Source organism: Monodon monoceros, unplaced genomic scaffold, assembly GCF_005190385.1.
Source record: "Monodon monoceros isolate NGI ecotype Baffin Bay Population unplaced genomic scaffold, NGI_Narwhal_1 Super_Scaffold_18, whole genome shotgun sequence".
Classification (NCBI taxonomy): Eukaryota; Metazoa; Chordata; class Mammalia; order Artiodactyla; family Monodontidae; genus Monodon; species Monodon monoceros.
The window spans coordinates 155,469,072-155,541,160 of record NW_021703774.1 but is presented as its reverse complement, the minus strand read 5'-3'; the positions used below and the strand labels follow the sequence as shown (position 1 = coordinate 155,541,160).

The window sequence follows — 72,089 nt, the reverse complement described above, 5'->3', positions numbered from 1 at the left end:
CTGTATTTTCTGGGGCAATATATGCTATTGGGTGCAAGAGAATTGGGGGTGCTGGGAATTGAGTGGTCCAGACGGAGCCAGCATAGGGAGGGAAGGAAGCAAGGCCAGGAAAGCACTGAAAGACCAAGAACAAAATGGAAGGAAAAATGGACTGCAGGTATTTAAGAGGTTTCCCCGTGGCTCTCAGTACTTAATAATAAAAATAAGTACTTATTTAGTACTTACTGTATGCTAGATATTGTTCTTAGTGCTTTACATATATTATCATTTAATCCTCACAACAATCCTAGCAGGTAGGTATTATTAGTATTCCCACTTTACAGATGAGAAACTGAGGCTTTGAGAGGTTAAATATCTTGCCTAGGTTCAATAAGAACAGGAAATTTAAGTTTTCTCTTTCCAAATGGGGAACTGTCAAAGGCAGAAACAACACCCATTCCCCTTGCTTCCAATGAGAGAACAAAGATGGAAGGCTAATCAACTTTACCTATTTTTCATGAGTTATGGTAAGACCAACGTTAAGGGTAACACACAGGAGGCCCTCACACAACATTTGCTAAATGAACATCAGATTCTCCTTCCAGGAGACTACTCAACAGAAAGCAAGCTCCTTTGGGGTCTCTTCTATTAAACCTCAGCTTGAAATTCTCTGAGTCTTCATCAACAACATAAACAGCTCAGGTCACTCTCAGATTTTGCTGGGCTGTAGTGATGTTACACTACAAATGCTCCCAGAATAGAGGATTGATTTAACTGAAGCCAGAAGCCTCTTGGAGTCTGCCCTGAAGCAGGACTCACCCCAGTTGCTTGAGCCAAACAGTAATTAACTTTTTCCAGAATTCAGTTGGGTTGGTTTTGACGAACTAGCATGGACTGAAACAGCAACACACAATGGCATTGCCCACCGGCAGAGCCAAGCCTCACTCGTGCCACAGGGATTGCTGTTTCCCCACGAGACTGTGAGTTTTGGGAGGTCCAGGATTGCACCTGCTTGGCTAACGTCGGTATCCTCAGGACCACAGAGTCAGACAGTGCTGGCTGTGGCATATACTCTAATATTTGAATGACTAGAGGAGAAGGTTTCTATCGCTAGAATCCTTTTTCTTCAAGGCCGAGATCAAATGTTCTCTCTTCTACGAAGTTGTGAATTTCCCAAGCGGAAATAAACCCCTCCTTCCCACGGATTCCTACCACAGGGTCGGCTGCAGGCTTTAAGACCGTATTTATTTCACTGTAGCTAGAGTCACACTGGTCTGAGTTGGGGTCTGTCTTTCCGTAGGGCCCAAGTCGGCCTCATCCCTGAGGCCCGGCGCCCACACGGGTCCGGCGGGACTGCTCGGACCAGGCTGCAGTGAGGCGGCGCGGGGCCCTGCCGTAGGAAGGGCGCCGGCCCGGCTTACCTTCTCCTTGACTGCCTGGTAGCTCTGCTGCAGCCAGCTCCGCCACCATCCCACGTCCTCCCTGTGGAACACAGACACATCTGGCGGCCCCCCAGCGCGACTCTCGCCCGCGCAAGAATCGGGTCTCAGTTCCCTCCTCAGATGTGGCCCGCGGGCCGAGACTTCGCAGGCCGCTTCCCCACCCCCTCATGCTGAGACTCCACCCCGTCCTTTCAGCTCCGTCCAGGCCCGCGCTAGCCTCCTGTTCCCCGCGGGGACCCTGGCCCAGCACCCCAACCCTGGGAGAATTCAGGGCCCAACGCCCGAGAAGTGGATGACTGGCTCACCCTTCCGCCATCTTGCCCGCATGACATCACCACTATTTACTGACCTTTGACCTCCGACACGACACCGCCCCCTCAAGCACCGCCCCCGAGCGCGCGGCCCAATCCTCGCGCCGACACCGCCCTCAGCCCAATCTCCACCCCGCTCCCTCATTAGGCTCCGCCTCCTTGAGCTAGGTCCAGTCTCGGTCCAGAGTTCGGACTTGAAACTCGGCTCCTGGGAGACGCAAGAGGGAAGAGATATGGGAACATATGTATGTGTATAACTGATTCACTTTGTTATAAAGCAGAAACTAACACACCATTGTAAAGCAATTATACCCCAATAAAGATGTCAAAAAATAAAAAATAAAAAAAACATAAAACTCGGCTCCTGAACGCTCGGTCCAATCCTCACCCGGCACTGTCTTCAGGCCCCACCCCAAGTGTTAGCCCCACCCCCACCAACTTCGAACCTCTCTCGGTATCCCCTGACGTCCGATATGGTGGCCGCTTTGGGTCAAGATCAGCCCTGCGACTGGGGTCTCGGATTGCTGGGAGTAGAGGGGAGGAAGGGAACGAGTCGGCTTGGAGCGCGAATGTCTGCGTCCCTGAGCGCAGGGCTAGGACCGCCTCCCTTTATGAAACCCGCCACGTAGCAGCTGCCTGGGGTCTCTTCGGGCTAATTCAGCAAGCGCAGTCTGCGGAGCTCTGGGCCGGGGTTTGGAGGTGTGTGGAGGAAAATTCAGAGGTGACTTCGATGCAGCCTCTGCGGGGGGCTCTCAGGAAATGGGGGAGACACATTTAGTTACCTCAGCCCTTGGCGACCCAACTCAAAACAACGTGAGCTGGATGTGGTCTGGAGGAATCCTGAGACAGTCTGGAGGAGGGGGATTGAGTGTGTGTGTGTGTGTGTGTGTGAGAGAGAGAGAGAGTGAGAGAGACACGGAGGGAGAGACAGAGAGACACGGAGGGAGAGACAGAGAGAGAGAGGCAGAGATTTTCCGGAGGAGGCCTCCCCTGCTCTTACTGCCTCATCTGCTACCAGCCTGCATCTGCGCCCTCATACTTTGGCCTAGATCCCATTGTCTCTCTCTCTTTTTTAAATTTTTATTACAGTACAGTTGATTTACAATGTTTTGTTAGTTTCTGCTGTACAGCAAAGTGACTCAGTTGTACATACATACATATCCAGTCTTTTTTAGATTCTTTTCCCATATAGGTCATTACAGGGTATTGAGAAGCGTTTCTTGTGCTCCACAGTAGGTCCTTATTAGTTATCTATCATCCCTTGTCTATGGGTGTAGCTTTAGTAATTCTCCCTCCCACCCCCCGTCATTTTGTTTTCCCTCTTTCCAGGATTCTTTCTTTCTTTTTCTTTTTGTTAATAAATTTATTTATTTATTTTTGGCTGCATTGGGTCTTTGTTGCTGTGCACAGGCTTTCTCTAGTTGTGGCGAGCAGGAGCTACTCTTCATTGTGGTGCTCAGCCTTCTCACTGCGGTGGCTTCTCTTGTTGCGGAGCATGGGCTCTAGGTGCGTGGGCTTCAGTAGTTGTGGCTCGCGGGCTCTAGAGCACAGGCTCAGTAGTTGTGGCGCACAGGCTTAGTTGCTCCACGGCATGTGGGATCTTCCCGGACCAGGGCTCGAACCCATGTCCCCTGTATTGGCAGGTGGATCCTTAACCACTGTGTCACCAGGGAAGCCTGGTGATTTCAGGATTATTTCTGTCATCATGCATGCTGTTATTTCTCGCATCTTAATAGCAAGCAAACAAAAACTAACCCTCTCTTAATCTGTCACTATTTCCCTACGCCCCTTTACAGCAAAACTCCTGAAAGAATTCCCTATACTCACTGTCTCCATTCTTTCTTGACCTCACTTCACTGAGGTTTTTGCCTCCCCACGGTCCTTTGAATCACTTTTGGTAGGGTTCCAAGAGCAATGGCCAATTTGCAATTCTTTTTTTTTCTTTCTGGCTGCAGTGCATGGCTTGTGGGGATCTTAGTTCCCCAAGCAGGGATTGAACTCAGGCCCTCGCAGTGAGAACTTGGAGTCTTAACCACTGGACCGCTAGGGAATTCCCTGCAGTTCTTATCTTACGTGAACCATCAGTATCTTATTTAACACAATTGATCACTTTCCTTCTCCTTCACACATTTTCTTCACATGGCTTCCAGGACATCTTGCTCTTCTGACTTTCCTCCTACCGCACCGGCATCTCCTTCTCAGTGTTCTTTGCTGTTTTCTTTTCACACCCACTTCTTGTCGCTGGAATGTTCTAGGGCTCAGCCCTTGACCCTCTCCTTTTCGATGTCTGTAATCATTCCCCAGATGAGGTATCATGATTTTAAATGCCATCTATACACTGGAAACTCTGAAATTTTCTCTCCAACCCACACATCTTCTCTGAACACCAGGATCATTATCTCTATTTGGTTGTATAATAGACATATTAAACTTAACATGTCCCCAAATTCCTGACGTATCCACCTCAACTTCTTGCAAACTTCCCCAAAGCTGTAAATGGCAACCCTATCCCTCCAGTTGCTCAAACCAAAAACCTGGGAGACAATTCGATTCTGCACTTTTTTCATACTCCAAAGCTAATTCCTTGGCAAATCTAGTTGATGCTACCTTTAAAACAAAACCAGAATCCCATCACTTCTCACCACCTCCACTGCTACTATGCAGGTCCAAGCCACCATCATCTCTCACGTGGGTAACTGGTATCTCTGCGTTCCCACTCGTGCCTTCGTTAGTGTAATCTTTTTTTTAAAAATTTATTTATTTATCTATTTTTGGCTGTGTTAGATCTCCATTGCTGTGCGTGGGCTTTCTCTAGTTGTGGCGAGCGGGGGCTACTGTTCGTTGTGGTGCGTGGGCTTCTCATTGCGGCGGCTTCTCTTGTTGTGGAGCATGGCCTCTAGGCATGCAGGCTTCAGTAGTTGCAGCACGCGGGCTCAGTAGTTGTGGCGCACGGGCTTAGTTGCTCCATGGCATGTGGGATCTTCCCGGACCGGGGATCGAACCTGTGTCCCCTGCACTGGCAGGCGGATTCTTAACCACTGCGCCACCAGGGAAGCACCCCATTAGTCTAGTCTTAATTCATCCTGAAAGTAATCTTTTAAAAAGCATAAGACAGTGGGAATGTGAAATGGTGCTGCTGCTGTGGAAAACAGTATGGTGATTCCTCAAAAAATTAAACACAGAACTACCATATGACCAGAAATTCCACTTCCAGGTATATACCCAAAAGAATTGAAAGCAGAAACTCAAACAGGTATTTGTACACCCATGTTCATAGCTGCATTGTTCACAATAGCCAAGAAGTGGAAGCAACCCAAGTGTTTGTTGACAGATGAATGGATAAACAAATGTGGTATATACATATGTTGGAATATTATTTAGCCTTAAAAAGGAAGGAAATTCTGACACATGCTACATGTAAGAACCATGAAGACATTATACCAAGTAAAGTAAGCCAGTCAAAAAGGACAAATATTGTAATATTCTACTTATATGAGATGCCTAAAATAGTCAAATTCATAGAGACAGATAACAGAACGGTGGTTACCAGGGGTTGGGGGGAGATGGGAATGGGGAGTTATTGTTTAATGGATTCAGAGTTTGAGTTTGGGAAGGTGAAAAATTTCTGGAGATGGATGGTGGTGATGGCTGCACAGCAACGTGAATGTACTTAATGCCACTGAACTGTACGCTTAAAAATAAAGTGGTAAATTTTATGTTGTATATATTTCACCACGATAAAAAATATATATGTAAATCAGATCACAATCTTCCTCTGCTCAGAATTCTCCAGTGTCTTCTTATTTCACTCAGAGGAAAAGCCACTAAAGCCTCACAGTTTCCTTTAAGACCCTACATAGTTGATCTGACCTTGACCTACAAGGCCTCTCATTGCCTCTGCTCCAGCCATACTGGCCACTTTGATGTTCCTTGAAAATTCCCAGCACTCTCCTGACTCAGGGCCTTTGAGTTTGCTGTTCCCTCTGCTTAGAATGCTCTTCCCCCAGACATTCATGTGCTTCAAACCTTCACCTCCTTCAAGTCTTGATTCAAATATCATCTTCTTATCCACTCTGACCACATTATTTAAAATTGCAGCTTGTACCTATAGTATTCCCATTCCTCTCCCCTGCTTAATTTTTTTCTCCACACCATTTATCACCATCTGATGTACTACAGTTTTTACTTTTTTAAAAATTGTCTGCCCCACTATAACTAGAAATATGACCTCTGTGAAGGCAGGGATTTTTATTTATCTTGTTTACCTGTCTACCCCTAGCACCTAGAACAGTACCTGGAATAGAATATTTGTTGAGCAAGTGAAGTAATAAATGCAAGGAGAGTAAGGACAAAGACAAGTCTAATTGGGAGCGAGCTGGAGTGGCTAAAATGAAAAGGGAAAAGAGAAGATGGAGGTGAGGCTGTAAAGGTCATTAACATCTAGATTCCTGAGAACCTTGGATGAAGAACTAAAAATTCAAACTTAATCCATGGACAGAGGAGAGTCACCAGAGGTTTTTGAATAAGGAAGTGACTTGTGCTGTGAAGGTGATGTGACCTAGTGACCATGCACCAATGGTGCCATTTATTAGTCAGGTGATCATTTTACACAGTGTACCTTGTGTAATCTTCCCAATAGTCCTATGCGGTAGGAACTATTTCTGATCTCCGTTTGTCATGGAAGAAGCTGAGATTCAGAGAGATTGAGAGATTCAGAGAGATGGAGTGAATGACTTTTTCCAAGGTCACACAGCTGGGAAATGGCAGAACTCTGATTTGAATCCAAGGCTTTCTGATAAAATCAAGTTTCTGCACATAGCGTATGCCTTAACTTTGTCCAGTCTCGTGTCCTGTCTCCCCACCCAGCCACAAGCTGCAGACAGACAAGGACTGCATCCTCTCCTTCTCTCTACTCACTTTGCCTCCTTCCCTCACCTTCAGGCCTAGCACAGTGCTTGCCCATGAGGTCCTCAGTGTGTGTGGACTGAGTAGGACTCTCGTTGGGTCTCTTTGGTCTTCCCCATCTGTTCATCCCTGCACCTTGACCCTTGGCTCCCTTCAATGGCATCAAGCAGATCTGGATTCAAATCCCAGCTCAGCCACTTCCCAGCAATGTGGCCTTGGGCAAGTTAACTTCCCCTGGCTTTAGTGTCTTCATCATTAAAATGGGGATACCACTCCTGGTTGTTGTGAGAATTAAGTAAAATAAGTAAAACACAGGGAATTCCCTGGCAGTCCAGTGGTTAGGACTCCATGCTCTCATTGCTGTAGGGCCCGGGTTCAATCCCTGGTCCAGGAACTAAGTTCCCACAAGTCACGTAGTTCTGCCAAAAAGAAAAAAAAAGTAAAACACCCAACATATTTTATGGCATAAAGTCCTTAATGTGGTAATTATTATTGTCTTAGCCTTACCCCTGTCCTAGGCACTGGTATAGGATTTATAAGCATCTGTTGAATTAAATGTTATGTTGAAAAATCACTGCATTGGGAGTCAGCAGAGGTGGATTTTAATCCTGGGTTAAGGGCATTGGTCATTTTTTCTCTCTTGCACTGTTTTTTCACCATCCTTAGGACCTCCAAGTTCTCTTCTATCTCTAAGGTGAAGTATGAATGCATCATTTTATACCGTCCCTGACCCTCAAACCCTCCTTTGACCCACATCTCCTCTCCTGCATTGTTGGATCCCTCCTGGCCAACAATTCTTTTCCCTGGATCCTTCTAGCTTTGGCTCCCAGGGAACACTAACACCCAGCTGCCACCAGATGGTGCTATGGACTCATTCAAGTGAAGCTGGCGTCTAGTCTCCAGCCGGGCTGATGGGAGCGGTCCTAGAATGACCTTCTGGTTCCCCTAGAGAGGCTGGGCTTCCTCAGTGGAAGGCAGCCAGGTCCGGGATGATCCTAGGAGGTGAAGTTTCCAAAGCCCGCCCTGGTTCTGCAGTGGAAATTCCAGCATAGAGTTGGCAGCAGGACAAACTACATAAATTGTGGGACGCAGTGCAAAATGAAAATGCCTAAGTTGCTGGTGGAAGCAGCACAGGAAATATCTAAAAGCCAGCAGAATGGTTCTAGTTCAGCCTTCTAGAGCTGACTGTTAGAACTTTGGGAATTTTATGAGCTGGTTGTTGAACACAGCCATTACAAAAACGTAAATTATAAAAACTTACAATTAAATGAAATAAAAACAAAAGGTAATAAATACCCGAAACTCGTATTTTTATACATTTCGCTATCATCTATGCTTTTGAAATAACTTACATTTTTTGTATCTATATGTAAGAAATACTATATAATGGTGTGTTACTTACTGTAATCTCTTCCCAACTCTGCATTAGATAATGTCACATTGGTAGTTCAAAATCAATGAAGGTGGGAGTGTTTACATCATCAAATCTACAAACGCGACAAATCACGTCCCCCGCCCCCAAGCCAGTTGTTAAACTTTTCTCAGTACCCCCCTGGTCCTCGTTGTACTCCTAACACCCTGTGTTGTATTATCTTGGGCAGAGCCCTGTTCCTTCCAGCCTCTGATAAGTCTATGCATCACTTTATAATTTACAAAAGGGGGGCATCCTTTCTGTGAGGGGTACTGTTGTCTCATGTAACTCTTACAGCAATTCAGGAGGTAGATTATTGTGGTCCAAAGAGCAAAGGATATTTCTGCAGAAGAGCTGATGACTTTGGCTCCCAGGGTGGCTGTCACCAAGGCTCCCAGAAGGTGGCGCTGTGGACTGACTTCAGGGAAGTTTTTTTTTTTTTTTTTTTTTTTTTTTTCGGTACGCGGGCCTCTCACTGTTGTGGCCTCTCCCGTTGCGGAGCACAGGCTCCGGACGCGCAGGCTCAGCGGCCACGGCTCACGGGCCCAGCCGCTCCGCGGCATGTGGGATCTTCTCGGACCGGGGCACGAACCCGTGTCCCTTGCATCCGCAGGCGGACTCTCAACCACTGCGCCACCAGGGAAGCCCCCACACTACCTTTGTGTGCCTCTTTTTTTGCGTTGGAAAATGAGAACAACACAACAACAATAATAATAATATATTTCCAGCTGCTTCCAAGCATTGTGCTTGGAACCTGTGCGTCATAAGCTTGCTCCATGGCTGTATCTGAGAGCGGGTAGAGGAAGGAGCTAGCCCGCTCTGCTTCTGTAGGACCTAGCAGTGGAAGGTGAGAACTAGCATTTCCTTCCTACTGTGACAACAGACAGTGAGGGTTTTTCCCAAAAGGGAGACTGCGGTTGGATGCTGAAGGAGTACAGGAAATGTCAGCCCAAAATATGTTGCCTTGGTATATTGATTATTTTGCACTGAAGGCACTTGAAAAACAGCAAATTCAGGGAGAGGCTTTCTCTGAACCTCCCTCATCTGCTTGGAGACAAATCCTCCAAAAGGAACTCAGTTATCATAGATCCCCTCCCCTGGAGTTTCATTAACCAGGGAAGATAAACTTTTATCATAAGGAGACTAGAAGTTGACCCCACACTCAGACAAACTGTCATAAACTGTCATATCTACCATATATTCTTCTAAGGGCCCATTCATCTTTCCCCCAAAAAATCATTTACTCTCTCCCCTAAGTTCCTTACTTCTTCCCTCCCTTTTTCCTATTAAGGCAGTGTATAATCTTTCAAATCTCACCACTTTTTTTGGTATTTACTTTTTTTTCCTGTGATGTCCTATGCACATAATATTAAAAAGGAATAAATTTGTATACGTTTTCTCCTGTTAATCTGCCTGTTACCAGTTTATTTCATAGGCCCAGCTATGGAACCTGGGAAGTAGAGGGAAAGTCTTTCCTTCCCTGCAATGTGGGTGGCCCAAACATTAACTATGTACCCCATTTGTTGCCAAACATATATACCCTGTGTCCCAAACTTAGACTTGCTTCCCAATGAGTAGAAAGTGGCTATCACTCCTGTAATTAAAAATACCCTTAACCCCCCAGGAAAGGCACCCCAATGCCTTGATGTTCCCCCTGTAGCTTTCTCTGAATCCCTTCTCAAAAAGCTGTAATCTATGACTGAATGGTGAAGATAGTCTCCATATACAACCACAAAGAGACAATAGTAGGGAAAGGAGAGAAGAAAGAGAAGAAAATGTATTTAAAATATGTTAAATATATACACGGAAGGAAGTTCAAGTAGAGGCTGTAATCTTCACCTCCTTGAATTATTCTAAAGCTGATCTTATATTTATGACTTTCCTTCCTCACTATCCCAGATTCCTTCTGCCTTCGGTCAGCAATGATGGTCAAGTTCTTTTTCCATGGAAGAGCCAGATCCTCTTGTACAGAATTGCTGTAGTCTTGCAGTAACTTTGATCACAGGATTTGTAGTAGGACTATGATCCTTAGTGAATACAGGTGAGTCTATCCCTAGGCCTCCCACGCCCATTGTGTGGTGACAACTTATTTCTCCTTGATAGCCGAAGTTTTGAACCCCAGAAAATACCTTGATTTCTTTTTTTGCTTATCTTTCAGCAGCATGAGGTACTCAAAATGGTTGAGTGGCAGTTTCAACTTCCAGTATGGTGGAAAAATTGCATCACTTGGTGGAGGCATTCCCCCCTTGGACACTAGAAGCTTTTAACATACCTCCCCTCCCTGCAGTCATGGGGTCAAGAAGCAGGTTATTTATTTATTTATTTGTTTGTTTATTTATTTGGTTGCGCCAGGTCCCCTTTGTTTTTCTTTTTCTTTTTGGCTGCGTTGGGTCTTCATCGCTGTGTGTGGGCTTTCTCTAGTTGCGGCGAGTGGGGGCTACTCTTCATTGCGGTGTGTGGACTTCTCATTGCAGTGACTTCTCTTGTTGTAGAGAACGGGCTCTAGGTGCGTGGCCTTCAGTAGTTGTGGTGCATGGGCTCAGTAGTTGTGGTGCGTGGGCTCAGTAGTTGTGGTGCATGGGCTTAGTTGCTCTGTGGCATGTGGGATCTTCCCAGACCAGGACTTGAACCCATGTCCCCTGTGCGCCAGCCTATACTTCATATTGTCTCTTGGTACTTAGTCTCTCATCCGTATCTTTGTCATCTCCTCTGTGCATCCAGGGCTAGAAGCCTGCAACTCCATTTCCCAGGCTCCATTGCTAGCTGGGTCCCAGTTAGGTTCTGCCAATGGGAGGCCCTTGGTTATGTTTGAAGGTGGGAGGAAGGGAGAAACTCTTTCTGTTTCAGGAGGTGCCTTGTCTTTGGCAGCAGTGGGTCCTCTGGCATTGTCAGTAGTGAGTGTGGGGTTGCAGGCAACAGCCCAAGGGTGGCAGCAGCTTCCTGGGCTCTGGGGAATGCCACCCTTTACCCCCAGCTCCCAGCATTTCCACTATCTTTGTGACCAATCCCTGAATTAAATTCCTCTCTTCTTGAAATACGTAGGGTGGTCTCTGTTTTCCTAACTGGGTACTGATTCACACATTTCCATAAGCCCACACTCTTTTGCAGCACAGAGACATTGTGGGTGCCTAGGAATAAGTGTGGCCAGTGTCTGAGCATAAGTTCTTTGGACAAGGGGAAAGACTCACAGTATGGTCTTAGGGTATTTTTGTTGTATCTTTCCTTAAGGATCCTTAACTTTCTTTTTTCTCAGTGGTCAGTGCACTTGTAAACTAATTTGGGTATGGGGATTGGATGAAAGATCAAGTTTGTCTATTATGTCAATAGAAGCCTTTGTTCACTAGACACAGAAGTTTTTTGGGTTTTTTTTTTCTGTTAGTGTTATAAAAACTAAATGGGAACTTAGTAGGCTGTTTATAATTAGTTGTTGCCAAAGACTTCTGGGGATCAAACCACTCTGATTTCATGCCCACTCTGCTCCTTATTGGTAACCCTTCCCACTTTGTATTTGGTGGGTAACTGTTACCACCTGGGCTCTACCACCCTAGAATCCTCCTATCGTCCTTGAGATGAGAGTCTGTTTCAATTGTAGACCCATCTACCACCATTCCTGGCTTACAGAGGGTGGTTAGGAGAGTGCTTTTTAATGATTTTGGCATTTCCCTCATCAGTTGTCCTTTAGCTTTGGTAAAGGAGGTGAATTTTGGGCCTTTTCACGGAATATAATATTGGCTTGGTCAGCAAGATGCATATATAAATTCAATACATCACCCTGCCTCTTGAGGTCTTTGAATTTCTTCCTCTGGTTTATGCCAAGAGTTTTCTGCTGTCATACAAATTAGTGATGGGTCAGCACTGTGTCCACGTTTGCATAAACCACCACTTCAAACTGCTAGGATAACAGGCGCAAGCTGGACGCACATTGAATGCAGACTCTCCAGTAAGTACACTCAGATCAATACACTCATTTTGATCTGAAATTATATTCAGGCTTTCCTTAAGTACCCTCCAAATCCACCTCCATAAATAGTCTCCTGCTTTTTCATGATATAAAATAGCAAATGGCTGCAATTTTTTCTTTTGGTGGACCTCCTCTTCCCTATTTTTTTTTTTCCTCCCGCCCCCTCCCTTCTTTCCTCCCTCCTTTCCCCCGTTTCTGTCCCCGCCCCCACGCCCTCCCGGCCTCACCGCCCCGGAGCCGTCAGCTCTCCCCACTCCCGCCCAGCGCCCACGACCTCGGCCCGGCCGCCCCATGCTTCCTACCGACTCTTCCTCTTCCCTAATTTTTTTGTCTGTTTTTCATCCTATAAGACGTGTTAGGTTTGGACTTTGGTTCTGGCCAGAGGGCAAGAAGAGACTTAAGTTTTTTCCAGCAATGAGTGTTCAGTCTTATCAATTAAGGGAGGATAAAAGCCTTCAGGCAAGGGAAGAGAGAACGCTTCCTTGTGGCTCAGTAGATAACCCTCTACACTCCTGCTAAGAAATTTAGTCCAGTCTCACAACTTGGATTAAATGTATTAGAAGAACCTCTCTTTTTTTTTTTTTAAGATTTTTTGATGCAGACCATTTTTCAAGTTTCTGGTGAATTTGTTACAATATTGCTTCTGTTTTATGTTTTGGTTTTTGGCCCCGAGGCACATGGGATCTTAGCTCCCCTACCAGGGATCGAACCCACACCCCCTGCATTGGAAGGCGAAGTCTTAACCGCTGGACTGCCTGGGAAGTCCCTAGAAGAACCTCTCTTTTTTTTTTTTTAAACAATGTTTTGTTTGTTTTTATAATTTAATTAATTTATTTATTTTTGGCTGCGTTGGGTCTTCGTTGCGGTGCGTGGGCTCCTCATTGCGGTGGCTTCTCGTTGTGGAGCACAGGCTCTAGGCGCGCGGGCTTCAGTAGTTGCAGCTCGTGGGCTCAGTAATTGTGGCTCACGGGCTCTAGAGTTCAGGCTCAGTAGTTGTGGCGCACGGGTTTAGTTGCTCCGCGGCATGTGGGATCTTCCCAGACCAGGGCTCGAACCCGTGTCCCTTGCATTAGCAGGCAGATTCTTAACCACTGTGCCACCAGGGAAGCCTGAAGAAGCTTGAAGCCTCTCTTAATTGACCTACACTTAACTGACTTGCTTGCTTAACTTATACTCTCTGTGACCAGTTGTTTTCTCCATGCTTTTAAACAAAATTGAAGTAAAATTCACATAACGGGGCTTCCCTGGTGGCGCAGTGGTTGAGAGTCCGCCTGCCGATTCAGGGGACACGGGTTCGTGCCCCGGCCCAGGAGGATCCCACATGCCGTGGAGCGGCTGGGCCCGTGAGCCATGGCCGCTGAGCCTGCGCGTCCGGAGCCTGTGCTCCGCAGCGGGAGAGGCCACAACAGTAAGAGGCCCGTGTACCGCAAAAAAAAAAAAAAAAAAAAATCCACATAACATACAATTCACCATTTAAAAATATACTATTCAGGGAGTTCCCTGGAGGTCCAGTGGATGGGACTCGGCGCTTTCATTGCCGTGGCCTGGGTTAAATCCCTGGTTGGGGAACTAAGATCCTGCAAGCCCTGCGGCACAGGCAAAAAATAAAAAATTCAGCGGCGTTTATTGTTTTCACAATGTTGTACAACTACCACCTCTCTCTAGTTTCAAATTTTTCATTCCCCCAGAAAAACACCTCATATCCTTATTTTCCCCTCCCCTCATTATCTGGTAATTACTAATCTTCTTTCTGTCTCTATGTGTTTGCCTATTTTGGATATATCATATAAAAGGGACTCAAACAAAATATGACCTTTTGTGTCTGGCTTCTTTCACTTGGCATGTTTCTGAGGTTCATGCAACTTGTGACATATATTAGTACTTTGTTCCTTCTTCTGCCTGAATAATATTCCATTGTGTGTATGTACCACATTTTGCTTATCCATGTATCTGCTGATGGACGTTTGTGTTGTTTCTACCTTTCAGCTATTATGAATAATGCTGCTAAAAATATTTGTGTACAAGTTTCTCTGTAGACAAATGTTTTCATTTCTCTGGGTATATTCCTAAGAGTGGAATTTCTGGGTCATATAGTAATCCTATCTATAACTTTTTGAGGAACTCATCAAACTCTTTTCAAATGGTACAATAGCTATACCATTCCCACCAGCAATGTACAAGTGTTCTATTTCTCCATATACCTGTTATCCTTGTTATTACATTATCTGTCTTTTTCATTAAAGACATATTAGTGGATGCGAAGTGGTATCTCATTGTGGTTTTCTTTTTAATAATAGATCTTTATTGGAGTATAATTGCTTCACAATACTGTGTTAGTTTCTGTTGTACAACAAAGTGCATACATATATCCCTATATCCCCTCCCTCTTGAGCCTGCCTCCCACCCTCCCTATCCCATGTCTCTAGGTCATAGGTCATCGCAAAGCACCAAGCTGATCTCCCTGTGCTATGCTGCTGCTTCCCATCTCATTGTGGTTTTGATTTTGCATTTCCTTAATGACCAATGATGTTGAGCATCTTTTCATGTGTGTGCTGGACAGACATGTATATCTTCTTTGAAGAAATATGTATTTAAGTCCTTTGCCCATTTTAAAATTGGGTTGTTTGTCTTTTTGTTGTTGAGTTGTTAAGAATTCTTTATATATTCTGAAAGCTTATCAGATATGTGATTTGCAAATATTTTCTCCCATTCTGTAGGTTGCTTTCACATTCTTTTTTTTTTTTTTTTTGGCCATGCCGTGCATCTTGCAGGATCTTAATTCCCTGACCAGGGATTGAACCCAGGCCAAGACAGTGAAGTGCCGAGTCCTAACCATTGGACCACCAGGGAACTCCCCACTTTCACATTCTTAATAAAACAAAAATTTTTAACTTTTTGAAGTGCAAACTATTTTTTCTTTTGTTGTTTCGGCATTTGGTGTCAAATCTAAGAATCCATTGTCAAATTTGAGATCACGAAGATTTTTCCCTATGTTCTTTTCTAAGGGTTTTATAATTTTAGATCTTATATTTAGGTCATTGATCCACTTTAGTTAGTGTTTGTATACAGAGTGAGGTAGGGATCCAACATCATTCTTCTGCACATGGTTGTCGAGTTGTTCCAATTACCAACTATTTGTTGAAAAGACTATTCTTTTCCTATTGGTCTTGGTCCCCTTGCTGAAAGTCAATTGGTCATAGATGTTTGGGTTTATCTCTGGACTCTCAATTCTATTCCATTTGTCTATATGTCTATCCTTATGCCAGTACCACACTGTTTTGATTATTGTAGCTTTGTAGTAAGTTTTGAAATCACAAAGTCTGTGTTCTCCAACTTTGTTTTTCTTTGTCGATATTGTTTTGACTATTCAGAGCCCCTTGCAGTTCTGCATGAATTTGAGAATCAGCTTTTCTATTTCTGTAAAAAAAGCCATTGGAATTTTAGTAGGGATTGTGTTGAATCTGTAGACTGCTGTGGGGAGTATTGTTATCATAATAATATAAAATCTTCTAATCTGTAAACATGGAATGTCTTTTGATTTATTTAGGTCTTCTTTTTAAAAAACATACAGCCACAATATGATTTTAAAAAATTTTTTATTAGAGTAGAGTTGATTTACAATGTTGTGTTACTTTCTGCTATACTAGGTCTTCTTTAATTTCAGCAATATTTTATAGTTTTCAGGGTACAAGTTTTTCATCTTCTTGATTACATTTATTCTTAGGTATTTTATTCTTTTGAACGCTATTGTAAATGGAATTGTTTTCTTGATTTCCTTTCAGATTGTTCATTGCTGGTATATAGAATCAAAACTGATTTTTGTGGGGTGTCCATGCTTTCTTTAAACGTACTTACTGATGCCCACAGCATGTGGGATGCTTGTAGCTTGTGGGCTACGCTCTAGTATCCCCTGTCAATGCTGATCCCACCAGCTGAGATGTACTTACCAATATTCATTTCCCACTTTCTTTCTTACTAACACCATCCTGAGATAGCAATGTTCCCAGCTAAGAAATTATATTCTCCAGCCTCTCCTGGAGACAGGAGTGGGCATGTGACTATATTCTGGCTAACAAAATCTAAGTAGGAATTATTGGGTAGGGCTTCCAGGAAAACTCCTTTACAAGATGGGCTAGCTCAGTTAGTATATATCTTTTGCCCTTTTACATTCCCCTTCTTCCTTCCTGGAGGTTGGCTTTAATGACTGGAGCTCCAGCAGTTATCCTATGGCCTCTGAGGGAATCTTAAATATGAAAGCTGTGTGCTAGATGACAGACAGAAGAACAGAAGGAACCTGAGTCCCTGATGATTTTATGGAACTACACAGCCCTGGCTGCCTACCTCTGGACTTTTTTCATTAGAAAAATTAAATCCAGAATTTAAGTTATAGATTTTTCAGATCTCTATTACATAACAATTCCTACTTTAATCAGAATTTCATATCTGTTGTTTCAGGAAACAGAACCTAGAGAAGGTGGAATCAGGGAGGAGGTAGGGTCTGGGGCAGTGAAGAAACAGATTCTTGCAGGCTGGAAAATGTGATTTTTTTTTTTTTTTTTTGGCAGCATCGTGAGTTTGTGGGATCTTAGTTTCCCCATCAGGAATTGAACCCCGGGCCGTCAGCAGTGAAAGCGTGAAGTCCTAACCACTGGACTGTCAGGGAATTCCCAAGGTGAACTTTTTAATACAGAAGTGAAATATATATATGTATAACTGAGTCATTTTGCTGTACAGAAGAAATTAACACAACATTGTAAATCAACTATACTTCAATAAAATTTTTTAAAAAATAAAGTGACAGAAGTGAAATATTTATTCCCAATGTTGCCTGTCTTATCTTGGAAAGCAGATCATAAACCAACTGAGGCAGTAGCTTTAGGGGCAGTGGTAGGAAAATTCAGATTGTTGGTGTGTTTCTTTGATGGAAAGAGGAACTCACAGTAGAGCCAGACAGTTTGCAAGAAGAGATGATTGGAGCATAGCTTAACTAAGGAAGGAACTTTGCCTAAAAAGCCTGAAATCTAAATTGACTAGAACCCCATAATTTGGTCCCTTGCACAGCTGAAAAAGCCATCTGCTTCTGTATCCCAAACTGGACAGGCCATTGGTGGTGCCAGCAAAGTGCTTACCTTGGAAGGAGATAAGACTGTGGCTTTAAGGCCTTTTTAAAGCATCTTTCACCTGCCAGCCCTCGCGAATGAGCTCATCTATTGTTTCTATGACAGTGGCCATTAAGTTAAGAGAGGGGTTGATGGGCAGAGCTCAGAGGTCAGCAATAACAAGCCAACGACTCTAGAGGAGAGTTTTGGCTGTAGTTGTTTGTTTACATGTGGAAGCAAATTTACCGGAAGCAAAGAGACTAGAAGCTATTAAGTTTTTGAGGGATTGTATTTGAGGCCATTCCTGGGTCCTGGAATCTACATCACCAGGAAGTGGGCTGCGCTGGTCTATCAGTTAGGATCCAATCTGGAGACAGAAAACATATCAGTTATTTTAAAAGAGAGCATTTTATATAAATAATTTTTAAGCAGATGTTAGAGAACCAAAAAGGCAAAAAGAAACTAAAGTATCATAAAAAGAGTAACTTCAAGAAGCAGTTACCGGGACTTCCCTGCTGGCGCAGTGGTTAAGAATCAGCCTGCCAATGCAGGGGACAAGGGTTCGAGCCCTGGTCCAGGAAGATCCCACATGCAGCGGAGCAACTAAGCCCGTGCGCCACAACTACTGAGCGTGCGCTCTAGAGGCTGCGAGCCACAACTACTGAGCCTGTGCGCCACAACTACTGAAGCCCGCCCACCTAGAGCCTGTGCTCTGCAACAAGAGAAGCCACTGCAATGAGAAACCTGCGCACCGCAACGAAGAGTAGCCCCCGCTCGCCGCAACTAGAGAGAGCCCAGCCCGCGCGCAGCAACGAAGACCCAACATAGCCAAAAACAAATAAAATAGATAAACAAATTAAAAAAAAAAAAAAAAAGGAGTTACCACCCATACCGCTGTGGCATTACAGGGAAGAGTGTGGAATCATTTCAATTTAGAAGCTGGAATTAAGGTGGCCAGATTTTGCAAAGAAAAACACCGAACACCAGTTAAATCTGAATTTCAAATAAACAGTGAGTTATTTTATATGTAAATATGTCCCAAATATCACAGGGGACATACATATACTAAAAATTATTTGTAGTTTATCAGAAATTCAAATTTCTCTGGTGGTCAGTGTTTTCTTTGTGAAGTCTGGCAACCATGGCTGGAACCTAGACCTCTGAGAAGAGGAGCTGCTTGCAATCCCTGGTATCTCTGAGAGGGGCACAATGAAATAGATTCTTGAATGTTAGAAAAGTACAAACCCAAATCAACCGCCGCTACTGGAACAAACTGCAGTTTTCAGAGTGAAAAATCATTGCTGAGGTGATGCTGGAGGGAATAAGAAGTAGACAGGAAGAAGGATACACCCTCACCCTGTTCCAGAACTGCAGTCTCCCTCTGGGATCTTCTATTGGCAGCTGGCAAAAAAGAACTGTGTTTTCCAGGAGTCTCAGCTCTGGCCTCACGAAGCAGAGCTTTGAGGGTGGGTTTGAAGCCGAGAGACTTCAAAAATAAAAGCTGGGCAGCTGCCAAGAAGGACATTTTCTCCAGTGCCCACCTCAGATGTGGACACAGAAAACAATGGACTAAGAAGATCCTTCCAGAGAAGAGATCCATGCGCTGGCTGGCTGATGAGCTCATCAAGAATTTACAATATTGACTGTGCAGGGAATCCTCACTATTCCTGCCCCAGAGCTTTCAATAAATACCTTGGACAATTGCCATGACTTCTGGGGGTTCACAATCTCTTCTTTTTGAATGATAGTTATTGTTTTTTTTAATTGCAGGTTTCCTGTTTCTTCTCTGTCATTGTATATTGGGAGTGTTGAATGACAGGCAGATCATGTTTTCTGCATCTGGACTTGATAGAGAAGACTGCACATCACACAGAGACTTGCAGTGAGATGCAATAACTGGATGGGACTTTAGGTGGTCTGTCAGGGAGGAGATGAGCATATTTGATGTTTGGGAAGAAGAATGAGTGTAGATGTTGGTATCTAAAGAGGTGGACTGTGCAGAGATGGAGTCATTACCATCCTACATAAGTTCTTCCAGAGAAGAGAAAAAGTGGGAACATTCTCCAAGGCATTTTATGAAGTTGACATTACCATGAAACCAAAACTGAGGATAGGACAAGAATAAAAATTAAAGATCCATCTCAATCATAAATATGAATGCAAAAAATCCTAAACAAGATATTAGCAAGTCAAGGGACTTTCCTTGTGGTCCAGTGGCTAAGACTCCATGCTCCCAATGCAGGGGTCCCAGGTTTCATCCCTGGTCCGGGAACTAGGTCCCACATGCCACAACTGAGAGTTTGCATGCCGCAACTAAAGATTCCGCATGCCGCAGTGAAGATCCCACACGCGGCAGCGAAGATCTTGCATGCCGCAACTAAGACCCGGAGCAGCCAAGTAAGTAAGTAAGTAAGTAAATAAGTAAATAAAGAAATAAATATTTTTTAAGAAAAGATTTAAAAAAAGGATACTAGCAAGTCAAGTCCAGCAATTTATGAAAAAGGAAATAAATCATGACCAAGTTAATTTTATCCCAGGAATGCAAGATGCATTTGACAATTTAAAAAATCAATTAATATAATTCATTTAATTTGCAAATTAAATGAGAAAAATCATACATTCACCTCAATAAAGGTAGAAGAAGTGTAAAGTTCAACATCTATTCATGATTTAAAAAAACAAACTGGGGGCTTCCCTGGTAGCGCAGTGGTTGAGACTCCGCCTGCCAATGCAGGGGACACGGGTTCGTGCCCCGGTCCGGGAAGATCCCACATGCCGCGGAGCGGCTGGGCCCGTGAGCCATGGCTGCTGAGCCTGCGCGTCCGGAGCCTGTGTTCCGCAACAGGAGAGGCCACAACAGTGAGAGGCCCGCGTACCGCAAAAAACAAAACAAAACAAAAAACAAACCTTTTCATAGATAAGGATTCTCTGTTATTTTTCTGCTAGTAAGTACTATTAATGTGTTTACCAAGAGCATGAGTTATTAGCATGTTTACAAGATTTGACCAGAGACATTTCTTTCCCCCTAGATCCCAGGAGAAAGAGGGAATGGGTTGCAGGCCCTATTTCCTTCCCATTAGGGAACTTCCTTAATCCCATACAGGATATTTACAATAAATGTACTTTGTATATTAAAATTCTCCAGGAAATTCCCTGGTGGTCCAGTGGTTAGGATTCCATGCTTTAACTGCTCAGGGCCCAGGTTCAATCTCTGGTCAGAGAACTAAGATCCCACAAGCCCACGGTGCGGCCAAAAAAACCCCCCAAACAAAAAAATCTCTGTAATAAAAAGTAACTAGCCTTTTTCCATCTTCCCAAAACAGAAATCAAATATAGTTAATGTATACAGTCTGGTAGTTGGGTATGTCCATATGGACTCCATGGTCTTAAACATGCAGCCATGATTGTCATTCTTTATTCAGTCTCTGAAGAATATATATTGTCCTATTGTGACTCTGTTCAGTGATTTCATTGTACCCAAGCTCTGGGCATCAGTCTATTGGTCCCTATACATCTCTATCCACAATACATATGGCACCAATTTGGGAAACTGAACACCTTGAAGTTGAACATCCATAGAGAAGGCAAGCAACTTAAAGGGACCTGGGGAAGAAGCCTGCTGGGTATCATCATAGAATGCCACCTTTTTAGAAACCTTTTTCACAGCCTATGGATTGGGCCACCTAGGGTAGGAAAAGTGTTGTTTTTAGCCAGCTGATAATTCCTAACCAGCATCACCTGAGGAATACTCACAGGTCAGAAAAGGAGGCATCACACATTTCTATCCTACTCTGTTTTCATGCAAAGCATTGACATGCATTAAAAGGGAGTCTGCTTCTCACCCTACTTGGCATCCATTTGAGTAAAGCACAAGGTCCCTGGCGCTGTGCATGTATTAGTGGGAGGACTGTTGTGGTTTGGTGAGGACCGAACCTGGGTCAATGTCTACAATGTCTGATCTTGGGACATTGGGTCAAGTACTTGCCCCACTGTGTACTTGCAACTGGCTGGCATCGTGACACTGGCCCTCCATCCAGATGGAGCAAGTGCTTCCACAGGGCACCATCAGGCCAGAATATGTCCTGATGTCAGGGGTAGGGGATTTGTTTTTTTCCTTTTTTACAGAGCAAAAGTTACCTTGTGGGTCTTCACAGTTTGTCCATAACCACTAGAGGTTTTCATGAAGCTATCCTTTGCAGCACTCCAGAAAGAGCGCTTCTTGACAGAAGCAGACTTGTAACATCAGACAGTACTCAATAACTTGTTAGCTACCAGAAGGTGGGGGGTACACCCTGATACTTAAATCAATTGCTCTGGTGTGGCAGAAGCTAATAATCAGCAGCTCAAAATACCCTATTATATTTTTAATCAAAATGATTAAAATGGCAAGGGAAACAAATGGTGCCTGTGGCATCAGTTTTTCATGTTTCTTTGGGAAGATAGAGTTGATTTTCTGTAGGAAGTAGTTTCTTGGGGGTTTTTCTCTATTTTGCTTTGTAGCTCCCAGGTTTTATCATCAGTGTCACAGTGCTGTGCCATCCATGGTGTTTGGTGTGCTGGATATTGTTGATCGGCACTCAGCATCCTTTCTTACCTCCCTCCAGTGTCCCTGTGCTGCAGAAACTGGAAAGCTAAAATGCCATGCCAAGATTTGGAAGGCGGAAGTGAGGTGGGGGCCATCTTCCTGCTGCTTGTTGCTGATGGCAAACATGGCAGTGGAGGTGTGAGGAGTTTCTGCAACCGGGTTCCAGGGTACCAGTCACTAGCCTTGTGGGTTGAGAGGCTGTTTTGGAGGCAGTGGTGGTACCTGGATTGCAGTGATCCCTGAATCCAGTGATCCCTAGATTGCAGTCACAGAGGTGTGTTGTTAAACTCAACAGGTACAGTGGTGGCCTCCTGACTTCTCTCATTCCTGATTTCAGCAAAGGTAGCAGCTACCCTAGTGGGATAGTTTGGAGTCATTCCTGCAGAGTCCACTTTTCTAGCCTTCTCAAGAATTGGTATCACCTAATTTCTTATATGAATCTTTTTGTGTTTAAACTAGCCAGGACGGTTTCTTCTTCCTACAACTGAACCCTGAATGATATACTGAGGTTCAGGGTATTTAATTCTGAAGGTTTTATTGGTCTGGAGATAATGAGCTCCACAACAGACTATATCAAATCCAGGGATCATAAGAATATCTCCTATACCTCATTGCCAGAAATATCCCCTTTTCAGGCCACCCTAAAAAGCCCCTTTAAAAAAAACTTTTTCTGAAGCATAGTTGATTTACAATGTTTCAGGTATACAGCAATGTGATTCATATATATATATATTCCTTTTCAGATTCTTTTCTTTTATAGGCTATTACAAGATATTGAATATAGTTCCCTGTGCTATACAATAGGTCCTTGTTGTTTATCCATTGTATATATAATAGTTTGCATCTGCTAATCCCAAACTCCCATCCCTTCCCTCCCCCACCTCCCCTCCTCTTGGCAACCAGAAGTCTGTTCTTTATGTCTGTGAGTCTGGTTTTTTTTTCGTAGATAAGTTCATTTGTGTCATATTTTAGATTTCACATATAAATGATATCATATGGTATTTGTCTTTTTCCTTCTGACTTACTTCATTTAGTATGATAATCTCTAGGATCATCCATGTTGCTGCAAATGGCATTACTTCATTCTCTTTTATATATGTACCACAACTTCTTTATCCATTCATCTGTCAGTGGACATTTAGTTTGTTTCCATGTCTTGGCTATTGTGAATAGTGCTGCTGTGAACATAGGGGTGCATGTATCTTTTTGAATTATAGTTTTGTCTGGATATATGCCCAGGAGTCGGATCATTGGATCATATGGCAATTCTATTTTTAGTTTTTTTGAGGAAGCTCCATATGGTTTTCCATAGTAGCTGCACCAATTTACATTCCCTCCAAGAATGTAGGAGGGTTCCCTTTTCTCCACACCCTCTCCAGCATTTATTTGTAGATTTTTTAATGATGGCCATTCTGACTGGTGTGAGGTGATACCTCATTGCAGTTCTGATTTGCATTTCTCTAATAATTAGAGGTGTTGAGTATCTTTTCATGTGCCTGTTGGCCATCTGTATGTCTTCTTTGGACAAATATCTATTTAGATCATCTACCCTTTTTTTTTTTTTGCGGTACACGGGCCTCTCACTGTTGTGGCCTCTCCTGTTGTGGAGCACAGGCTCCGGACGTGTAGGCTCAGCGGCCATGGCTCACGGGCCTAGATGCTCCGCGGCATGTGGGATCTTCCCGGACCGGGGCACGAACCCGTGTGTCCTGCATCAGCAGGCGGACTCTCAACCACTGCACCACCAGGGAAGCCCCCATCTGCCCATTTTTTGATTGGGTTGTTTGTTTTTTTTTTTGTTGAGTTGTATGAGCTGTTTGTATATTTTGGATTAAGCCCTTGTCGGTCACGTAATTTTCAAATATTTTCTCTTAGTTCGTAGGTTGCCTTTTCATTTCGTTTATCATTTCCTTTGCTGTACAAAAGCTTGTAACTTTGATTAGGTCCCATTTAAAAATTTTTACTTTTATTTCTATTAGTAGTATGTATCTGTTAATTCCAAATTCCTAATTTACCCCTCCCCCCCTTTCCCCTTTGGTAACTGTAAGTTTGTTTTCTATGTCTGTAAGTCTCTTCCTGTTTTGTAAATAAGTTCATCTGTGTCATTTTTTTAGATTCCACATATAAGTGATGTCATATGATATTTGTCTTTCTCTGTCTGACTTACTTCACTTACTGTGTTAATCTCTAGGTCCATCCATGTTGCTGCAAATGTCATTATTTCGTTCTTTATTATGGCTGAGTAATATTTCATTGTATATATACCACATCTTCTTTATACATTCAACTGCCAATGAACACTTAGGTTGCTTCCATGTCTTAAAAGCCCCTTTATTTTAGTAGCCTGGACTATTATTAAGTTATCTAGCACAGGGCATATGTGTCACAGCCATAAAATTTGATACCTTAAATTTGGATACTGGATGCAGGAAATATAGAATTACTAACACAGGGTGAGTTTCATATATGGTTGCAATTAAGGTTAAGGCACCAATTACATGACTTCCCAGGTTAGAAGATATGAGAGGCTGAGCTTGGAGATGCCTCCATTCTGATGACTTCTCCACTGCCATGAGGACCAAGCATCCTTGGGTCCTGAGCTGGTCATTGGGAACTGGGTGACAAGGAGAGGCACCCTGAGAGTAAAGATGTAACTACTGCTGTCCTTCTCTGGGTGTCTGCTTTTGCAAGGGATAAATAAACTGCTCTTCTCTGATAGATTGTACAATGATGTTTGGCTGACATTTTACCTCCTAAATTATCTTTATCTAAATTATCTAAGTTATTTTTAGAGTGAGCTGCAGTTTAGTCGTTGACAAGCTCTAAAGTATATTCTAAACCGGCCCTCTCCATCTCTACCACCTCTACCCTAACCCCACCAATTAGCATCTTTTACTGTGACCACTACTATTAGATCATATCTCTCCCTTGCTTAAGTTCCTTCAAAGGTATCTCATCCCATGTAAAACAGACAAAAAAATCCAAACCCCTTAACTTGGCCTACAAATCCCTAGGTGATCTGGCCTCTGCTTCTCTATCCATTCACATTTCCTGTCACCTGTACTGGCTACATAATTCGTGGGGCCCCGTACAAAGTGAAAATATAGTGATCCTTTTTCAAAAATTATTAAGAATTGCAAAAGGGCAATTAAGGCAGCAGAACATTAAACCAAGCATGGGGCCTTTCTGAGAGTGGGGCTCCGTAGGATCGCACAGGTTGCATGCCCATTAAGCTGGTCTGCCTGTCACTCCAGGGGTCACTCCAGGGGTCATCTTCTTGTTTCTGTTTTAGAGCCTTTCCTAACTCTTCCTCTGCCTGGAATGCACTTCTGTTTCACCTTAGCCTGGCTCACTTCTTCTAGTTAGGGTCTCAGCTGGAATGTTACCAACCGAGAGAGGCCATCCATGACCTTCAACCTAACCTAGCCACTGAATCATTCTTTGTTGCTTTACCACCTTGTCTTAACTCTTTGGCATGTACTTTACCTATTTCCTTTTTTAAGTTGTCTATTTATTTATTGGTCATCTGTCCCTGATATGGGTTGAATTGTTTCCTCTTTCACTGCCCTAATTCCTATGTTGAAATCCTAACGACCCAGTACTGCAGCATGTGACCTTATTTGGAAATACGGCTGTTACAGATGTCATTAGTTAAGATGAGGTGGTTCTGGGGTACAGTGAACTCCTAATCCAATGTGGCTGGTGTCCTTATAAAAAGGGCAAGTCTGAACACAGAAGTGTATGAGCATGAAGATGGGCATCTACAAGCCAAGGAAAGAGGCCTGAAACAGATCCTTCCTTCAAAAGGAACCAACCCTGCCTACATCTGGATTTTGGATTTCTAGCCTCCAGATTAGTGAGCCAATAAATTTCTGTTCTTTAAGCCAGTTTGTGGTACTCTGTTATAGCAGCCCTAGCAAACGAATACACCCTTCATTAGAACTAAACTCTCTGAGAGCAGTAACCTGGTTTATCTATTTCACAACCGTCCCAGAACGTGCCTGTACTGTTACTTGGAACATGTCAGTACTGCTGTTTATCAGTTTCACTTGTATATATAAACCTGAAATCCTTTCAAGGGAAGAGAGTATTGCGGGTGTTGAAGAAAAACCTGTTGAGTACATTAAACCATTTCACTCATTTCCAGAATTTTTGCGGAGAGCGCTGGCGGTTGTAAAATGTGTGCGGACTGACAGGTCATAACTCTTACGCTCCAGGCTGTATTAATATGCACGACGTGCTTTTAGCTCTTCGGACAAAGAGACCGTTACTTCGCAGGTCCCTCAAGTGGGACTCAGAAGACCGAACCGAGCTCCAGCCTTTTACAAGCGCTGGTCCTTGCCCCTTTTGGCATCTTGGTACTTGTAGTTTTGTCCACTGTATCTTTGCCCGAAAAATGAACGCTGAGACCACAACTCCCATCACCCCGCGAGAACTGGAGCCTTCAGAGCGCATCCTCTGGAGGGGGCACCAGAGCCATTGACCAACCTTCTGGCCCAAGGGCCCGCCTTCCTCAGCCCAGGAGCACCCATGATTAGTCGGCTGCCCAGCCTCTCACCGGAGGGGGCGACAGGTGAATGAAAGGGGGGCGTGCCGGTGCGCGTAGCTCGGCGGCGGCGGGGCTGCAACCCGCTGGAAGGTGAGAGCTGAGAAGAGGGTTTACGCTGCCGCTTTCATCGGCTTGGGGAGGATTCGGGGCGCCGGGGAGGGGCCCGAGGTGGGCAGCGGGCAGGGATGTTCCGCCTCGGTCGGCCTCTCTCGGACCGTCCTGCCCTGGCGAATCCCCGGACCCAGCCGGGCGAACCCTCACTCGATGACCGACCCCCTCCCTCCCCTCCTTCCCTGACATTGGGTTGCCCCCTACCCCGGGCGTCGTCCAGCGGGTGGTATGGGCACGCGCTCATTCTGATGGCGCCAGGTCGCTGGGGCAGTGACCGTCGCAGCGATGGTCACTTTGTCCGGGAGAGGCCATGGGAGGGGCAAGGCCTCGGTTCGCACCCTCGGGGGCCAAAGACCATGTACAGTAACGGGTTCTGGTGATTTCTGCGGGGTCGTCTGGCTCCGGATGGGGAAGGATCCCCTTGTCTTGCGATCAGTTTAGCTGGTGAATCAACGATACAGTTGACCCAGAATTACTTTCTGTGAAAGTGGAAACTCTTCTTCCGAGTAGTTCCCCAGCACTCCGTGCGTTGGGGAAAGGAGTGAGTGAGTTCTCCAGCCCTTCTCGCGGTTTCCTGGAGGGTTTGGGAAATCAATTTGGCATAGTGGTTAAGGATGTCAACTCTGGGATTCAAACGAATCTCTGTCCCAATCCTAGCTTCAGCGTGTTATCTGTAAATCTGAACCTCAATTTCCTTCTCTGAAAAAGAGAATCTAATGATTTTATCTACTGCACTGGGTTATTGTGAGATTAAAATTAATTAATGCTTGTGAAGTATTTCTTACAGTGCTTCATGAGGAGTAGCACTCAGTACGTGCTAACAATTGAGGAGCAGGTTTCCATGATTCTCCTGTTGGTGATACTGGAGGAGTGTTGTCAGAAAGAGTGGGTGGAGTTCAAAGCAGCTTCTGGCACTGGAGTGAAGACAGTCTTGCGATCCCCTCGGGGGTATGTCGGAGTTGGTTGCAGGTACTAGTGTTGGCATCTGCCCTCTCCTGGAGGACATGAGCTGTACTTGGTTCATTTTTCTATTTCTAGCATCTTCCTTGTGTCAGGCATTGCTTGTAGCCAGTAACTGTTGAATTGGAACCGTGGGAAGGTTGGGAGTGTCACTGCCAGAATGTGGATAAATGTGCTTCTGGGAGCAGTGTGCCCTAAGAGCTTCCTTTCCAGGAGAAGTGGTGATCCTCAGCATGTGCCAGGGATGCAGAGCACTGAAGGCAAGTGGGATTGATGTGAATAAATACTTCCACATTGTATGCCAAATGCAGGATTGGAGAAAGGTTTGAAGAAAGTATGTGGATAGAGTTTTGCAAAGTCAGGGGGTATTTATATGACCAGGTAGCATCTAGAATGTTTGCAGAGAGGAAGCCAGAGGAAATGGGTTTTGGGTATTATTGCTGGAAAGGAGCATCTTACAGTGAAAAAACGCAAGTACCTGGGAGGAGGCCCTGTAGATAAGACCATTCTACAAGTTAAGAAGTATTGGGCCTACTTAGGTATTTATCTCCTTATCCCTCTGCGCCTTCTCCTTTTTCTTCTTTGCTAAAAAGGAAAGGAAAAAAAAAGCAATATATGCACACAGTAAAAGATCCTAACAGTATAGAAGGTTTATAAATGAAAAATGAAGGTCCTTCCACACACCTCTTACCCCTAGTCCCTCTCCTCAAGGATATCTGCTGTTAACTCTTGCTCATAAAACCTTCCAGAAAAAAATTCTTACACATACCAGCAAAAACATGTACATAGATCAGATCATACTGTACATTTTGTTTTGCATCTTGCCTTTTTCCTTAATATATCTTGGTGACTTTTTTTATATGAATACAGACAGCTCTAGCTCATTAAATGCATGGTTGCATAGGATTCCACTGTGTGAATGTACCTTGTTGATTTAACTTGTCCCCTATTGGTGGACATTCAGATTTTTTCTACTTTTGCACTTGAACAAAAACCTCGTGCAATGGACATCTCTGTACTTTTGACTTGATGTACTTTTGGGAATACATTCAAAAGGGTAAGTTTTTAGCCATGAAATTTTGGGGACAAAAGGTGTGTACATTTTAAGTTTTGATAAATATTGCCAAATTCCCCTCTAAAATGGTGTTCCAAATGACAGTTCCATCAACAGTGGATATTATTACATTGAAAAATGTGATTTTACCAGTCTGATAGGTTTTCTTTCAGTTCTGAGGAAGAACAGAATGTGGTATTTAAATGTAGCATTCTCTTGTGTCTTGTTTTCCCCTTAATATTTTGATTGCCAAAGCCAGGAAGGTTTGGAGTGGCTGGAAGAGGTGAGAATGACAGTGAAATCTTAGTCCTGTGAAAACTTTCAGAGCTGATTTATTTGGGAAGAGTAGAATTTTTCAGATATCTGACAGTTCTCTTCCTTTCTGAATGAAAATGTTAATTATAACTACTTTGGATGAAAAAAACAATTCCCAAAATTATAACTTCCTTGAGTCTAAAATGAATATAAAAAGAATCATCTTGATGACTTAGTCCCACCTATTATAGCCCTGGGCTATAATTTAGTGATGTCCTCAGGCCATTTTGAATAGTAGGAGCATTAAATACCCTTAGTCAAGTGGCCTCAGGCTGATATTTTGAAAAAATTTCTAGGTCTGTTTTTTATAACTTTTTTACCTTTTCCTAGCTGTCAGTTCTCACTTTTAAGTTTGTCAGTTTACTTGCTTAGAGAGGCTCCTCTACTTCTTTCCCTAACTGGTTCTCTAGCTTCTAAACTTAATGCATCACTTGTTATAAATATGTGTAAAGTAGGTGTAAATTGGCATTTAACGAGGTTGTTGTTGGTCTTTTATGAGTAAAGTCTGTTCGGTTAGCACATAGGCCTTGAGGGATCTATTTGGCCAGTGGAAAGAGTCTTTCTGGGGGGTGGAGGTGCCTCATTTCTGTTGGGTGAGGTAATTGTTGTGTTCCATTTGTAGAAAGAAAGAGTGCTGAAGAGTTGTTAGCTGTGGTTGGCAGCTCTAACTAGGCCTTTTGGGATTCCGATAGAGGGAGAAGATGTAGGAACTTCTCAGAGTTCAGTGGGTCAGTAAATAAAAGGGGTAAGTTGATGGATGGCTGCGTGCTTTGTGTGATGGGAAAAGATGGAGAGGAGAGCTCAGGGTAGGTCAGCTTCTGTCTTCCTCATTAGTAGACGGATTTTAAACTTGATTTATACTTGTTCTACTTAGCAGGTAAGAAAGGAGTATTCCGTTGTATTTAGCAAACCTACTTTGTCCAAAGCACTCTGCCAGGGGCTGTGGGGGAAATCTATGAAGTAAGACACGGCTCATGCCTTCAAAGGGCTTATAGTCCACTGACAGAGAAGGTCCAGGACATAAGAATACAGAGGAGAGAACCAAGGGCTGTGGAGTCAATCAATTAGGAGTGTCTCTGTTGTAAGAGATAGAAAATCCAACTCAGACCAGCTAAAGCAAAAAGGGACTCAATTGGCTTCTGGCACAGCATGAGCTGGGGCTCAGATGGTGTCCCTGGGCTCCATCTGTTGCTCCTGCTTGAGCTGGGCTGTCATCTGTGTTAGTCTGGTTCCCCTTGTGGTGTGGCAGTAGCATCCCTCACATCCCACATGCCCACAGAGTAGAGAGTGCTCTTTTTTGGAGACCCCAGCAAACATTTCATTGCTTTTCATTGGCTCTGACCAAGTCACATGGCCATCTCTGAGCCAGTCACTGTGGTCAGAGGGTAAGATGTGTTGATGGTTTTAGCCTATGTTACCTCTTACACGTCTGGAGCCTGGGGATGGTGCCAGCGTTATGCAAAGCACGTTGGCTGTGGTTGGGGCCAAGGATGATTCCACCAAAGCCAAAAAGGGCACTAAAACCATAAGAATGGAGAATGCATGCTGGCTAGCCCAAGCATCCACTAAATGTTTCCACAAACTTATGGTAATGGGTGTGAGCTGAGACTGTACTTGCCAGTCTCTAAGTTCTGTATTAGGACACTGGAGACTTCCCTGGAGACTGTAATTCTTAGATTCAGGTATTATCTGTATTTTGAGCCTTGAAGAAAGTAGAACGTAATTTATAAGAGCATGAACTCTGGAGGTTTTGAGTCCTGGCTCTGTTGCAGCTGGATCATCTCCTATCCTCTCTGAGTCTCAAAAGTACAGTATTAATAAGTACAATGTTGTAACGTATAATATTAGTACTTACTCGTAGGGTTTTTATAAAAATTCATTGAAAGAATCCATGTAAAATACTAAGTACTGCACCCATGTTCAGTTAGGAATAGTTACTTTTCTTGTTTTCATCAGTTAACCCAGTTAGACAACCTTTGATTTTTGTTAGATCCCAAACAGCCCATATTATAAAGACATTACTCAACCAGGGTTTATGGAAGAATTAAAAGAAAAACAAAACAAAACAAAACAAACAAAAAACGAACATCTTATTTATAAGGTTGGGATTTGTGAATTAACTGAAAAAAAAAAAATCTTGGCAGAGATCCAGGTTGCTCCAAGCGGCAGCAGCTGGTGGAGAAATGGAGATGCAATCCTATTACACCAAGCTCTTGGGGGAGTTGAATGAACAGCGGCAGAGGGACTTTTTCTGTGACTGCAGCATCATTGTGGAAGGGCGGATCTTCAAGGCCCACAGGAACATCTTGTTTGCCAACAGCGGCTATTTCCGAGCCCTGCTCATTCACTACATCCAGGATAGCGGGCGGCACAGCACCGCCTCCTTGGACATCGTCACCTCCGACGCCTTCTCCACCATCTTAGACTTCCTCTATTCTGGGAAGTTGGATTTGTGTGGAGAGAACGTGATTGAAGTTATGTCGGCTGCCAGCTACCTGCAGATGAACGACGTGGTGAACTTCTGCAAGACATACATCAGATCATCCCTAGACATCTGCGGAAAGATGGAGAAGGAGGCCGCTGTGGCTGCAGCGGTGGCAGCAGCGGCAGCGGCAGCGGCAGCGGCAGCAGCGCCTCATCGGGTGGACAGTGGAAGCCCCAGTTCAGGCAGTGAAGGGACCTCCTGTGAGACCAAGAGCTTGGTCTCTCCAGCCGAGGGGGAAGAGAGTGTGGATCAGCCCAGAGAGTCCCCCTGTGGTGACTGCAGAGGCTGCCACCCTCTGGCACTGGTGGGGAAAGACAGCCAGGGCAGTGGCTCAGTGGACAGTGACCGCTCCATTCGACCCAAACAGATGGAGCCCAAGGTGGAGTTCAATGCCGAGGAAGTGGAGGTGGAGGTGGGTGGACAGCTGCAGCAGCGTACTGCCCCGCTGAGCCTGGCCCACGGGCAGGAGGGTTTGCCCAGAGGCCAGGCGGTCGACTTGGCTTACAGTAACTACCACGTGAAGCAATTCCTGGAGGCGCTCCTGCGCCACAGTGCTGTCCAGAGCAAAGAGGACGCGGACCAACACTTTTCTCGGAGTTTGGAGGGAAGACCAGGTGGTGCAGAAGTAGCAGCCATGAGTTCCATGATGGATGTGCAGACTGACTGGTATGGAGAGGACTCAGGTGAGCTCCATGAGCCTCCATCGTCTGCCACTCATTTAGCACGCACTTGTGTGCCCTCTGGTCTCCCACTGTCATCCTCATCACTGGCACTGTCACTCTTGTCATCCTCATCACCACCATCACCACTGCCAGTGTTATCACCATGTTATCACTGCCACCACCGCCAGTAGGTATTAATTGAGCACCTGCTGTGTGCAGGGCATTGCCTCTTCACGTATGTTTGTCTTTTACCTCTGCAACTAGAGTATAAGCATGTTGAGTGCAGTATGGAGACATGGAAAGAACCCATTCTCTTCCACTAACCAGCAGAGAGACTTTGGTTAAATCATGAAATTTCTTTGAACCCTTTTTGTTCAGGAGATAATCACCCCCACCTTGCCTTTCTCACAGGGTTGAGGACCAAATGAAAAGGTTTTCAGAATTTTTTCTCACATATGAGAACATGTTCTATACAGGTAGGAAATGTATCCTTCTTTGTGTCAATCATGGTGCCTGGCCCACGTAGACACTCAGTTAACGTGTTGTAGTTGATGGTGTGATTTACTGGAGAATATTTTAGAGTTGAATTTGGTTTCATGTGAGTAAATTTCTTGTATCCTTTGGGAGACTGTTTAAACAGGAGAAAATCAAACAGAAATTTAATAACATGAACACATAGGACAGACCCAGGAAAACTGAGTCTGTCTGGAGACTTTTAATTTCTTTCTTTTTTTTTTCATGTTTACAGTTTTTAATGAAAGATTACTTCATTCCTGCATCTAAATTTCATTTTTAAAAAAATCAAGAATGCTCTGTATGTCTGATTAAAACTTGACTTGAAAAACTTGAAAGTACGGTTTCTGGTCCTCAGAGACAGTGGCTTAACCAGCATGTAAAAGGTAGTGGTTGTTTTCAGTGACTACACTGTGGGAACTTGTTGAAATCTAATTTCCGTGTATATAGTAGCACTTCACAGACTGTGTCCCCCTTTCCCATCCAGCAGCCCCTTATAATGCCACATGAGTTAGGTAGAAGAAGTGTGGAGAAACTGAGACCCAAGAGGGTTTAGTGAGTTTCTTAAGAATGCAGAGCTGGTAAATGTCACAGCTAATACTAGCAACCCTGGCTGGCTTCGTTTCACTCATAAAACAAACTGTGAAGGCAGTACAAGCGGATAGAGGATTTCAGTGCACTGGTTTAGTCTGTCAACCCCTCTGCCTGTAAGCACAAGTATCAAGAAATAGTAATTCAACTGTACGTCACCCTCATTCAAGTCCATCTGTCCATCTGTAGAGGCAGCTTTCCAGCTACAGGGATCTGTGGCAAGGCAGCCATCCCAGCCACTTGCCATGCCTGTTGTCCGCCAGGTGTTGATTCGGTTCACCTGGCTCTGGGCTACATTTATTCCTAGCGCCAAGGCACAGAGTAGGACTGATTTGTTTGGTTATTCCTTTATTTGCTCAAATATCTGAGCACCTTCCTTGTGAAGATACAAAGATAAGTCAGATATGGCTCCAGCTCTTAAAGAACTGATGGTGTCTTAGAGGAGTTAAGAGGTGTGTAAATGGCACCGTGTGGTCCAGAAGCAGAACTGGCTTCCTACTGGTAGGTCAGAGAGGCTTTATGAGAGTGGCATCTGAGTACTCACTACTATATATAAAAGAGATAAACAGCAAGGACTTACCGTATAGCACAGGGAACTATATTCAGTATCTTGTTATACCTATAATGGAAAAGAATCTGAAAAAAATACATGTATATGTATAACAATCACTTTGCTTTACACCTGAAACTAACATAATATGGCAAATCAAACTATATTTCAATTTAAAAAAAAGTGGCATCTGAAGGTAAGAAGAGAAGACATGGGGAGAAATTGTAGTCAGATCATGGAAAAACTTAAATGCTAAAATGTGGGTTTCTATCTGCAGGCACAGGAGAATTTTTAGTAGTTCCTGAGCTTGGGAGTGGACAGGAGAGATTAATTTGGCCTCAGCACATGATGGTGCAGAGATGGGAGATGAGGGCAGGGAGACGGTCAGGAGGCTGTTACAGTAGTTCTGTGTTCACATTGCTCATCTCTGACACTAGCAGACACTGTCAAAGCACATGGTCCTCCTATAATCTTCTCCCCTGGACCTCCCATCCCCAGCTGCCATTGCTTCTTGAAAAGTTCATCTATATCGGCCACCTCCACTGTTTTACTTCCCAATCTTTTCTCAGCCCACTGTGCTCTGACACTACAACCAACTGCCCCTTCCCTGAAACCACTGTCATGAGGTCAGCTATGTATTTCCAGGGCCGATCCAGGGAGTGATTTTCAGGTGTTATCTTTCTTGACTAGTCTTGGTAGTTAACTCTGATCTTTCCTTCTTGAAATTCTTTCCTCCCCTGGCTTCTGACACTACATGTACCCATTGCTCTTACCTCTGCCCATTCCTTTTTTTTTTTTTTGCGGTACGCAGGCCTCTCACTGTTGTGGCCTCTCCCGTTGCGGAGCACAGGCTCGAGACGCACAGGCTCAGCGGCCATGGCTCACGGGCCCAGCCGCTCCGCGGCATGTGGGATCTTCCCCGACTGGGGCATGAACCCGTGTCCCCTGCATCGGCAGGTGGACTCTCAACCACTGCGCCACCAGGGAAGCCCCTGCCCATTCCTTTTCAGCCTCATCATGGGGTCATTTAATGTCCGTGTGTCAGCATTCCACCATTGCCTTGCTTCTTCAACATCTTATTCCTGTTCATTCATTCATTTAACAGAGATTTACTGAGCACTTCCTATATTCCAGGCACTATTCATCGCAGTGAACAGAAGACAGTCTTTGTCCTCATGGAGCTGATATTCTAGCGTAGGGAGCTGGACAATAAACCAATAAGGACATATATAGTATGAAGAAGAACTAAAGCAGGGACAAAGTTGATAGAAAGTGAAGGGGATGCTGTTTTATTTAGTGTTGACCAGGAAGGCCTTTCTAACAGGTTGCCTTTAAGTGAGCAAACTGTAGAGATATCAGGGAGAACATTCCAGGCAGAGGGAAGAGAAAGGTGCAAAGGCCCAGGTGTAGGATCGCACTCAGCAAGTGAATGAAAGGGACAGCAAGGATGCTGGTGTGGCTGGAGTGGAGTGGGCAAGGCAGAGAGTTGTGGGGGATAAGGTCAGAGAGGTTGAGTGAGGGCGGACTGGGTAGGGTTTTGAAGGCCATGAGAAGGCCTTTGAATATTGCTCTTAGAAGGAAATCTACTAGAGGCTCTTGGCAGAGAGTGACTTGAGATGACATATATTAAAAGGATCCCTCTGGGTACTGTGTGCTGTCACCTCCTAAGTGGCCCTCTTCCTTCCGCTCTTGCTCTCCTGTTGACTAGAGGGGAGCATAGGTGGAAGCAGCAGGACCGTTTAGGAGGTGACTGCAATAACCCAGGTGAGAGCTGTGCTCCTTGAATCAGTGTGGTAGCAGTAGAGAGGTGAGATGTGGTTGGATTAGGACTATACTGTCTCTGAAAGGTAGAGCTGACCAGATTTGCTAATGGCTTATATAAGTGGTATGAGAAAAAAGGGGATTAAAGGTGACCTTAAGGTTTTTAGCTTGAGTGATTGATTTAAATTTTATGTTTGTGGTACCTTTTGGATATCCCATTGAAGACGTGCAGTAAGTAATTACATCTATATGTTCGGAGTTCTGGGGAGAAATCAGAGCTGAGATATAAATTTGGGAGTCATTAATGGGTCCATGGAATTTAAAACCTGTATGTTCCATGAACCTATAGATCTAGAAGGAGAAGACAAGAGATCTAAGGACTGAGTCCTGACCCAACATTTAGAGGTCAGGAAAATAGGGGAACCAGCTAAGGAAACTGAGAAGGGGCAGCCAGTGAGGTAGGAGGGAATCAAAAAGAGTGATAGATGCCAAGAGGAGAAAATGTTTCAAGAAAAAGGAGAAATCAACTATGTCCAGTACTGTGTATAGGCAGATCGAGAACTGATCGTTGGGTTTAGTAATGGAGAGGTCATTGATGTGCAGTATCAATGAAGTGGTGGACAAAAGACCAAACAGAGTAGCCTTAAAAGAGAACTCAGGGGTTCTGAGTTCTGGCTGAAAGGGCATATGAGGTTAAGGTTTTTATTAAGGTGGAGGATCTAAAAGCATTTCTTTACTGATGAGAATGATCCAGGAGAGAGGAAGATAAATGATAATGGAAGAGTGAGAGACAATGGATAGATCGAGGAGAGATGGGGGTCCCATGTATAAGTGGAGGGATGGTCTCGCCTTGGATGGGAGGGAGAACAATTCATTCATAGTAACAGGAGTGAAAGAGGATGAGATGTGTTCATATTGGAGGTTGGGGGGTGGCTGGGACCATGTAGACATTCTCTTCTGCTTGCCCCTCCTTCTCAATGAAATAAGAAGCAAGGACAGCAGCTGACAGTAAGGAAGGGGTAGGAGGGGTGGGAGATTTGAGCAGAGGGAAGGTATGAAATAGTCACTGAGAAGAGTGGGAGAGTGAATGAACCAGGGAAATACTTAGGGTTCTTGGGCAGAACCAAGGGCTCTTTTTTTTTTTTTTTTTTTGCGGTACGCGGGCCTCTCACTGTTGTGGCCTCTCCCGTTGCGGAGCACAGGCTCCGGACGCGCAGGCTCAGCGGCCATGGCTCACGGGTGCAGCCGCTCCGCGGCATGTGGGGTCTTCCCCGACCGGGGCATGAACCCGTGTCCCCTACATCGGCAGGCGGACTCTCAATCACTGCACCACCAGGGAAGACCCCCAAGGGCTCTTTTGATATTATAGTAGTCAAATGGTGATGGTTGGATTGATTTAAAGTGAGACCGGAACAGAGTTGTGCATTTTTTTCCAGTGACGTGAACTTGCCTTGTTTCACCTGCAGAATAGGCAGAGAGTTATATTGAACTAGATGAATACGGATGGAGGGAGACAGTGGACCAAGGCAGCTGAGGGTATATGCAAAGGAGTGATTTCATTGATGGGCTATAGGCACTCAGCTGGGGAAGGAGGGGAGTGAGGACTCGAGGAGGAGAAGGGCAGTAAAATGGAAGTATAGTCCATGGCTTGGACGTCCCGGTAGAGAAGGAACACCTACGGGGTGAGCTGGAAAGACATAAAGCGGTGACTGGAAAGTGGAGCGCCTGAAATGTGGGTTACGGAGTGAGTACAGTTATTGGCAATATCTAGGCCTGGGGCCATGATTCTCATCCCTGTCCGTACATTAGACTGGGAAGGATGCTTTCAAAATATGACGCTTGGGTCCCACCCCACCCATTAGCTTGGGATGGGGATTGGATATCAGTATTTATTTTCATTTTAAGCTTCCCAGATGATTCTAATATGCAGGCAGAGTTGGGAGCTCTTTGTCTAGGATTGGGTGGCTGAGGTGGAGTGGAGGATAAGGACTTTGGAAGAAAGGAGGTCCGGGAACAGAGAGGCCAGGGTATGGCGAGGGTCATTCTCGGTATTCACACCAAGAATTATGCCAGGAGTTGAGCCTGAAGGCAATGTGATCAAATCTCCAAGGAGTGAGGGGATGATCTAGGGGCTCCTGGATGACTGTAACAAGGATGAGTAGCAGTATCATCTGATGGGAGGAACTCCAAAAGATCTTAGGGTTTTTAAGGAAGGAGGGAGGGACAGTGGTCTGGAGATGACAGTGAAGCACAAGGAAGACCACCCTCCCATGATCCAGGGTGTCAAGGCAGTGGGTTAAGGGAAGCAGGGTGCTTAGGGGAGAGCCAGACCTCAGTTAAAGCAACCACTGTAATCCGCTGAGGACTCTCAAAACTGTATGTTTCTCTTCTTTCCCTGAGCTCCAGATTTATGTCTAACCCAGGTATTCCCCCATGGATGCTCTGAGCCTGCCTCAAACATCGTAAAACCCAAACTGACCTCCTCGTCCATCCTGCACCTGCTTTTCCTCCTGTGTTCCCTGCCTTGGTTTATTCCACCGTCACCCACCAAGTCAGCTAACCCAGAATCAGTGTCATTTAGAATCTTCTCTTTCCCTGCTCTCTCCTCCCCAACGTGGTCATCGAGTGCTATTAATTTTACTTCTCAAACCTTTCTCCTTCTCTCCACCTCCACAGCCCTGGCTTTAATTCATGTCATCGCTCATCCCCTCCCACCTGGACTTCCTGCCTTTAATCTTGCCTCTCTTAAATCCTTCCCCTGCATTATCCCCAGAGGGATCCTTTAAAGGTCAAGTCTCACCTTGCACCTTCCCAGCTTAAAACCCCACCTGCTTAGAGAATAAAGTCCAAGTTCCTTAACATATCAGCTTTGCAGAGGCAGGGATTTTTGTCTTTTCTGATCACTGCTGTATCCCCAGGGCTTAGAACACAGCCTGGCACATCATAGGTGCTCAGTATAAATTTGTTGAATAAATGCATGAATTTGACCTTTCCTTGGCTTCATTCCTCATCCCTCTCCACCCCACTTAATATTTTATATTCTCATTTACCTCTGTGCCTAAGCATGTGTTGTTCCCCTCCCTGAGATACCTTTCTCTTTCTCAAACTCCTAGTGAACTCCTATTCATCCTTTAAAACCTTGCTCAAAGGTCATCTCTCCTGTGAAATCTTCTCTGAACTCCAGGAGAGAATTCATTACTTTCTTTTCTACATTTCTTCATCACTTTGAACTTTGCCTGTGTTATATTATATTGTATGAATTTGTTTCCATGTCTTTCTCTCCTGCTAGACTTAACTTCTTGAGGGAAGAAACAGGTGTCTTGGTAAAGATGCACCTTGACACAGTGCCTCGCATGTAATAGGCATTCAGGTGAACTGTTTTTTTTTTTTGGAGCAATCAGATCATAAGAGAGGAAGGAAAGTGTTGTGATAATTCATACTTTTCTGATGGAAAAATAGTTAACAGTTGTTTTTTTCCAAGGATTAACACTGGACCCATTTTACTGAATGTTTTCATAGTCGGGAAGAAGGTGATAGTACAATGCCAGGCTGATGGGGATAAATGATGGGAAGAGTCCACAGTACCAGAGGAGTGAGCAGGAAACTGGCATCTCAGCACCAGTGTGATCAGTGACAAATAAATAATCCAACATATATATGCAGTGTTGAGCCATGAGCTGCTGCTTTTATTCTGGGAAACAGATTTTGGAGTCACTATAGATTACGCAAAATGTTAAGCATTATCAGGATGGGAACTAGAAACTAAAGAGAATAATCTTCATCTGTACATAGAATGATGTTGGGTTCTCACTTGACATTCAGTTTGCCATACTTTTGGCAGCACCTCAGGAAAGGTAAATCCCTATTAGGTGTCCTGAGAAGGTCCCAAAGAAAAGGAGTTACTCCCGTGTTGAGAGAGACCACAAGAGCCTGGCCAGCTTAATCAGAAAAGAAACACCAAGGTGATGATGATGTGACAAAAATGGTTAACATTTATGAGAGCTTACTATATGCCAGCTGCTGTGCTTTAGGCATTACCTCATTTCATTCTTACCACAATCTTATGAGGTGGGAACTATTATCATCCCTATGTTACAGGTGAGTAAAGCACAGAGAAGTTAAGTGAGATGTGCAAGGTCACACAGCTGGTAAGTGGTAGAGCCAGGACTTGAACTCAGGTTTCTGTGCCTGGAAAGCTTGAGTTACTAGTGCCTCCACATATAATATGATGTGATCAAAGTCTGTAAAATTCTGAAGGGCATGGATAGAGGAGACAAATCTTGGAATACTACAATAAGGGTAACTCAGGAAACTTGAAAGGAGCAGTTTTTATACATGTGGGTGATAATCATGTTGTCACCTTAACGGGTGTATGAGCAAGGTGGAAAAAAAAGAGTTCTAAAAAATTTAAGTGAATTTTTAAGATATTTGATGATTTCAGATATATAGAGTTAATATGAACTCCAAACAATGTAGGGTCTGCGTCATAGCAAACCACTTCTACACATGTCTGGAAGCTATTATTAGGAGCTGCTGTCAAAGAAAGCATGAATACTGACCCAGTGGTCTGTTCCATCATAATAGTTTTTTCAAACTTTTGAGGATCATTAAATCAACTCAGGAGGTTTGTATTAGCCAGCTCAGGCAACCATAACAGAATACCACAGACTGAGCAGTTTAAACAACAGAAATTTATTGTCTCACAGTTTTGGAGGTGCAGAATCCAAGATCAAGGTGCCAGCAGGGTTGGTGTCTGGTGAGAGCTCTCTTTCTGGCTTGCAGACGACTGCCTTCTTGCTGGTCCTCACATGACCTTTCCTCTGTACAAGAGTAGGGAGAGAAAGCCATCTCTGGCATAGTTTCCTCTTCTTATAAGGACACCAGTCCTACCAGATTCGAGCTCTACCCTTACGACCTCATTTAACCTTAATTACCTCCTTAAAGGCCCTGTCTTCACATATAGTCACATTGGAGGTTATGGCTTCAATGTATGAATTTGAGGGGGATGAAATTCAGTCTAGAACAGGGTCTCAATCATTATTGTTCTAAAATGAAATCAAAGAGAAGAGACATTATCAGAGTGAGTATTATTTTGGGAAGCTTTTCAAGTTGTCCACATGAAGATATATGTGTTCTAAGGTTGTAATATAAGCTGTGTTTTCTAACTGTGAGCCACAGAGAAGTTTCAAAGCTGAGGCCTTACAGCATTCCTTGCAATCTTATATCAGAAGCCCACCTTCTCCTCTGGCTGACTGGGAGCCAGAGTGGCAATTTGCAGACACTGTTTCGCTGTTAGCTGCTGGTGGAGTTGGGGTCCTTCTTCTCGACCCGGACTGGTCGAACTCCCCTGCTCTGGATCCCATCCATCGGAGGGCGGCCAGTGTTCTTGCTGCTTACAGTACCATTTGGTTCCCCAGGTGGTGTGCTGGTGGTGCCCATCAAGCTACACAAGTGTCCTTTCTGCCCCTACACTGCCAAACAGAAGGGCATCCTTAAGCGGCACATCCGCTCACACACGGGGGAGCGGCCCTACCCCTGTGAGACCTGCGGCAAGAGGTTCACCCGCCAGGAGCATCTGCGGGGCCACGCGCTCAGCGTAAGTGGAGGAGCTGGCGGTTCTCTCGGGACGGTGGGGTGGGAGTGGCGGTGGTTCATGACGTTCGTCTAATGTGAGGGCAAGGCCAGTCTGTATTTCTCTTCTCTGTCCACTGGGGTATTTCCAGAGAATTTTAAACATGTATTTCTGCTACTAAATTACACCTGGGTTGGTGGCACTTAGAGAAAGTTAAAACTTATATGGTAACAGACTAGTTTGCTTAGGAGGAAAGTTAAGAAAGTTTAGACCCTAGTCAGGGACACTGAGGCTTAGACAGGGGATCGTGGGTCTGTTCCCTGTGGTGTGATGCCAGAGGTAAGCTGCATTCTCGGTTTCCCACCCAACCTCAGCACCCCGGGGTGGGGAAGAGATATACTGCCATTTATAGGGCTACCTGTGAGCAGCAAAGATGACCCAGCCCAAGCGGACCTCCCCTCCCACTGGCTGCCACCTAGGATTCTGTCTCCCATGTGAGTGGGTGATTCCTACCTGCTAAAAAGCATTCAGGCCATTTAGAAAGGCATTGCATTTAAGATCGTCTTTGAGCAAGGCAATCAGTCTTTGGAAAATCCAACATAAAAATGGTTTGGATTTCAAAAGACACTATCAAGAATGTGAAAAGACAACCCACAGAATGGGAGAAGAATCTTTGTGAATCATTTATCTGCTAAGGATCTAATAACCAGAATATATAAAGAACTCTTGGGCTTCCCTGGTGGCACAGTGGTTGAGAGTCCGCCTGCCGATGCAGGGCACACGGGTTCGTGCCCCGGTCCGGGAAGATCCCACATGCGGCGGAGCGGCTGGGCCCGTGAGCCTGCGCGTCCGGAGCCTGTGCTCCGCAACGGGAGGGGCCGCAGCAGTGACAGGCCCGCGTACCGTAAAAAAAAAAAAAAAAAAGAATTCTTATAATTCAACAATAAAAAGACAACCCAATTAAACAATGGATGTGAATAGACGTTTCTCCAAAGAAGATAAACAAATGGCCAATAAGCACATGAAAAGATGCTCAACGTGATTAGTCACTAGGAAAATATAAATCACAGCCACGATGAGATGCCACTTCACACAAACTAGGATTGCTATAATAATAATAAAAAAACCAAAAACAGATAGTAACAAAGTGTTGGCAAGGATGTGGAGACACTAGAACCCTCATATACTGCTAGTGGGCATATAAAATGGTGCAGCCACTGTGGAAGAGAGTTTGGCGGTTCCTCAAAAAGTTAAGCATAAAGTTACCATTAGGACCCAGCAATTCTACACAAGAGAACTAAAACAGACATTCACACAAAAACTTGCATACAGATGTTCGTAGCAGCATTATTCATAATAGCTAAAAAGTAGAAACAACCCAAATGTCCATCAACTGATGAATGAATAAACAAAATGTGGCATATCTATACGATGGATACATTTTATTCAGCCGTAAAATGAAATGAGTTCCTGATACATGCTACAACATGGAACAACCTTGAAAGCATTACGCTATGTGAAAGAAGCCAGTCACAAAAGGCCACCTATTATGTGATCTCATTTATATGAAATATAAAAAGTGGGCAGACCCATGGAGATAGAGAGTAGATTAGTGGTTGGGGCATGGGGGATGGAAGAGGCATGATGGTTAATGCGCACAGGCTTTCTTTATGGAGTGATGAAAATTTCTGGAATTAGATGGTGGTGATGGTTGTACAACCTTATGAGTATACTTAAAACCACTGAATTGTACACTTTAAAAGGGTGAATTTTATGGTATGTGAATTATGGTTTTGAAAGAATCCAGATTTAAGATAAGTACAAGGTTACTGACTGCCTCTGCTCTCAGTGCTTGCCCTAGCATACTTGTCTGAGAGGGGCCTTACCCCAAGGCCTTAAGTTTTTGTTTGTCTTTTTTTTTTTCTTCAGATTATATCTCCAGTCCATCTTGACAACAATAGGTCCCTGGGTACCTTTAAGATGTTTCATTGGTTCGAATCCTCATTCCCTCTATTTTTCCACCTCGTATGAGGCCCAGTCTACTGCAGCCCAAAGACGTAGTCTTCAAAGGCTCCATCAGGTTGCAAGAGTCACATACACACTCGGGTTGGCTCAGGCATTGGGGGTTTAGCATAGGAAGCCCAGGAAACCTCAGGGGAAGCAGGGACATAGGTCAGGATGTAACGGCAACTCCAGCAGCCTGGGTATTGTTGTTGACCCTTCTTCTGCATCAGCCTCTCTCTGTCACTGCCTCTTGTGTGTATCCTGCATCCAGAGCTCTCTGAAAGAGAGGCTCTGACTGATTCACAGATCCCCTATTGGCTGGAGTTCCTGAAAAGTGCATGCATTAGAAAGGTAGCTCCTTATACAGAGGGGACCCCTGGGACTGCTGCCCTCATAAGGAGCTGCACGGAGTAGGAGATCAGGTTCTCTTTTCTAGTATGCAAAGCTCTTTTCATAAGTAAGGAATGCATTTACCAGTGAAAAAATCAAGGGTGAAGCATCTGCTGACACTTTTAGAGAATACACTGTCTGGCAAATCTGCCTTCCTAATGGCTAAACAATCCAGGGTACGTAAGAGGCCATGCCTAAAATCCTAGTCGGTTCACTGAGTGCCCTTTATGTGCCAGGCGCTAGGGATATAGTAACAAATGTGACAGAGGACAGAGAACACGAATGAGGATAGTCCGTGACCTCTTGGAGCTTAGAAGCTAGTGAATTTTACCAATGATTTGTTAGAAATAAAACAAAGGGAGAAGTATAGGTGAGACTATATAGCTGGGGGACCTAATCTGGCCTGGAGTATCAGAGAAGACTTCCTTGAAAGTCTTTAGTGGGACTTCCCTGGCGGTCCAGTGATTAGGACTCTGAGCTTTCACTGCCGAGGATGCGGGTTCCATCCCTGGTTGGGGAACTAAGATCCCCGTAAGCTGCGCGGCACAGCTGGGGGGGATAAAAAAGGCATTAGTAAGGAGGGAGGGGTGACCGTGGGGAGGAGGGCACACTCCACGCATGTCCGATGGCCCTGGGGTGGAAAGGACCTTGGTGAGGCTGAGACTGGCAGAGAGAGCAAGAGGGAGAGTGGTGAGAAGTGAGACTGGAGGGTCAGCCAGGGGCCATGTCTCATGGGGCCCTGAAGGCCATGACTCAACCCCTTTTCTGTGACATTTACTGTGCTGGTGATTTTAGGTCCATAGGTCCAACCGGCCAATTATCTGCAAGGGCTGCAGAAGAACCTTCACAAGTCACCTGTCGCAGGGGCTGCGGTGCTTCGGGCTGTGTGACAGCTGCACCTGCGTTACAGACACACATGATGATGATGACGAATTGATGCCCATCAACCTTAGCCTGGTGGAGGCTTCGTCCGAGAGCCAAGAAAAGAGTGACACGGACAATGACTGGCCAATCTACGTGGAGTCTGGTGAGGAAAACGACCCCGGCGGAGAGGATTCGGATGATAGACCCCAAATTCAGCCCAGCTTATCAGATGGAGAGATGCTTACGTAGCAATAAATTAGTGGAGAAGAAGGTTTAGAATTTGTTCTTGCCAGTTCTGTGGTTGAAAGCCACCCTTTTTCCAATTTTGTGCAACCCTGAGAAGAACATTTTTTCACTGTTATTTGCATTTCTATTAGACTACATGGTGGAGGTTGGATTCTGTGACTCAAAGGACTTTTTAGTGCCACCCTTGATTTCTGAAAGCTTTCTGAGTGAATCAAGGTTGGCTCTGAGGCGTCCCGTTTTTCCTGCCGTGCATCCAAACTCTGGTTTGAAGGAAGATAACAAAATCTCCATACTTTTTTCATAGTGTCTCAATCTTTCTGCATTCCTGTGTCGTCATCCTCTTGCTCTGAAAAGGTGGGCAAGAATATATTAAGTTTTGAGATCAGTCTTACTTCTGCCAAGCCTCTTCTAATGAATTCCATACTTTAATTTTCTGGTGATGTATTAAGGAGAAAGTTTCCTTGATATATGGCAGACACGGTCGTCTGGCTATATGACTGTAAAAATTACTTTCTAAATCTAAGATTGCAGTTTTAAAGGCTGGGGGTGTTTATGTGCAGACAAGCATGGAAATGAGCTGAAAGTTTCCTTATGGCACTGTGACTTGCCCCGTTGAATTAAATTTTAAGTTAGCCCCGGGAAGGGAGCCTGAGAGCCCAGGTCTGGGTGGTTTCCCTGTCTGGCTTGGGATTTAACAATTCTGTGCACACAAATAACCTGTTTTATGATCATAAAACAAGGCATTTGGGCAAAACTCAAAATGCTCCTATGCGTTTTCCAGCCATTTCCAAGAAGCCACTGCTGTGTAACCTGGAAATGCAGCCACCACTGTTCGTTTATGAATAGAACTTTAATTGGAGAGAAAGGGTAAGCCAATATAAGCAAGTTATATGTCTAAATTGTTTACCTTTTAAAAGATCCTTTGGAGGGAAAGGGAAGGTTACTAGAAGAACAGGTTTTTAAAACGAGTCTGCTTTTCACCCACTTTGCAGCCATGCAATTATTCTAACAAAAGAGACTGTATTTCTTTAAAAGTCTAAAGAGCAGGGAATATTAGGGATTAAAGATATTTAAGGCACTTTCATAATTTTGTCTTATGTTAAAGTATCTAAAATGAATATTCTTCCTTTAATTTTACTATAGTTGTATTTCAAAAGACGGTAAAAAAAAAAAAAGAAAATAACCACTTTCCTTTCTGCCTCTTGAACAAAAAGAGATAATCAAAAAATTGTAAACTGGCTTGTAAATAAATGTTAGCATTGAAGGGTTCAGAAGGTGTTTAAACTGTACTTCTCAATAGAAGTTAGAACCCTAGGATGGTGCTAGCCCCAGAGAGCAGCTGAATTCTTGGACCCCAGTCCACACAGTAGGACCACACATTGGCCTGAAGTAGACTGGAAGTTTAAAAACCGGTCTATTAACAGAGATAGTCGGAAAATTATTGTTTTAGATCAAGAATTACACATTGAAAAATTTCAAGGACCAGAAACACTTCTTACCAGAAATGAAAATATTAGTGTTGTTTTAAAAGCAGGACCTTAGCAAAAGGGAAACCTAAAAGGAGGTGTAGAAGATATACTTTGCAGGGAGTTATGTTTGATATTTTCGTTCTCTCCGTTCAAAGCATTTCTGATGTTTTCATATGACTTTTCTACCTCACAGTTCAACGCTCTGCCTGCTTTCTCTGGCAGAGCAGTGATCCTCTCTGGTGACCCCATAACCTATTCACATCACTGGGTGCAAAATAAAAAATTTTACATTAGAGATTACACTCTAAGACAGTGATTTTCAACTGGGGGTGATTTTGCCCCCCAGAGTACATATATCTGGCAATGTCTGGAGACATTGGCTGTTTGGAGTTTGCGTGTTGGCATTGGGAATAACTGAATTCGGTCACTGAATTCTATCGCTTTTAAAGGAGATACTTCCTCTGTGTGGACTATCAGATAATAAACTGTCCTCAGTTTTAAATTTATGTTCCCATTTGGTGGTCAGTATTTATAATCTGCACAGTGTTTTTGAGGTTTAATTTGTGGAGTTGGTGATATTTTTATAAGTAAATTCACAGTTGGGCCCAACGCAGACCATTAGTGATTTAGTTTATATTTGGCATCTTTCTGGCATATTCAGTCCAAGTTTGCAAAGGGATTTTTTTTTTCTAATATTACATATACTGCATGGATGGGAACAGGATTTTTACTTGTAATGGGATTGAAAAGTGGCACCCTTGCGAAGTTGTTTCTTTTGGGAGAAGGGAACAGGCTTTCACAGGGGTTGGAAAGGAATATAAATAAGGCCTGGATCTGTAATACCTTTAGAAATGACATAGAGCATCACGGCTTCTGGTCATTTGGCAGAAAGATGCCAGTCTGATGTAAATATTTTGGTGGTCACTATACTTTGAACATTCCTTAAGAAAGCTATTGACCCAGTGGTCTGCAGAATGTTGTGAAATAGAGTATCCTGGAGGTTCAGAATATTATGAAGGGTTTTTTAATTTTGTTGTTGTTGTTAATTGATGTTGTAATAAACCCCACGTAGAGAAAGGCAACAGGCAGGGCTGCATGCACTGATTCTGAGGGCGGTGGGGAGACTGGAGTGGCCTTTGGTCACTTGAATTCTTACTGTTTCATTTGGACATCTAGGTTTTTCTTGTGTGTCCTTTGTGCATTGACAATAGAATTATCTCTGTGAAGTGTAATATAATAGGGTAGAGAGGGGCAAGGGGATGGGGTGGGTGAGAAGTTCCTGTTACGCTCTGTTTTGAGCATTACCACTGTACTTCCTGTCATTGTTGGTCCTTTGTAACTTGCTTTGTGCTTTCATGTGTTCGCGCTGTCTTTTAACCCCAAAAGGGGGGTGCTTTATTCAGTTGCTTATGATAGGCAATGTTTTCATTGATTTTTGCTCAATATTTCCACCAAATATTGCTGTGTTCCTCAAACGTTTCATTAAAGCTATGAAAATTTGAATTCTTTTCTTCAAATAATGCTTCTATAGAGTTAAATGAAAAGTTGTTTGTTTGGCAAGGGTAGTTTGGTTGGTTTCTAATACGTCCTAGAAAGGTGACACTAACTCACACCATTGTGATCAGATGGTATGGAAGCTTCATAACTTGAGGAGGACATTTAGCATCTGTTCTGACTCTCCAGATGGATAATTTTACTACTGCCAATGCTTCATTGACAGCTGTGGTTTGGGGAAACAATTTTTATATCCATCATTTGATATTTTGGCCCTCTGTCAGTAGCATATTAAAAATTATTGGGGGTTAGGATTGGGATTATGTGTTCAGATGAAGAAGGTTTAGCAGTAACAAGCTTGGGGATTTTAAGGGAAGGCATCAGTTTGAGATATATGTCTTGATCGTGTGTAATGGATATGGATTATCTGTCATGCAGACTGTGAAGGGTATGATTGGGATTTTTTTGGAAGCAGAAGAATATGCCAGACAGTTTCACTTCTTTCTATTATCCATAGTCTCTGAGGAGCTTCTCCTGCCACCAGAAAAAGCAAGCAAATAGTAATATAGTGCCCTCCAGGGGTCTACTTAGGCACAACAGAATGTTTAGAAACATTCAAACTCATAAACTACCACAGCAGATTCGCTTAGAAGGACACAGGATGGGAAGCACGGGTCACCAGCAGGGCGGAGCCAGTTGTTGCTCCTCCGTCGGAGTCCCTGCATCTGTCCCTGTGGTTCAGGTGCAAGGAGACAGACCCACATCGGGCAAGTATGGAAGCTATTCTGGCTTAAAAGCCTCTTGTCCCATGGGGGCAAGTATCTTTTATAACAACTCCATAGAAATAACTTCCAGGGTCCCTACAAGAGACATGTCTCTTCCAAGAGTCACTGTGGTTCGGAAGCCCAGAGGTGTGGCTTCCTATCACGCATTTGTAGTTCTCCCAGTCTGGATACAGTTCACCAGTTCGGGGTCATTTCTACCATATGTCATGTTGCCTAGCAACATGGTTGATATACTACTGTTTATTAGGTTGCCAGGGGAACAGAGCTAGAAAGTTAACCCAAGGTTAAATTCTCACACAGAAGGGGAAAAGGTTTTGTTAATCCTTTACCAAACGGTATGCTGAGCGATTACACAAGAGTTACTGCACCTAGTTCCTGTGAAATATAGCCAGAGGAATTTCCTGTTAACATGTAGCCCACACCAACTCACTTTTCCTCGAAGAGTGTTCATTCTCTGTGCTTAGCTACTGCAAATTTTGCTGAGGTATGTGTAAGAGTTGGATAAATGGTCCCGTCAAAATTATCCCATCAAAATGTCTTGTATCCTTTGGTGCTACTCAGAGTAGGCAGGTATAGTATAACATACTATAGGGACATCATTGAATGGAAATTTCTGGGGATCCTATCAATCACACTTTGATAGGAACCTGTGTCCACCTGGCAACCACCAAACACTAGGCTCTTGATAATGGTGCCTCTTATTACTGTATCATGTGATGCTACCCTTGCCTGCTTCTGTTGCTCCTGGAAGAGCAATAAGTGAGGACAGCCAGTTATTTATTCAACAGTTATTCAATAATTATTTATGGAGTCCTTATTATGTGTCAGGCACTGTACCCCTGATGTACTGTCAAGGGTACATCAATGAACAATTCCTGTCCTTGCAGAACTTGCACTGTGTAATCAGGGAGGCCAACAAACAACACAGTTTGGGGTGTGACAATAGGGGCAAGGACAGGGTGCCCTGAAAGTGCTTGGGTAGAGCAACCAGCCCAGTCTTAGAGCCTCAGAGAAGCCTTTCTTGTCTAAGCTACTGTTGTTGTGGTCCTTCCCATCCAGTAAACTTGCTTTGGGATACAATTTATAAGCAACTTAAATAGTTTCTGACATTTCCTGCCTTTTCCAAACATGGTGACTTTGGACATTAACAGTGTTTAAATTACACGCTTCATTCAGGTATATAAAAATATTACAAAAATTCAGAATATCCTAGTCGTTAGAAAATATGCATCAGATGCTGTGGGTTTTTGTGTGTGTGTGTGTGTGTGTGTGTGTGTGTGTGTGTGTGTGGTACGCGGACATCTCACTGTTGTGGCCTCTCCCGTTGCAGAGCACAGGCTCCGGACGCGCAGGCCCAGCGGCCATGACTCACGGACCCAGCCGCTCCGCGGCATGTGGGATCCTCCCAGACCGGGGCACGAACCCGTGTCCCCTGCATCGGCAGGCGGACCCTCAACCACTGCACCACCAGGGAAGTCCAGATGCTGTGGTTTTCTTATTCAAGAAACAACAACAGGGACTTCCCTGGTGATCCAGTGGTTGAGATTTCGCCTTCCAATGCAGGGGGTTCGGGTTCGATATGTGGTCGGGGAGCTAAGATCGCACATGCCTCACATCCAAAAAAACCAAAACATAAAAAAACCCCATAAAACCCCCAAAAAACAGAAGCAATATTGTAACAAATTCAAAAAAGACTTTAAAAACGGTCCACATCAAAAAAAAAAAAAAACCCTTAAAAAAAAGAAAAGAAACAGCAACAAATAATCTACCAACAAATAACTTCTCCACCCCCTGTAATAAGTTAGAAGAAAGGTATTGTTACTGTGACAGATGTGGAGGAGCCCTATTGCATATGAATCGGGTCTTGGTTGACCATGTAAACTAGTTAATTCCCAGACCAGATAGATATGGAACAGAACCATTAAATCAAAGGATTTGAGAAATAGAAAGGACTTTGAGGATAGTCTCCTCCAGAGAGATTTTACAGAGAGATGAAATGACTAGTTTTTAGTTCCCACACAGCTAGTTAGCATCAGAAACCAGATCCTGTCAGGCCAACGCTGATAACAAACAAACATGTTTGGGCAGGCAGCAAAGACCATCTGTAGACAGCATTTGTTTCCTCGGGTACCCAACAAACTAAAACTACAGAAGAGGAAATGGCTATTTTAGCCTCATGTGGCTTTGTGTGATCCTGGCCTGAATTCTTGTAATGCTTAGACAGGGAGGGGGGATATCACATGTTGAACATGAGGGAGTTAATTTAATTTCTTTTCCTATAATACCCACACACATATATATATATTTTTGATTAATTAATTTATTTATTTTTGGCTGTGTAGGGTCTTCGTTTCTGTGCGAGGGCTTTCTCTAGTTGCGACAAGCGGGGGCCACTCTTCATCGCGGTGCGCGGGCCTCTCACTGTTGCGGCCTCTCTTGTTGTGGAGCACAGGCTCCAGACGCGCAGGCTCAGTAGTTGTGACTCACGGGCCTAGTTGCTCTGCGGCATGTGGGATCTTCCCAGACTAGGGCTCGAACCCGTGTTCCCTGCATTGGCAGGCGGATTCTCAACTACTGCGCCACCAGGGAAGCCCCCACACACATATTTGAAACAGCATAACCACCATCAACACACACACACACACACACACACACACACACACAGCAAATCGAAATTTTATTGTCCACTTATCTAATATGTATCAGGTATTTGATATTAATGTACTCACTTTGTAAAAACTTTCAAATTAAAAAATTTACATTATCTTGAAATTACTTTTGCCAACTTCTCTAGCAGATTTTTTGAAATATAAATTGGGTATGATTCCGGGAAGGTGACAAGGACAATCATATTTGAAACAAAAACCCACATATTTTTAAGACAGCAACCCATATAATATTATGGTATTGAGTGAAAATGTATTTTAAGTATTTCTTGACTCAGTGGATTTTTACAAATCTACTGCAAAAGCTATTTTTACTTAAAGTTCTGTGATAATATACAAAAGTTAAAAGTAAAAAGATTAGTGACTTGACAATCTAAAAATATGTAGAAGCAGTGATCCTGGTTGTTAATGATCTCAAGATTGGGATTAAAATTAATGTAAATCATCTTTAATTTGGTTAAATAAACCTGGGGGTAAACAGGGAATAATCTCAAACTAAATTTTTGTTTTGATTTATAAAAAGTCAGATTAAGACACCTAGTGACAAATTTAGAATAGGAACAGCCTCCTCTGGGTTCAAGGAAAAGTCTTTCGTTCCTTTATTGCTCATTTTGTCTTCAGAAACAAATGTAATTTAACTATTTTCTGTACCTCCCAGATTTAAAATTGACCCAAATTAGATAACTGCAAGTTTTACAATGGCTAAGGTCAAAATGGTCAAAACAGTTTCTTTAGAATGAATGAAATATATTGAGGGTTGAGCTTCTCACATGAATGAGTTAATAATCCATCATTTAAACTTAGTTAGCTGGTTTTCTCAGGGCAATTATTTTACATGAAATTTTATGAATATAATATTAGTTAAGAAAAACCTCCCACAAAACAATGAGAGCTATTAAATAGAGCTCTAAACAGAAGCTTCCATCAGCATCCTTTCCCACCTCTGTCCCCTGGTATTGGGACCAATTACTTACTTATATTAAACAGTTTCCGGGCAGCGTATTCCAAGCCAGGACGTTTTAGATTCTGTGAAAGAAGACTGACCACCCCTTGATGAGTGGGTGATGTGGGATGCAATATAAGCAAAAGCAATGTTAGATAACACAAAAATCAGAAAAGGTGCAGCCTTTGTAAGTGCTTAGGTCTACAGGCATACACTTTCCAACAACTCTTAGAAGAAAAATAGAAACTGACTTTATCTCTGGCTGCCAAGTTACCAAGTGGATTAGTTCCTCTAACAAAGGCATTTGTCAAAACTATCAGGAAAAAAAAAAAAAGACAAATTTGGAGGTGATCCTGACCATTAAAACAATAGCAACTGATACCTTTTTTAAGGAGTGGGAAATTTTCTGCTTTTTAGAACCGAATTGGTCTTGATGTTATAGTGGTTATGTACCAGATCTGTTTATATGATTCAATGTTGTCCCCAAGTGTGTTGCTTTGCCATTTTTACTCTTTATATATAAAGAACTACAAATAAGACAGAATGAAGTAATAAATTGGTGGATAGAATCTATATAATTTAGATGTGACTTCTCATTTCTGTTGTTTTGGCATTCCATTTTTAACAAATCTTTAAGTCATGTTTTAAATATTATTTCTGCTTAAACAGTTTCAAATATTTATCTTCTGAAGACAGGAAGTTGGTTCAGTTCTGGCAATGTACTGATATAATTTTGCATTTTAAAAAATGTTGAGGCAGGTTTATTTAAGATTGGCTGGGCTCACTGCCAGCTCTTGAGAAAAGCATTTACAGCCTATAGATTTTAAAAAGATTCCCTCATAACAATGTAGAACTGCTAACACTATATACACTTTCCGTCTGTTTGAAGACTCATTTTCATTTAGTAATAAGCAAAAAAAGTTACTGTCTAGAGCAGAGGTTGGGTCAGATCTGCTTGCTGCCTGTTTTTGGCAAATAAAGTTTTCTTAGAACACAAGCTCACCCATTCCTTTCCGTATTGTATATGCCAGCTTTTGCGCTACAGGGGCAAAGTTGAGTGGTTGCAACAGACACCTTTCATCTACAAAGCTCAAAATATTTACTATCAGAACTTTATAGCTTGCCCACTTGTGATCTAGAATGTTGGATGGGACGTGAGATCTGTTATTCCTTATGTGGAGATGATGGAGATGAGGTAGGTTCCACCAATATGGTGAGCATCACAAGCATTTAAACCAATCTGGGTATGTATGAACCAATCTGTGAACATCACTAGGATTTAAACATGTCTCGTATGTATGAGAGTCAGTGAAAGGGCACAGCTGATGTGTATGAAGTTTTGGGGGGAAGTCGCTGGAAGGATCTGACCAGGAGAAAAGAGAGTCATTTTGTCTCAGCTCCAATGAAGTACGCCTGAGCCTTCAGTGTGAGAGCTACAGGCAGAAACTCAGTGAGTATGGTCCAAGATCTTGGTGAGATGCTGGGAGCTCAAACTTCACTGCTTTGAACATCTGATGCCAAAGCTTGAGATGGAGTGGGAGGGCAAGAGCACTGACTGCTCTGCACTTCTGTAACTCTGCACTTCCTTGATGTATTCTTAGCACAGCTGTGGCTCACAGGCAGTAGCAAGAGAGGTTAAATCCAGATGGACAGGGAATTCCCTGGCAGTCCAGTGGTCAGGACTCCGCGCTTCCACTGCAGGGGGCACGGGCACTAAGATCCTGCAAGCTGCGTGGTGTGGCCAAATAAATAAATTAATAAATAAATAAATCCAGCTGGACAGCCTCTAATGGTGAGCACTGGAGGCAGCTGGGATGTCAGCTTTCCCAGGCACCCCTGAATTCAGCAGCAGCAGACATCCAAGTGCCCCTCTTTGTCAGGGCACTTTTGGTTTCAAGGAACAGGCACTCAAGCAAGCTTAAGACAATGGTCCTCAAAGTATGGTTCTAGGACCAGCATCATCCCTAGAAGCATTCTGCTTCAAGCTAAAGTTTGAGAACAGTTTTAAGAGGATTTATTTCAAGAGTAAAATGAGCGACATTATGAGTGTTCTAGGAGAGGAAGTCAGCAGATCACCCAGAATTAGAAAGTCAGGACTGAGGCTGTTATGGTCCTTGTCCGCCTTGCTGTGCCTGTGTGAGGCTCCCCAGCCATTCTCAGACTAGCTTTTTTTCTGCCCATTTATCAATTCTAAATGACTGCCCCAGCCCCTACCTGTCCTTCAGTTAAAATCCTCCAAAGGAAAACACCTCAGTTTCTGCCCAGCAAAGGATGGGTTCCCTTGGGTCACATGGTAACTTGGGCAGAGGAGGGCTCTGGCTGGAGATGAGGGTTGGGGGTCAAGGGGTCAGGGGATATTATTTGGATGTTACTTGGGTGGGTGATGACAGTATGAGAGGCAGAGCCCCTGAGAAGGGGCCTTAGAGAGGGCAGCTATATTGACATATATGTCTCCTATACCAAGAAAGTTAAGGCAGACAGGAAATTTTTTGGGAGCGTGCCTCATACAGCTCCAAGAATTCCGAGAATCAATGGGAGGAAAGCTGCAGATGGCTGTTGTGTTTTCCATTAGAAGGGGAGCAAAAGTCTATTTAGTTATATAACCAAAAGAATTGAATTTGAAAACAGGTGTTCGAACAAAAACTTGTACGCAAACATTCTTAGCAGTTCTATTCATGATAGCCAAAAGTTGGGAACACCTAAATATCCATCAACTGATGAAAGGATAAAAACAAAATGTGTTGTATGCATACAGCAGAATATTATTCATCCATTAAAAGGAATGAAGTTCTGATACATGCTACAACATGGACAAACCTTGAAAACATTATGCTAAGTGAGAGAAGCCAGTCACAAAGGACATCGTACTGTATTATTCCATTTATAGAAAATACTCAGAATAGGCAAACCCACAGAGACAAAAAGCAGAGTAGTGGTTGCCAGCAGCTGGTTGGGGAGGGATATAACCACTCAGATGTAATGGATGGTTTCCCTTTGAGATGATGAAAAAGTTCCGGGACTAGATAGTGATGATGATTGTACAACACTGTGGATATATTTGATGCCACTGAATTGTACTTTAAAATGATAAATTTTATATGCATTTTACAAAAAAAAAAGTCTATTTAGTAGGACTCCCGTTAGGTATTCCCGGGAGGGCGTCGGGGCAGCCCCGGGACTGGCCCGCGAGCCTCTCTGCTGGCCCAGGCGCGGGCGGAGGCGCCGCGGGCTCTGGCCCCGGGCGGCTGCGGCGGCGGTGGCGGCGGGATTGCGGCCCAGGTGCGGCGCCCCTCAGAAGTCCCCGGGGCCCGAGAGCGGCGGGAGGCGCGCAAAGGCGAGCGGGCACCCTTTGCAGCTTCGGGCGCAGGGGCTGGAGACGGTCAACAAAGGAGACGCGGCCGTCCGGCTCCGAGGACCCGGCCTCGGGGCGGCGGCAGGGCGGGTGGTGGCTGGGCGCACCGGTTCCCGGACTGCGCGGCCGCCACGCCCTCCTGGGCCCGGCCGCGCTTCAGAGGGTGTGCGGGACAATGGCCGCGCCCTCCGGGCCGCCCCCGCCGAGCGCCACGCCCCGCTGGCCGCTCGGCCCAGCTCGGCCGCGGCCTTGGGAAAGGCGGGAAGGTGCGCGGAGCCACCTGGCGGCGGCGGCGGGAAGGCGGCGCGGAGCCTGTGACGAGGACTGTAGCCGTCGGGCGCCGAGGACTCCCGGAGGGTCGGCGTCTGGCCGGGCTCAGGCTGCGTTGCGAGTGACGAGCGGCCCGTCGGATGGAGCAGCGGAGGTGGTGGCGGGTGGGAGGACAGGCCAGCTAATCTGTAGCATCTACCTCTCTTGGTTTTGTGTGTCTCATCTCGACTAGATTCAGGCTATGCGTTTAGGCAGGACTCTCACAGGACTCTCAATGCGTTCTTCTCAAAGCATCACATCAGTGGACCACTGTGTCAATTTGTTTCATTACTGATGACGTTCATTTTGATCCTTAATTAAAATTATGTCTGCTGAGCTTCACTGTAAAGGTGCACTTTTCCCATTTGTAGCGAGATACTTTGAAACTATATACATCACGCATTTCTCATCAAACCGCTAAAATTTTATTCATTAATTTTTCCTTCCAGTTTTTTTTTTTTGTTTTTGCGGTACGCGGGTCTCTCACTGTTGTGGCCTCTCCCGTTGCGGAGCACAGGCTCCGGACGCGCAGGCTCAGCGGCAATGGCTCACGGGCCTAGCCGCTCTGCGGCATGTGGGATCTTCCCGGACCTGGGCACGAACCCGTGTCCCCTGCATCGGCAGGCGGACTCGCAACCACTGCACCACCAGGGAAGCCCTCCTTCCAGTTTTATTCAGATATAATTGACATACAGCACTGCATAAGTTTAAGGTGTACAGCATAATGATTTGAGTAATATACATCATGAAATGGTTATCACAATAAGTTTAATGAACATCCATCACCTCATATAGATATAAAATTAAAGAAATAGAAAAAATATTTTTCTTTGTGATGAGAACTCAGGATTTACTCTCAACAACTTTCATATATAACATACAGCAGTGTTAGTTATATTTATCATGTTGTACATTACATCCCTAGTACTTATAACTGGAAGTTTGTCTGTTTTGACTGCCTTCATCCAATTCCCACCTCCCCCCACCCCCTCAAACTCCCTCTCCCCTTCCGATAACCGCAAATCTGATCACTTTTTCTGTGAGTTTGTTTGTTTGTTTTTGACGTATAATTGACCTACAACACTATGTTAGCTCCTGTTACACAACACAGTGATTAGATATTTCCATACATTTCAAAAATGACCACCAGGATAGGTCTGGTTATGATCTCTCACCACACAAAGGCATTACATAATTATTGACTGTATTCCCCACACTGTACCGTTCATACCCGTGACTCATTTATTTTGCAACTGGAAGTTTGTACTTCTTAATCTCCCTCAACTATTTATTTTATTAAGTCATACGGACTCATGGCTTCCTGCTTATTCACTGGGCTGTAATCTGTTGCAATCATTTATTTTAATACTCAAAGTATCCCAGATTTGGCCAGTGGAAGCCCACTGAAGCCAACTTTTGTGTCCATTTGATGTGTCCCTATAGTTATTTGAACACTTTATTCCTTTCTTACACAAGATGTTCCAGGCTCATCGTGTCCTTTTTTCCTGCCCCAGCCCTAGGATCAGATACTTCTCCAAGGAGCTTTGGTTCTTTTTAGTGGAGAACAGTTATTTAGAAACCAAAATCTGGATGCATGGTGTGCTCCTTGCTTATGAAGAGTTGCTGTTTTCAGGCCCTCTCAGTGGATATTTCCATAGATACACAGATAAACAGAGATAGATTGACATACAGGTAAATCCAATTCCAGCCCGACAGCACAGAATTCATTCTAATTTTCTCCCTCTTACTGATTTTTGGTGTATGTGCTGTTAAGGGGAATACTAGTACATTTGTCCTTTCAAAAACTTTTATTTCCATCATTAAAGTATTCCTATCAATAAAATCTGAAACTACCAAAAACTGCATGGAGGAAAATCAACCATCTTAGCATTAAAATGAAAAACAAAACCCACATTCTGTATATTTACTTTCAGCTTTTTCTTTATGTGTAAGTCTCCTCTTTAAAGTTATAGGAAATCATACCGTGAATACAATTCTGTACCTGCTTTTTCATTTAAGTTTGCAGGGATAGACAAATTACAGCCCACAGGCCAAACCTGACTCACTGCCTGTATTTTTCCATGAACTAAAATTGGTTTTTAAATTTTAAGTGATTGAAACAAAATCAAAAGAGGAATACTATTTTGTGACATGTGAAAATTGGATGAAATTCAAACGTAAGTGTCCATAAATTGTTTCATTGGAGCACAGTCATGCATATTTATTTATAAATTGTCCATCGCTGCTTTTCCCTATGACAGCAGAGCTGAATCATTGTAGAAGAGCTGTGTTGCCCGCAAAGTATAAAATACTATTTGGCCCTTTACAGAAAAGTTTGCTAACCCCTGAAATGTTGTATTTTAATCACATTATTGAATTAGCTGCTAAATCTGTGCTTTGAAGCATTATTTGAGTGACAAAAATAATACTTAGCACATTTTAGGTGCTTAATAAAGGAATTTCTTCCAACTAATTCAGGAAGAGAAGGGAATAGGAGGAAGAAAAGGATGAGGAATAATGGCTGTTAGACTTGTCTCTTTGCAGGTGTTTGCTGAACTTATTATTCCCAACTAGAGGAAAAGATGTCTTTTCACTGGTCATTAAAAGGAAAGATGTCTGTCATCAGTCTTTCATGACTGAAATAAGCTTCTTAAAGTCCTTTGAAAAAATTATTTGGGCCCCAGATAATCTTGTTGTTACCAAGTTAGTAATATGTCTAATTTTAGCTAGCTTTTCCCCTTAGTTTTGCAGCTTTGGTGAGTTGTAAAAATGTCTCTATAAGACTCACAGATGTAGAGACGAAACTAGTGGTTACCAGCGGGGAGAGGGAAGGGAGGAGGGGCAAGATAGGGGTAGGGGGAAAAAAAGGTGATTATGGGATTATATGAAATCATGTGTGTAAAACTTTTGAAAATGGTAAAGCACTGTAGAGTCTTTTGTTTTGGTTTTTGGGGTTTTTTTTGCGGTACGCAGGCCCCTCACTGTTGTGGCCTCTCCTGTTGCGGAGCACAGGCTCCGGACACTCAGGCTCAGCGGCCATGGCTCACGGGCCCAGCCGCTCTGCAGCATGTGGGATCTTCCCGGACCTGGGCACGAACCCGTGTCCCCTGCATCGGCAGGCGGACTCTCAATCACTGTGCTACCAGGGAAGCCCAGCACTGTAGAATTTAAAGAATCTTTCATTCAATAAAAAAAATTAATTAATTCGGGAGATTGGGATTGACATATACACACTACTATATATAAAATAGATAACTAATAAGGACCTACTGTATACCACAGAAACTCTTCTCAATACCCTGTAATGACTTATATGGAAAAAGAATCTAAAAAAGAGTGGATATATGTATATGCATAACTGATTCACTTTGCTGTACAGCAGAAACTAACACAACACTGTAAATCAACTCTACTCCAATAAAAAAAATTTTTTTAAGTCAAAAAAAGAAAATGGCTCTATAACAAACGTGGGAAGATGGTAGGGAGCTGAAGAGGCCTCTCCTACCTTGTATCTCCCCCACCTCTAGCCATGTGGTCTGAGCAGGGATAAATACTGAGATACCTTCTACTTATATCTCTTTAACTGAAGATCAGCCATGAGTTTATTATTTGTATTATTTATGTCTGTAGTTTTGAAAGTGACATTTAATTTTTTCAATACTTATATCATTGAGAGGTGGGGTTTTTATACTCTCCTCTTGAATCTGGGTGGGCTTATGACGGCTCTAGCATGTCATGTATGGCAGAAGTGATGCTCGGAGGCTAGGAAAGGCCATGTGCCTTCCACCTAGCTCTCTTGGAATGCTGGCTCTTGGGACACTCCCTCTGGGTTTGCTGCCCCATGGAAGCCAGCCACCGTGCAGTGAAAAGCCAAGCCATGCGGAGAGGCCATGTACATAGCCTCTCCAGCACAAGGCTCAGCCATGTGAGTGAAGAAGCCGTTTTGGAGTGACTCCTGCAACTAACATTCTAACTCCTAGCTGTCAGCTACCAGTTGAGGCCCGGGATGGGGTGGAGCAGAAAAGAGCAGCCCCCACTGTACCCTTTCAGAATTCATAACCCACAGAATCAATATGCCCAATAAAATGGTTCTTTTGCAATTATTATTATTATTATTAGCCATACCACGTGGCTTTTGGGATCTTAGATCCCAGATCAGGGATTGAACCTGGCCCACAGCAGTGAAAGTGCTGAGTCCTAACACTGGACTGCCAGGGAAGTCCCAAGTGGTTGTTGTTTTATACCACCAAGTTTGGGATGGATGCTGTACGGCAAAAGTTACTGGAACAATACTGTCTCAATACAGGACCAGTGAAAAGCCATGGAGAGCAAAAGGATAATTAAAGCTAAAGGTCGTTAGTATAACTGAATATTAAATATAGTTCTGAGTTTTATAGCAGCCAAAAATATAAGCAGAAAGATGGCTAAATGTAATAGTTCTCGTTGTATAATAATAGGAAAATGGCTATTTGTCAGGAGAAAGGAAGTTTTTCTGTCACTAAACTCTAAAAGGAATTTATTAAACAGTTCCCTCTAAAAGGGATATTGAGGGACTTCCCTGGTGACACAATGGTTAAGAATCCGCCTGCCAATGCAGAGGACACAGGTTTAAGCCCTGGTCTGGGAAGATCCCACCTGCCGTGGAGCAACTAAGTCTGTGCGCCACAACTACTGTGCCTGCGCTCTAGAACCCGCGAGCTACAACTACTGAGCCCGCGCACCTAGAGCTCGTGCTCTGCAGCAAAAGAAGACACCGCAGTGAAAAGCCCGCGCACTGCAACAAAGAGTAGCCCCCCATCACCGCAACTAGAAAAACCCTGCGAGCAGCAATGAAGACCCAATGCAGCCAGAAATAAATAAATAAATAATAAAATAAAAATAAAAGGGATATTGAAAAAATATTATGGGCAAATTCTTTATCAGCAGTTTTATAGAATTCACAAGGGCTATTTCTAATATGGACCATCAATAAACCCCAAGTACACAACACTTAATAATAAACTCATATTGTCTAAGTGTGTAGCTTGATGCAGAGATAGAGCTCATAAAATCTAGAGAAACAAAAAGCACATTCCTTTGACCCTCTGAGCAACCATACACACCAGGCTTTTGGCAAGGGCTTGTCAGCAGCCAATCATTAAAAGATAACTTTTCGGGTGGATGTCTGGATTGCAGGAATTCTGTGATGTTGACTGAAGGTCCCTTACATGCTTTAAAACACAAGAAGACAAAGCGGCAAGGTCTACAACATCTCAACATGAAGGCGGGACTACAGACTGGAGGCAGGGCTGAAGCTTTCTTTAAAAAATAATCTTGAAACACATCGAAACAACTCAATTTTTAAAAAATGAGCAAAAGATTTGAACTACACCAAAGAAGATATATGGATGGCAAATAAGCACATGGAAAGATGGTCAATGGCGTTAGTCATTGGGGAAATACAAATTAAAACCACAATGCGAAGCAAAACCACCACACATCTATTAGAGGCTAAAAACAAAAACAAAACCTGACAATACCAAGCACTGGCGAGGATGTAGAGCACAGGAACTCTCATATGTTGCTGGTGGGAATGAAAAAAGAATACAGCTACTTTGGAAAGCAGTGTGGCAGTTTTTAATCAAGTTAAATGCACACCTAGTGTATGCCCTGTAAACCCTCCTAAGTAGTTACTCCTAAGAAGTAAATACTTTTAAGTATTTACCCAAGAGAAATGAAAACTTAGGTTCACACAAAAAAATCCAATGTGAATGTTTATAGCAGCTTTTTGTTTTTCATAAATGCCTCAAGCTGGAAACAATCCAAAAGTTCTTCAACTAGTGAATAGATAAATGGGTGTTACATCTGTACAATGGAATATTACTTAGCAATAAAGAAGGGAGGAACTAGTGTTACATGCAACAACATGGATGAATCTCAAATAAATTATGTGAACGGGGAGAAATCAGACTCAAAGAACTACCACTTGGGGCTTCCCTGGTGGCGCAGTGGTTGGGGGTCCGCCTGCCAATGCAGGGGACGCGGGTTCATGCCCCGGTCCAGGAGGATCCCGCATGCCGTGGAGCGGCTGGGTCCGTGGGCCATGGCCGCTGGGCCTGCGCATCCGGAGCCTGTGCTCTGCAGCGGGAGAGGCCACGGCAGTGAGAGGTCTGCGTACCGCAAAAAAAAAAACAAACAAAAAACAAACTACCACTTAATGTTTAAAATGGCAAATATTAACCATATATATCTCTATATATGGATATCTATCTATCTATCTATCTATCTAGATAGATAGATAGATATCTATATATCTATCTCACAACTTACAAAAAGACTATATGCTGTAAGATTTCATTTATATGCCATTCTGGAAAATGCAAAGCTATAGGGACAGAGAACAGATCAGTGGTTGCCAGGAGATGGGGGGGATGGAGGGGTGTTAACTACTAAGGTTCAGCATAAGGGAGGTTTATTGGGGGGTGGCAGAGAATTGTTCTGCATCTTGATTATGGTACTAGTTACGTGACTCTATGCCTTTGTCAAAACTCAGAACTGTGCACCAAAAAGGGTGAATTTTACTGTATGTTAATTAAAAAATAAAAAATTTAAATTTCTAGTGGCCACATTTAAAAAGAAAAGAGATTACATAACATTAATGTTAAAATTATTTGTTTAATAATATATTTTGTTTAACTCATACTCAAAATATTATCATTTCAGCATGTAATCAATGTAAGAAATTATTAATGAGATATTTTACATTCTTCATACTAAGTCTCAGGAATTTGTAGCTTCCACTTACGGGACAACTTAATTTGTAAGGGCCACAGTTCTAGCGCTCAGTAGCCACCTGTGGCTAGAGACTACCATATCAGACAGTACAGGCCTAGATCATGATCTGAAAAAAAGGTAAGCATAAGAAAGTAGGATATTTCCACCGAGTAGAATATACTACTTAAAATGATCGGGCTTAGGGACTTCGCTGGACAGCGGTTAAGAATCTGCCTTCCAAGGCAGGGGATGCAGGTTCGATCCCTGGTCAGGGAATTAAGATCCCACAGGCCACAGAGCAACTAAGCCCACGATTACTGAGCACACGGGCCCCAGTGAGGAGCCAGTGCAGCACAGCCCGCATGCCGCAGCAAAGATCCCACCTACGGAAACTAAGACCCGACGCGGCCGAAAATAAATAAATAAATAAGTATTTTAAAAAACTGATCAGACTTGAAAAAAACCTTAAAACAATCATAGTGAAAAATTATAAAAATATGAACTCAAGGGAGTCATATTTTTGCTAATGCAGCCAAACTGGCACCATCTTCAAAGATGACATCACTCTCCCGCTTACGTCATCTGCAGTACTCCTTGAAAACATCACTCCCTTTCATGCTGCTTTTGCTCTTGTTTTCTTCTGCTCTCTTATCTCTTCCTCACTCCACACACCCATATACACTTCACCCTGGTGAAAACTTACTTCTCCTTTTGGACCTAGCCCCAGTGGGCTTCCTTTTCTCCCAAATTCCTGCTATGGGTGGGCAGGAACCATGCCTTGTTCTTTGCAATTCTGATACCAATTCAGATGTGTGGGGTTTCCAGCCCCATCAAGCAATTCTCCACCACCAGCTGGGTGTCCTACAATTCAACTCAATTCTGACACTACCTGGAGATAGAATCAGATCAGTCCTCCGAGATTAAGTTTTTCTTGTCTTGTCATAAAATATGAATTTTATTTCACAATTTCTCCCTGTTGATCATTAATATTTTGATAGAAAGCATTAGGTGATCAAATATTAGGTCCCTTGAAGCTAGGGGGGCTGCTTGCCTGCCCCAGTGTCCATCATGTCCCTCGATGCTGGGTCCTAATAGCCCGGTTTCTCTCTTTTGGTGGTTGTACTAGCAGAATGTCTGGCAAGGGCTGACAGCCAATTTTAGGTTGTCTGATAAGGGACTTAAGCCATTAAGCCAATTTTCCTTACATGTGCATTGTGTATGCCCATTATTTTACAGAGGACGATAGAGGTGATCTGTAGTTTCAAGTTTAGACATCATTATCCTAGTACCAGCTGATGACACACAGCGTGAAAAGCAAGAAACTATCACCTTATAAGTTCCACAAACTGTAATTTAAATTGGTAGTAGGAGCAACAATGTCATTAGCACGGATTTAAACCAAAATCCTCCTGAATCAAATCATTTCCCTAGATTTCCCCTAAACTGGGAAGAGGATTGTTCAGAGCAGAAATTTGACACCTTACGGGTCATAAGATGAATTAACAAATATTGTGACCAAATGGGCATACCATTGGAAAACTGATAGAAACCAGCATGCCTGCACTAAAGACAGATTGACAGATTGGCAGGGGCTGTTTCCAAAGCTGCTTGTAAGTGAGTGACTTTGAGTGCAAGGGAAACCAACTGTGCCTCTCCCTAACCAACCTGGGGAGAGCCAAGGTCATAAACTTGTTCCATAAATAATTGGGTCCTGTTAGGAGCTACCCAACATTCAATATCTTATAAAAAGGACTATTTATGGCCAGAACCAACATCATTAACTGGCCGGGTAAAGGGGTCTCACTTAGTAATATTGGCAGTAACATTATCTTGCAGGGTGCTAGACTTTCATTCCCTTAAAATAAAATTTCTCAAGACCATTCAGTTAGAGTCTTGGAGAGGTGAAATCCACCAAGGCAACCTGGGTGTACTGGACATAGGTAATTGGCCATAAACCCAGCAATTGGATTGATTTTTTTTAAGACTTTATTATTTTATTTAATTTATTATTATTATTTTGGCTGCATCAGGTCTTAGTTGTGGCACGCGGGATCTTCGTTGAGGCGTGCAGGATTGTTCTCATTGTGGTGCATGGGCTCTTCCTTGCGGCACGCAGGCTTCTCTCTAGTTGTGGCACGCGGGCTCCAGGGTGCATGGGCTATGTGGATGTGGCACGTGGGTTCCAGAGCGCGTGGGCTCTGTAGTTTGCAGCATGTGGGCTCTCTAATTGAGGCGCGGGAGCTCAGTAGTTGTGGTGTATGGGCTTAGTTGCTCCGCGGCATGTGGGATCTTAGTTCCCCAACCAGGGAAGTTTTTAGGATCATCACCCAAACAATGAGATCTGAATATCAGAACTCACTGGCACACCTGAGGAGTACCGAGAAGCCGGTGGGACACAATGCACCCATGCTGGTACCAAGCACCAGTTCTGGGTAGACTCCAGGTGTCCTCTGGTGGGTGTCTCTGATATCCTGCCTTGACTATGCCAAGTACATATCAATGAAAAATTAATCAGTCGATCTAAGAAAGAATTGGGAAATTTTATTCAAGCCAAATTTGAGGATTATAACACAGGAAGAGCATCTCAGGAAGCTCTGAGAACTGTTCAACCCATTAGAAGTCAAGACATAGTTTATATAAGTGTTTTGAGACAGAGGGCTATATATTAAATGACGTATTATTGACAGTTTACATAATACAGATTTAAGCACCATGTGGGTCCTGGTGGGTCATGTGTCCCTTTATAAGATCAAGAAGGAATGGTATCTTTTAAGGAGCTGTCTTGTTGATCCTGGAAGAATGTTGCTATTTATAGTTGAACAGGTATTCCTGCTGATGGAGGAGGTTTGGTCAATGCATTATGCAGATACACAATGCACAGTGAGGGGAGAGGGGAGGCCAAAGGGCAAACAAGAATTTTTATGTTTAAATTTTTCTTGTCTTGCCATAAATTTGAATTTTATTTCACACCTGGAAGGTCTCCAAACCCCGTTCTTTTGGGTTTTTATGGAGGCTTCATCATATAGGTATGATCGATTAGATCGTTGGTCTTTGTCAAATGAGTCAACCTCCAGCCTCTCTTCCCTCTCCTGAGGTCAGGGTGGGGTGGGACTAAAAGTTCCAACCCTCTAATCACATGGTTATTTCCTCTGGTAACCAGCCCCCACCTTTAGATGCTTTCCAACAGTCACCTCATTAAGATAAACTCAGGTGCAGTTGAAAAGGTTTGTTATAAATATCAAGACACTTTTTAGGTCTTATCACTTAGGAAATTCCAATGGTTTTAGGGGCTCTGTGCCAGAAAGAATCACAATATAGCACACACAATATAATGGCCCTCACCATTGTCCTTTCTTCTAATGTTTATTGAGTACCTCTAGGTGCTGGGGATACTGAAGCTGAATCTGGCCTCTGTACCGTGAAACTGTATTAAATCTCAGAGACAGAGTTTTGGGTGAAGTAGAAAAGAATAGCTTTATTGCTTTGCCGGGCAAAGGGGGGCACAGCCAGCTAATGCCTTCAAAACTGTGTGTCCCAACCCCAGGTTGGGGGGTGGGAGGGTGTTATGAGGGGTTTTATAGTCAAGGGCTGCTGATAAGGATCAGGGTGCGTGCAGGGCCCACAGTCCTTCAATTCAGAGATCATCTGGCGCAGGTGATAATGGGTGAACTGTGACCTTCTCTGGAATGAAAAGTGCTTCATCAAATAGTTAACATCTTCCATTTGGTGGGGGTTTTAGTTCTGCAGAAGAGCTCAAAGATATTATTATGTGTATCCTTTGAGGTGGAACCAGGACCCTGCCCCCAAGTCTGCACTATTGTTTCTTGACTGCTCCTCCCTTGTCTCTGCATCCCCTCCCTTCCCTAATTAGCAACTGTTCTAATCTGCCCTTTGGAACTCAGGGAAGGGGACACAAAAAGGCTTTTGTGCCCTGGAGCCCCACAGGGTCCTGCTTGGTTTCAATACCTGGGTGAATGAGACACAGCCCTGTCCCCAAATATCTTGTGGTTGGTGGGGATGACCAACAAATTAAAGAAGCACTTTTGGATAGCCTCACCCACCAGAGGGCAGACAGCAAGAACTGTAATCCTGCAGCCTGTGGAATGAAAACCACATTCACAGAAAGACAGACAAAATGAAAAGGCAGAGGACTATGTACCAGATGAAGGAACAAGATAAAACCCCAGGAAAACAATTAAATGAAGTGGAGATAAGCAACCTTCCAGAAAAAGAATTCAGAATAATGATAGTGAAGATGTCCAGGACCAGGACCTCGGAAAAAGAATGGAAGCAAAGACTGAGAAGATGCAAGAAATGTTTAACAAAGACCTAGAAGAAAGAAAGAAGAAACACCTAGAAGAATTAAAGAACAAATAAACAGAGATGAACAATACAATAACTGAAATGAAAAATGCACTAGAAGGAATCAGTAGCAGAACGACTGAGGCAGAAAAATGGATAAGCGACCTGGAAGACAGAATGGTGGAATTCACTGCCACAGAACAGAATAAAGAAAAAAGAATGAAAAGAAATGAAGACAGCCTAAGAGACCTCTGGGACAACATTAAATGCACCAACATTCACATTATAAGGGGCCCCAGAAGGAGAAGAGAGATAAAGGACCCAAGAAAATATTTGAAGAGATTATAGCTCAAAACTTCCCTAACATGAGAAAGGAAATAGCCACCCAAGTCCAGGAAGCACAGAGAGTCCCAGGCAGGATAAACCCAAGGAGAAACATGCCGAGACACATAGTAATCAAATTGACAGAGATTAAAGACAAAGAAAAATTATTAAAAGCAACAAGGGAAAAACAACAAATAACATACAAGGGAACTCCCATAAGGCTAACAGCTGATTTCTCAGCAGAAATTCTACAAGCCAGAAGGGAGTGGCACGATATGTTTAAAGTGATGAAAGGGAAGAACCTACAACCAAGATTACTCTACCCAGCAAGGATCTCATTCAGATTCGATGGAGAAATCAAAAGCTTTACAGACAAGCAAAAGCTACGAGAATTCAGCACCACCAGACCAGCTCTACAACAAATGCCAAAGGAACTTCTCTAAGTGGGAAACACAAGAGAAGAAAAGGACCTACATAAACAAACCCATAACAATTAAGAAAATGGTAATAGGAACATACATGTCGATAATTACCTTAAATGTGAATGGATTAAATGCTCCAACCAAAAGACACAGGCTTGCCGAATGGATACAAAAACAAGATCCATATATATGCTGTCTACAAAAGACCCATTTCAGACCTAGGGACACATACAGACTGAAAGTGAGGGGATGGAAAAAGAATTGCATGCAAATGGAAATCAAAAGAAAGCTGGAGTAGCAATACTCATATCAGGTAAAATAGACTTTAAAATAAAAAATGTGGGCTTCCCTTGTGGTGCAGTGGTTGAGAGTCCGCCTGCTGAGGCAGGGGATGCGGGTTCGTGCCCTGGTCCGGGAGGATCCCATATGCCGTGGAGCGGCTGGGCCCGTGGGCCATGGCCGCTGAGCCTGCACATCCGGAGCCTGTGCTCTGCAGTGGGAGAGGCCACAGCAGTGAGAGGCCCGCGTACAGCAAAAAAATAAAATAAAATAAAATAAAGAATGTGGGCTTCCCTGGTGGCGCAGTGGTTGAGAGTCTGCCTGCCGATGCAGGGGACACGGGTTCGTGCCCCAGTCCCGGAAGATCCCACATGCCGTGGAGCGGCTGGGCCCGTGAGCCATGGCTGCTGGGCCTGCGCATCCAGAGCCTGTGCTCCGCAACGGGAGAGGCCACAACAGTGAGAGGCCCGCGTACCGCCAAAAAAAAAAAATAAAGAATGTTACAAGAGACAAAGAAGGACACTACATAATGATCAAGGGATCAATCCAAGAAGAAGATATAACAATTATAAATATATATGCACCCGGACTTCCCTGGTGGCACAGTGGTTAAGAATCTGCCTGCCAATGCAGGGGACACGGGTTCGAGCCCTGGTCCGGGAAGAACCCACATGCCACAGGGCAACTCAGCCCATGCGCCACAACTACCGAGACTGCGCTCTAGAGCCCGCGAGCCACAACCACTAAGCCCGCGTGCCACAACTACTGAAGCCCGCACGCCTAGAGCCCGTGCTCTGCAACAAGAGAAGCCACCGCAATGAGAAGCACGTGCATCGCAACTAAGAGTAGCCCCTGCTCGCAGCAACTAGAGAAAGCCCGCACACAGCAATGAAGACCCAAGGCAGCCAAAAATAAATAAATAAATTAATTAATTAAAAAAAAAAAATATATATATGCACCCAACATAGGAGCGCTTCAATACATAAGGCAACTGCTAACAGCTATAAAAGAAGAAATTGATAGTAACACAATAATAGTGGGGGACTTTAACACCTCACTTACACCAATGGACAGGTCATCCAAACAGAAAATTAATATGGAAACACAAGCTTTAAATGACACAGTAGACCAGATAGATTTAATTGACATTCATAGGACATCCCATCCAAAAACAGCAGATTACACTTTCTTCTCAAGTGTACACAGAACATTCTCCAGGATAGATCACATCTTGGGTCACAAATCAAGCCTCGGTAAATTTAAGAAAACTGAAATCATACCAAGCATCTTTTCTGACCACAATGTTATGAAATCAGAAATAAATTACAGGGAGAAAAACGTAAAAAACACAAACACATGGAGGCTTAACAATATGTTACTAAATAACCAAGAGATCACTGAAGAAATCAGAGAGGAAATCAAAAAATACCTACAGATAAATAACAATGAAAACACAACGATCCAAAACCTATGGGATGCAGCAGAAGCAGTTCTAAGAGGGAAGTTTATAGCAATATAAACCTACCTCAAGAAACAAGAAAAATCTTAAATAAATAATCTAACCTTACACCTAAAAGAACTAGAAGGAAAGAAATCATAAAGATCAGAGCAGAAATAAATGAAATAGAAACAAAGAAAACAATAATAAAGATCAATAAAACTGAAAGCTGGTTCTTTGAGAAGATAAACAAAATTGATAAACCTTTAGCCAGAACTCATCAAGGAAAAAAAAAAACACTTTTTTTTTTTGGCTGCACTGCACAGCTTGTGGGATCTCAGTTCCCTGACTGGGGACAGAACCTCCATCCCCTGCATTGGAAGCCTGGAGTCCCTGTATCCACTCAACCTCAGCCAGCCATTGGCCGAGCTGTATTTGGGTGGGGGACACTTAAGTGGAGGTCCCTGGGAGAGTGACCACAGATGTTAGACACCCTTCTCTATTTTCCCCTATACCAATATTATAATGTGAGTGCCTCCACAGCAGGGAAAACTCCCCAGTAGTCTCCTCCCCTGGAAACCCCTGCCTGCACCAATCTAAAGAAACAATTCTCCCACAGTAGCAATCCTGGGGCCAGGTCCAAGGGCGAACAGCCTCCTCTTGAGGCCTGAGCCATCAAATGACAATGACATACACCGAAGTCAGCTGTCACAAACCCCAGGGAGCCCCAGATTTGTCACTTATAATATCTTCTGAATTTTGCTTTCAAAGTGGGGAGGAGCAAAGAGGTGAGGCTTCAAGGCTAACTGCCCATACTTTATTTCTAACATCTAAGGAAGAAAGGATGGTTCTAAAGAAGGGAGGAAGTGGTGTTGGTGACAGCACTGGTGGTTGGAAACAGTTTTGATCCCACTTCTCTGCCACAGAATGATTGTGTCTAAACACCTCCTCTTTCTAAATGCAAGTATATTTGTGAAATTTAAACATCATTCTTAAATTGTCGTGAGGCATGATAGTAAAATAACCAAATTGACACACAACAGAGTTAGGGGATGAAAGTTTTAATTATGATTGGGAGGAAGAAAAGACAATTATGGTTGGGAGAAGGGCTCGAAGGAGGCAGGAGGATGGGAGAACTATAAAGACAAACTTTGTCTACTTTGTGAGTTTTGTTTGAAGTCTGCATCAGCTGAATAGATTGTAACTGATTTTTAAAAAAAATTTTACTGTTGACTGATTAGTAGGTGACAAATCTTCTCCTCAGAACAAAATAGTTCTCTCCTCCAATTCTCATAGCCTCTCAGTCAACAATGCTTATTCAATGCCTACTATTTGCCAAATCCTGCGCTAGGTTCTAGAGCTTTTGAATCTTTTGCATTTAGCATATTTCATCTTGTATTATGGATAAGGAAAAGTTCATGCATTTAAAAACTACCCCGCAAATAGTGCTGGCTTTTCTCCCCCTGGGTGGTGAGTTCCTATCCTACCTCTGCAAGGACTGAGACTTCTTTGAGAAAAGGAGCTTGCTGAAAATATTCCAGTCATCTTTGTAGCACTAGTATCTAGCTCAATAACTGATATATAAGAACTGCTTAATAAGTGTTTGTTGAATGACTAAAAGACCTCCCTGTGCTCACCAGCACAGAGCTAAGAAGAGTGATGTGGCAGACCTGGAGAGATGTGCCTCTGAGACCTCCCTTAATGAAAGAACTTGCTGAAAGCCTCCAGCTGTTAGTGCCTTTGACTGTTTCAGCTTTCCAGAAGCCCAGCCAAAATTTTGGAGTCTTCCATCCAGCAAAGTTCGCTCTGGAGATTCCCAATGGGCTGGCAGAGACTGTCACTACTGAAGTCTTTTTTCAATCCTGCTTCTGCTCCCTTTCCTTCACAGGTGTTACTCCCCATTAATCCTTTTATACTCCCAACTCTAACTCAACATCTACTTCCCAGAAAACCCAACCTGTGACAAGGGACTTTGGTCTTAAACCCACTCACTCTAGACTAGTATGAAAAGCCCACACAATTGTAGCAATAAGCCAAAGTTGATTGACTGCATAGGAGGTAATGACAATAGTAAACATTTTCTTAGTGCTTTTGTACAAGGTTACTTGCTGAAATTATACACTTTAAAATGTTCTAATTTTATATTGGAGTATAGTTGATTTACAATGTTGTATTAGTTTTAGGTGTACAGCAAAGTGATTTAGTTATACGTATACAAATATCTATTCTTATTCAGATTCTTTTCCCAATAGGTTATTACAGAGTATTGAGTAGAGTTCCCTGTGCTATACAGTAGGTCCTTATTGATTATCTATTATATATAGTTGTGTGTAGATGTTAATTTTATTTTTAATGTAAAAATGAATACTAAAATGGTCAGAAAAGTAAATTTACCTTATTAAGCCTTAATAAAAAAGTTATTCCACTTAAAATTAGTGTTGTAAAATATAATACAAAGCTACAGTAATCAAACCAGTATGGTATTAGTACATCAAGGATAATAGATGAATGGAACAGAATAACACATCCAGAAAAAGACTCTTGAATATATGTAAACTTAATATCTGATAAAAGTGACTTTTTAAACCCATAAGAAAAGGATGACTTATTATATAAATACCATTGGGACAATTGGATAAGTATATTGGGAAAAAAATTAGATCCTATACATCAAAATAAAATTTAGATGGATCAGAGTTCTAAACATAAAAAGACAAAGTTATAAAAGTATTAAAGGAAAGTAAAGGACAATATTTTATAATCTTTATGTGAGAAAATTGTTCCTAAGGAAGACTAGAAAACCCAAAGACAATAAAAGAAAAGGATGAACAGGTTTTACTACATCAAAATATTTTGTAGAGTGAAAGATATTACAAGCAAGATTAAAAGATAAGAAAGACTGGAGTCATATATTTGCCAAACATGTAACAGAAAAAGGATTAATAACAATAATACATAAAGAGCTCCTTAAGAAAAAGCCCAAATATCTCAATAGGAAAAAAGACAAGAATTTACAGAAGAAGAAAGACAATACCCAATATCATATGAAAAGATGTTCAGCCTCACTGATCAGCAGGGATGAAAATTAAAACAGTAGTTATTCTTAAATTTATTTATTTATTTATTTATTGGCTGCACTGCGTGGCTTGTGGGATCTTAGTTCCCCAATCAGGGATTGAACCCGGGCCCTCGGCAGTGAAACCTGTAGTCCTAACCACTGGACCACTAGGGAA

At 43.4% G+C, this 72,089-nt stretch overlaps 2 protein-coding genes across 3 annotated transcripts in view; one reads left to right on the top strand and one right to left on the bottom strand.

Moving 5' to 3' along the window:
* The window catches only part of BSDC1 (BSD domain containing 1), a 21,894-nt gene extending 20,110 nt beyond the window's left edge, over positions 1-1,784 (bottom strand). The window contains exons 1-2 of one of the 2 annotated variants that reach the window (XM_029228851.1): positions 1,727-1,784; positions 1,401-1,461 (exon numbers count right to left, since the gene is read on the bottom strand). In XM_029228851.1, coding sequence (XP_029084684.1) covers positions 1,401-1,461; positions 1,727-1,737 — 72 coding nt within the window. In that variant the 5' untranslated portion in view covers positions 1,738-1,784. The remainder of the gene's footprint in view (positions 1-1,400; positions 1,462-1,726) is intronic. The other variant, XM_029228849.1, reaches the window with a different exon arrangement.
* A 29,081-nt stretch (positions 1,785-30,865) lies between these two features.
* On the top strand, positions 30,866-44,323 carry ZBTB8B (zinc finger and BTB domain containing 8B). The gene is made up of 3 exons (XM_029227288.1): positions 30,866-31,850; positions 40,662-40,840; positions 44,006-44,323. The coding sequence occupies exons 1-3, from the start codon at positions 30,866-30,868 to the stop codon at positions 44,321-44,323; spliced, it is 1,482 nt and encodes a 493-aa protein (XP_029083121.1).
* The last annotated feature ends 27,766 nt before the right edge of the window (positions 44,324-72,089 follow it).

Coding starts and splice junctions, on each gene's coding strand:
- ZBTB8B (XM_029227288.1), top strand. CDS start 30,866: ATGGAGATGCAATCCTATTACACCAAGCTCTTGGGGGAGTTGAATGAA. Junction 31,851..40,661: donor CTGGTATGGAGAGGACTCAG/GTGAGCTCCATG, acceptor TTGGTTCCCCAG/GTGGTGTGCTGGTGGTGCCC. Junction 40,841..44,005: donor TGCGGGGCCACGCGCTCAGC/GTAAGTGGAGGA, acceptor TGGTGATTTTAG/GTCCATAGGTCCAACCGGCC.